A 71,438-nucleotide genomic window follows, 5' to 3' on the forward strand; every position below is an offset into this window, starting at 1 on the left:
GAGTTAATCTCTCCCTTGAGAGAGAGAGAGAAACAGTAAATTAGAAAGGAAAGAAAGAAAGGGGAGAAATAGACGAGATCATAAACAGCCACGTTGAAGGGGAGATAGCTGACATGACGAAATACAGAGCATGAAAAGGCATGTTTCAGATAAATAAAGGAATGGCCTGAAGGATGACTTCTTGTTCACTTATGTGTACCAACAGTGACGTGTCAAATTACGATACAGCAAATGAGCAGCGCAGGGACACATTTGCATTTCTCTATTAGCAGTGATGGGACCAGAAGTGGCATTTAGGGATTAAAAACAACACAAAACAGGAGATAATCCCACAGCTCGGCCACACCCGCCTGGGAACCGATTCACGCCATTTTCAATTTGGAAGAGGGCTCGGAAGAAGAAAAGGTATAATTTACCCCCTCTCTCCAAAGCCTCATTGCCCCCCCCAATAAAACGGTCCTCTCAGATTTAAAAAAACATCCACATTTGATTGAAAATGAAATCACATACAGTAAGAGATGGTATATGTGGCAGAGGTTTGGGGGATCTATATTTGGGGGGGGGTGGGGGGTGTTGGAGGACTGAGCTTTGGGGGTTTGAGAAAGAGGAGAGGAGCCTCTTTTTCTTTGGTGTGTATGCAAAAATGGCTGAAGTGGTTAATGGAGCCGTGAGGTAAGAGGATTAAGATCAGCATTGGGTCAGGCCTGATAGTGAGGAATGGGGTGATGGAGGGACAAAGGGATGAGTAGAAGAGGAAGGAAAAGAGGGGAAAAGAGAAGAAAACAGAGAAAGAGAGAAAAAAAATGGGTGATTTGGGGTAAAAAGATATGAAATGGAAACTGGAGAAATTGTCCCTCTCATCCTCTCTCTTTCAGGCCCCAAAGACTTTGCTTCAGATTCATGACTGATCATTTGGGATCTGTGCGTCCCCCTGATAGGGAGCGGCGGGATAATGCTTAACCTGATACTTGGATTGACTCTGCAGACAACGGGGGGGGGGCATCTCCACAGCCAAGGGAAGAGCTTCAAGGCTGCAGGAAGGTATGAGCAGACTGGGAGTTCAAATGCTGAGCGCTCAGAAAGCTAGAAATCTGCAGCATGGAGCATTCCTGTGCTCAATTACAGACACAAATTCTGGATTCCATTTGCCTTTTAAAGGAATTGTGTGACATTTTGGGAAACACGCTTCTTTGCTTTCTTGCTGAGAGTTAGGGGAGAAGATTGATAACACGCTTATGTCTGCCTGTCAAATACAGCAGCTACAAGCTACAGCTAGGAGATGGTTATCTTAGCAAAAAGACTGGAAACAAGCCTGGCTCTGTCTAAAGGTAATAAAACCTTAATTAACGCGTTGCATCTCTTTTGTTTAACTGTACAAAAATGTATGTGTAAAAAGTCAGTCCAGGAAGTCGCTGCTCCCGGCCAAGAAATAGTCACGCACATAACCTTCCGTAAAACCACAACTTGTTGTTTTTACACTTCCTTGTTTTTTTTATATGTATTATACAAAAGAGATATAACTTAGGCCGTCTGATCGGATAGCGATCAGATATATTTCAGATATAACGTTATTCCCACGCAATATAGGTGCATCCAAAATGGCCCTTGGTGAAACAGACAGCCTTCCTTTTCTTTATATTTCTTTTAAGGGCACGTGTGAGACGCGCATTGTTGAGGAGAGGGCAGCGGATACAGCGCGTCCCAGCACAGCTCCAGCCTCTTGTTTTTAATGGAAGATCAGTCGCTAACAAAAGTCTGCTAATTCGGCCATAAACCATTTCGTTCCATTTCGTTTCCATCGTATTATAAAAGCAGGGAAAACAGGAAATGTTGGGTTTTCATTAGCAGCAACTAAACACGACTCCTGCAACAGTAAAATAAAGCAGATATCTAAAAGTACAAACAGGGAGGCAGCAGAGATACTCATTATGCAGAAACCAGCCCCAGTTCCCTTTGCTCTCGTGTAGCAGGGAGATGAGGCAAGACCTTCGTTTGGTACATTTTCCGGATCGTGCCAAAATGCTGTCCACAACTCACTGGGATCCCAACTCAATGCGAGCCAGGCAACCGCGGCACATGGTCTGGCTGATGCGTGTGTGTGGTTTAGTTTAGTTCAATTGTTTCACAGAATATAAAAAAACAAATTACATTGAAGAAATACAAAAATACATGTGAAGGTGTGGTAGAAACCTGTAGCGGCATATATAAAACCCCCAACCAGAGTACATATGCAAATGGAGACGTACAAAATCAAAACTACATTTTAAGTGTTAGTGTGCGAAAAATTCATAAAGATGTAATTAAAATAAAAAATCACGTAGAGAAACAGAAATATTTGCCATGTTCACAATAAAAACAGTTCACCAAGAGTTCTCTTTTTTTCCAAAACCACATGGTTTACACAGCAGGAAGTAGCCGGAGGCGCACTAGAGACCTCCTCCGGCTACTTCCGGTTTAGCGCTCTGCTAACTTGAATGGGTTTTAAAAATGATTTAATCGTGCAGCTCTTCTAGACTTTCCAAATGTTATCGGACCGAATGGATCAAATTCTGATAGAGAAACGAGTCATTACTCTGAGTTGTGACGCTCAAAAATATGTATCCACTTATTAACAGGTGTTTTTTTCCCGCCATTAAGTCTATGGAAAGAAAGTATTTTTGGGCGCCATGACATCATGTGACGGACACAGAAGTTTTAATTCCACTGTTTAGCCGTTATGTCAGATTGCCCACTTCCTGGGGGCCTGATTTTGTTACCTTCCGAAAGGGCCAGACTGGCTGTTTCCCGCCGCTTTGAGTCGTATTGCTAAGCTAACGTCTCCTGTCTCCAGCTTACTATTAAACGGACAGATATGAGAGTTGCATTCATTATTTCATCCAATTCTTGGCAAGAAAGTGACTAAGCATACTTCCCAAAATCTTTCTATCTATTCCTTTAACAGCAAAATCCTCAGAAAATGTGCGCCGCTAAAAAGACTGAAAACTGCATCAGAAAAAACTTGTCTGAAAAAGGCTGAAAGTGTCTGAAGTTTACAAACTTCTTCCTCATAAGTATCTGCCTTAGTGGAACCAAGTTGTACCCGGAAAACCAGTCTGTAGGAGCTGAGGAGCTTCATCTAAATGTTGCCCTGACCGATACGTCTTTGCTTTAGCCAATTAGCTGCCATCACAGGATCAGACTCAACTCTTATTTGCCAGCCAAAGAGGCTCAGCTGCTCGACCCTGGCTGCAGCCTCACGGAGCCCCGCATGCCTCCTCGCGCCCCCCCCCCACCCCACCCAAGTCTTAATTCAGACACTTTGAAGTATCTTGGTCTGCGGTGAGGAGCCACTCAATCAATTACGAATGAAATAATCTCCTTATGATATTTTGAGGTTTCTTCACGTAGGGGAGGGGGGGAAATGCAAGAAGAGATTATGGAAGCCAAATCAGTCTCTCAGCTGCGTCTAAAGTGACAGGGGGAGAATCAGCTGAGAGGATGGTGGGAAATTAAATAAGAAAAATAAAAAAATAAAAAGATTATGTCTGAGTGTGTCACCTCCGAACACTGCTGTGAAATCTCTAACCTGATCCATGAGGAGGTGGTGGTGGTGGAGTGGAGGAGCCGGAATGGATTATTGAAAGCTGCGTTGAAGAAAAGGACCCACGGTTGCTTAAAAAGCTTTTGCTTACCACTAAGAGAGAGCGCACACATATCAAACAAGTGTGACTTGCAAAAACAAGCAAAGACAAAGGTGTCATCTTGCAGGGAATCTTACTTTATCTGCTAAACACGATGACACTCCAGGTAGTAAAAAATGTTTAAGTGACAAACTAAAAGAAAGAACTAAAAGACAAAATATAAGAAGCAAGACAGGGACATTTGGACATGTGGTGAAGTCATTTAGTGCCAGTGAAGTGGCAGTAAATTCTAACTCAGAAAATAAGAGTATGATGCTCAAAGGATCGCGTCATATTCAATGTTATTTAAGCAGTTTTTCAGGTCATAGTGTATCTATAAAAAGTTAAAAAAATTCTAAACTCTGACTACTTCAAACACAGTTTTAATCACAGATTTCTTTGGGGTTAGTCTGGTCGAGTTGTGCTCCTGCAAATCTAAATGTAAATACAACAGCCTATGGAAGTTTAGTGTGAATGGGGTAAGAATAGAGAATATACTGTGTGTTTTTTTTTAAAAAAAGAAGAGAAATCTCAAAGAAGGTGGTGTCATCTTTCATCTCAGTATGTGTGTGTGTGATTCTCTTTGATCGTAAAAGGCAAAGTTGAGTCTGGATTCTCACTACTTCTAACCATTTAGTTATAAAATGCCTTTTAGTTTGTTGTGCATGGCTCTGTGCATGTGATGCTCTGGAACAAATCCAAACAAGCTTTACACAGAGCTCACAAACCTCCCTGCAGAGCCTGAAATACACATCTGATGAACGTGAATTCGTTTAGGAAAGTTGTACTCTGTACTTTGAAACATTCCCACTTTAAAGCGTAACTCTCCCCAAAATGCAACCTAGGGTCTTTTTGTGAATGTACCCGAGTCAAACTTTCGTTTAAAAGCATATTTAGGACGGAATCACCACTTTTAAGATTTACCGTATTTTCGTTTTTCGGTCAAGTGGCCTTTTGAATTGGAGCGCTAGGGACACTTTTATGCTAGCCTCAAAATAGCTATTTTTAAAACACTAAGAAGGCTCGACAAAACATGAAACTTTGTTCGAAATATCACCAGGGGCTCTACGCCTTAATGAAAGCATTGACAACATTGTTTGTGTACCCAGAGTTTACTAAAAAGAAGTATCACCAGGGGTTTTGAACAACTCACTGTAGCTGTTGGTTTTTCCACTCGCCGCCATCTTGCCAGTCAATTATAGTCGATCTCCGAATGCAACGGAACAGGGAGGAGAGTGAAGATGGAAAGCTCCCAAAGCTTAGTTCCATATAAATGCACGGATAATGTGTTGTTTTGTCGTTAGTGAAAAACAATATTGACCTTGTAGTTGAAAAAGGAGCCTCATATAAGGATGACATTTCCTCCTATGGAGTCCGTTCATTCGCATTCGGAGATCGATTTCTTTTGACTGACAAGATGGCGGATAGCGTAAACAACAACAGCTAAAGTGAGTTACATCCTGTAACGCCCTGCAGTGCCCTGCAATGACATGAACTACTACGACTACCATTTGTAGTTACTGTTCCATTATCTTTATTGTGACTATTATTGCCACTGTTCATCACACCCCCAACCGGCACCGTCAGACACCGCCTACCAAGAGCCTGGGTCTGCCGAGGTTTCTCCCTAAAAGGGAGTTTTTCCTCGCCACTGTCGAACTAAATGCTTGCTCTTGGGGGAATTACTAGAATTGTTGGGGCTTTGTAAATTATAGAGTGTGGTCTAGACCTACTCTATCTGTAAAGTGTCCTGAGATAACTCTTGTTATGATTTGATACTATGAATACAATTGAATTGAAATGTAAAACCTTTCTTTTTAGTAAACTCTGTGTACACAGACAATGTTCTCAATGCTGGAGTTCATGTGTAGAGCCCCTGGTGATACTTCGAGCAAAGTTTCATGTTGTGTCGAGCCTTCTTAGTGTTTTAAATGCTTTTAAACGAAAGTTTGACTCGGGTACATTCACAAAAAGACCCTAGGTTGCATTTTGGGGAAAGTTATGCTTTAAGTGATGTAATCATTGTCAACTTCAAGGCTTGAAGTTCTTACCAGATGTATGCAGTAGTTCTTTACTTGACAAATGCTGTAGTAGTAATTATTACAGTTACTATTCCTCTCCTATCTTCCATCTCTATTACTACTTTTTGTGTCTTATTTTGTAAAATATCAATAAACTCTGTTAAAAGCCGAAACATGACAAGACAACAAACAAGGCCTCCCTCCAGCCTCCCCCGTCTCACCCCCCCACCAATGTTGCTCCCACATCCTGCCTCGAGCCCTTTTGATTTTCTCCATGGCTGACTGGTGTTTCTGCTGCTGCAAGCTCAGCCATCAGCGCTTATTGATCGATCCCCTTCATCCTCAGCGTCCCCTCCGTTATACCTGACTATGGCGACTAATTCTCCCGTTCTCACCCTTCTTCATCCCAGATTGAGAGGGTCGGAGGAAAAATCAATAGCGGTGCCAAGTGAGGCGGGGTCAGGGGTCAACGAGGTCCTTGACAAGTGTGTCAGGGGAAGGAAGGAGTGAGAGAGGAAAGTGCTGGTGTGTGTTTGTGCGTGCGTGTGTGTGTGTGTGTGTGAGTATATGAGTGTGTGTTACATAAGGAGTGGTCAAGAGAAACAGAGTGACCAAAGGCCTCGTGGGTGCAAGTGTCAGGCTTGTCAGGGATCAAATTTATGACCATTGATCGGAGCTGTGTGTGTGTGTGTGTGTGTGTGTGTGTTAGACGGTGATGAATGTGTGTGTTTGGATCATGGTGGAATCTGACAGGGGTGAGGAGTCATCATATAAAGCCCATTATGGCCAAACAAGCCAATGAAACAAATGAATCCCAGGAGATGTCATAGTAAAGACCCTGCCATTCATGTATCCGTCCGTCTACTGGTCTGATCAGTTGATTTGTAAACTTTAATACCCGAGCTCAGTACAAAAAGATATTTGAGAATAATAGAAATGAGTGTGCTTGGTTTATTTTCTCACACTTAAAGGAATAGTTCCACAGTTTGGGAAATATGCTTGTTTGTGGATGAGAAGATGGACTGATTAGTATCATTCTTCTTATCTAGCTCTTGGCAAGAAAGAGAATAAGCGCATTACCCAAAATGTCAATATATTCCTTAGACATAATAATAAAATATAATAATAATAATTTAAAATTAATAAAAAATTTACTTTTCATCCCACAGTGTTCAAATGTCCAGAACTGCTGTTTAAGTGTATTCAAAAAATGCAGCACTGCAGCCCAAAAGGCTTTACCAGAAGCTTATCTGTGATACTGTTGATCTCCTGCTGTTGCTCAATTTGGCTGTTTATTCCCCACTGTTTAAATTCCACATTAGTAATTATTCACTGTAATCTTCCCACCAACGCATAATCACAGGCTTTTACTGCCCAGGAATTATCTCACACCTCTCCCAGGAGACTGTGTGTGTGTGAGAGTGAGTGTGTGTGTGTGTGTGTGTGTGTGTGTGTGTGTGTGTGTGTGTGTGTGTGTGTGTGTGTGTGACTTGATGACAGCCATTTAATGACTGACATTCATATCATGATGAAGGTGAAAAGGGAAAATTAAAAATAAGTAAGACAAAGACAGAGGCGACATGAGGTGGGTTTTCCCTCATAAACACATTTCTGCAGGAGAGAACGTTATGTTGTGCAGTGTTGGAGTTCCAGAGGTGTCCGCAGACAAACACCTCTACTGTACATCCACGCCCCGCACACGCACGTGCACACACACACACACACACACACACACAGCAGAAATGTGGAAAGGAAGATGAAGCCTCGAAGAAATCCATTTGCAATTTAAATGGAAATGTAATGAGCCCATGGTGGCAGTGAATTAGCCTGCTGATCAATTGATCATGTCAGGCACAAATAGGTAAACAAACATATCCATTAGCCTCATGCTCCACCTCCTCCCTCTGCTCCCTGCTGGGGAAGAGTGCTGGAGGATCACTGAGAGGTGGCAACAACCCTGGGGAGGTTTGGAGACTTTTACTAAAGCTAAAATACATTTTCCTCAAAAGACCAAAATTGCCAAATGCCAAAGTTAACATAGAAAACATAGAGAGGTTGAAAAGAAATGGATATGAGTGAGTGAGTGAGTGAGTGAGTGAGTGTGTGTGTGTGTGTGTGTGTGTGTGTGTGTGTGTGTGAGTGAGTGAGAGAGAGAAATGACAGAAAGGTGATGATGAAGATGAGAATAAGAACAGTTTTCACCTGCTCTACTCTACTCATTACAGTTTCAATGTTAATACCCAGCATGGCAGGATTATGATGGAATAACAACCATTCAAATTGCATAATCTCAGTGGGCTACACGGCTGTGTGTGTGTGTGTGTGTGTGTGTGTCCTAGAGTACGTTCTCATGGGGAGACTCCCTTATAAAACACTAAGTGCTCACTGCGAACACATACACAAGTGTAAACACACACAATCGCATACCCCACTGTGACTGTCCTGCCCAGCTCGTTACACAGACACTTGGGCCCAGCAAGGTTCCTTTCAGAGGCGATGGAGAGAGCAGAGGAGGAGGAGGGAGCGGCGGGGGCCTCTGAGACTCAAACAAGGAGCAGGATGAAGAAAACAAGGGAGCGAGATCGAGTACAGAGACTACCAGAGGACAGCGGGGCTGGAACCAGACCTGCTGCCTGGCCTCACCCCAGTCTGCCTGTGTGTGTGTGTGTGTGTGTGTGTGTGTGTGTGTGTGTGTGTGTGTGTGTGTGTGTGTTTGGGCAAGAAACTGCTAATTTGGCGACTAAAATTGTGCTTGAACCACAATTCTGTTCAGTCTTAAATGAAAAAGTCATCAAACTTGAAGTCTCTATTTCTTTTAAGGAAAGAGACTAAGGAGCAAGCCGAAACATTGATATTCCATAAATCATTTCAGTTACTGAGCCACATCTCTTATCAGTCACAGTTGCTTGTTTCTCTAATCCATCAGAAATCTCAATCACCACCTTTAACGTATCTTAATAAGAAACTGATGAAGAGCTTCTTTTGTTTAAATGCCTGTCAAAGTAACTCGATTACTGCCTAATATTTTAGATTGAAGATCGTAAATTACATTAGTGAGTTTGATGAAGTCTGAGGAACTGCCATATCTGCAAAGGTCCATGTTTTCCATACAAACGGTGAGGAAACAGCTCCAGGGGAGCATGTTTTCCACACAGCAAAGAAATGTGTGAAGGACATTAACAATACTTGTGATTTCAGGAAGAACGCAGGAATTGTATTGGGTAATATTCATGGCTCAAACGTCTCCTGTCTGAGGACAGAAACTATTGTCTTTTTGTAGATTAAACATTGTATATAAGGACAGATACGCTGGAGGGACGAGAGAGAGAACACTGGCGATTTCTCCCGTGCGCACACCGAGCGATTGCATATTTTAAGAGAAGAAGAATTTCTAGCTCGATGGTGTTTTTTGCCTCCAACGGCGCCTTCCAGGCAGCTAACCCTTACCTTAACCCTAAACATAACCATTGCCGCGCTGCCTGGGAGGAGACGTTGGGGGCAAAAAACACCAAAGACCTAATTTCTACGACATAGTCAAAGCGAGCACAAAGTTTCATGGAGAATCATTACGGCACACTATAACAAAATGTGTTTCTTTCTCATGGCCTAGTGGTCTAAAACACTCATCATATCTGGCTACATGTCATTTTTGTCAGCCACTCTCATGTTACCTGTCAGTCTCAACTGCTAACTATCGAATAACACCAGTCTTCAGCCATGTTAGCAGCTCTGTTAGGCACAGCAATGCTTTGAACTAAATGCTAACACCAGCATGCTAACATGCTCACAATAACAATGCTAACATGTTGATGTTTAACAGGTATCATGTTCATCATTTGAGTCACATCCTCATACCTAAACAACATTAGAGGTCGATTTCCGAAGACTCCCAAAATCAACACATATACGACCGTTCTATCAACGCCCGCACAGTGCCGGTTTAATCATGCGACTGTTCTAAGGGAATTAAACTTTTGCCGAATCCCGTAGGAAGGACGGCAAAAGTTCTCTGTTTCTCTTTAATTAATGCGCTGTCGATATCTGTCCGCGATGGCGGAATCTACACATCTCAATTCTCCAGCGGCAGCCATCTTTGTTGTAAATGAATTCAACCCAGGCGCTCTTTGGTTACGTGGTTGATTACGTTGCTGTTGATCATCTGTCCATCATCGTATAAAGCCCGCCCTGACAATTTGATTGGTCCGAACAGCTCTGGTTCGAGCATAGTTGCTCCACAACGGAACTTTTCATCCCACAGACACACACAACGGAAATTCCAGACCTCAAATGTTGTGGGCGGGGCTAAATTCGGCTGGCATCCAGGCTATAATGTCACAGATTAAGGTCCGTAAAATGGGTTTCACACGGGACACAAACCCCAGTCTCCTGAGTGAGTGAAAGTCCTGCGTTAGTCTGACCTATCCACCACCCCAACATGTGTCCTTACACAGAATGTCCCGTGATAATTACTACTGCCGTAAGAGTTTGCCGCCTAACAAGAAACGTAGGTTGATTGTCAGCCGTTATGAGCTGCTTGCACAATCGACCCATATGGTCGTTTTCTGGGGACAGCAGTAAAATGCTAACATTTGCTAATTAACACTAAACACAAAGTACAGCCGAGGCTGATGGGAGTGTCATCAGATTTGCAGGGATATTAGAGATATTCAAACGTTGACCTGATGATGGCACTAGATGAAGAGTCATCTAAGTGACTTGAAGTCAAGTAAGTGCACATATCTCTGTCCCAAGTTATTGTAAAAATGTACAAAAAGTAAAATGTAATTTACTAATTCACTTTTATAAGTGAAGACTTGAGGGTCTATTAGAAAGTATTTATTAAGGCATTGGAATGAATACTCACAACTGCATTACTACCAGAAAAGATAACTATTTTTACAACCTGGCAACCCCAAAGTTGCCCTTATTGATCTTTTATAACTTAAATAAAAATATGAATTAAAAATGAATTACATGCCATCAGTTACAGTAGCTTACAGTAGCTAGTTAGTAAGCCTTTATAAATGATGCCTTTTAGTGAATGCTGCTTTACTCATCCTCAGGGCAAAGATGTTAAAGTACACTGTTTTGAATCATTAATGTAATGCAATAATTAAATTAACTGTTTGAATGTATTAGGTCTCTAATAACATACGATGTATTCAGGCTCAGTAAAGACAGAAGAAGGGGAGACATAAGAGAAGATGACAGCTTGAGCATTTCTATTAGGAGTTATTTCATGCAGGCTGCCTGTTCAGCGAACAGAAAAAAGTGCCTCCATCTCCACTTCCAAAGCAGGATAGGACATTACCCTTAGCTTTTGAGGGCAAGGACACATGGAAAGGCATTTGGAATATTATAATATCCAAGCATGTACTGTACCTTGCAGTGTGAATGGTCTATTTTGGTGACACAACCAAATTGGAAACATATAGTATCACTACCTGCTAATAGGAAATGTGGTGCACTTTAGACCTTTAGAAGGAGAGTAAATGCACTTCCATTGTGTGTGTAATTAAACAACATGTTAACACATGGCCTGGGAATTCTACACATATAGATATACCCCAAAATCGGAAATGCAAAGGACACAAAAAAAAAAAAAAAACAGTGCTGATGAGGAAAACAGCAGGTTAATACAGGATGAAGAGAGTGGGGAAAAAAAAGACCCACACAAAAAGAAAGCGCTTTTTAAAGAGGACCATTTGTAAAATAAGGAGTTTAAAGCCAGATTATGGGGCAACAATGACACAATCCCTTATGTTCATTCCTGTAATACGCTGTGAAGAGGAGGATTTATACTTTATTGTGGTGGAATGCATCCAGGCTGCCTTGTGTCTGCCTCTCCGTCTGCCTGCCTCTTTGGGAAACATTTTCCTCCTCCTGAGGCCAGGTGTAATCCCTGCACAGAGGAAACAGAGATGCCTTTAGCCAACTGCTGATCAGCCTTATAATGGTTCAAGTATTACCAGTGATACCACCAGAGGGAAAATTCCTTCAATCCAATGGAAAGCTCTCTCTACACTGGCTGACTCGGCAGAGGACTTTGTGCACGGTTTGGGTGGCTGCTCGTTGGATTTCTCCCCGACTACTATGCATGTCTCCTGGTCTGAGTTGGATTGCATTGGATTGTCTTAATTGTCTCTAATGACTAAATTGTCCCAACTATTTGCTTCATTAACTCCATGTTAGCTCTATTAGGAAGGAATGGAGCCGGAGAGGAGTCGTAATTGAGAGCGTTAATGAAGGCAACATGATGAGTGCCATGCTGAAAGCAAAAGTAAAAGAAGTCAAGTAAATCTTTGACAGATTGGTGGGGAATTGTATGGAAAGGATCTCAGATAAATGTCATTTAAAGGAGAAAATGAAAGGCTTTCATTGCCAAAACCTATCAATCTCTCAAGATAATACCGTACTCAACACAATGAACGGTCGGTTCAAACTTTAGCGTCAGTATGTAGCCCTAATGCAGCCGGTATCAGCTGGTCTCAGCACCTTTCCCTCAGAGCTCTGACTAAAACCCTCAGACCTGAGTGCTCCGTCTGCTAAACCCAGCTCCAGATTAGGGTCCGATTGTCCGTATAGTGGAGCAGATACAGTGGGATTTTCTGTAGTAAAGACAGATGTTTTAGAGGAAGTAAAGGGATTCTGGCTGCAAAGAGGAGCTTTGGCTTTGTCATCGCTGTTAAGATTTGGCCTCATGAACCCAATTTTTGCCTGTGAAACACGAATCTGAGCACTTGAAAAAGACAATAACAGTATTTAAACTGTAACCATAACAAAAAAAATAATAATAATTACAATGTGGATAAATGTTCAAGGAGTTCTGAAAATGCGCTGAAGTCCCACCCCCTTTTTGACCCCCTGGTCCACTGGCATGTGCCAGACAATCTTCGGTAACACTTTACTTGAAGGTATCTACATAAGAGTGACATGACACGGTCATGAACACATGACATTGTCATGACACATGAACCCTAACCCTAACTTGTCATGACGAAAACCGGATGACACTTAATGACAGAAGCGTTATGTCATAAACGTTGACTTGTTTATAATGTTTATGACACGTTCATGACAGTGTCATGTCACTCTTATGTAGATACCTTCAAGTAAAGTGTGACCCAATCTTCTCACAAGGGGTTTGTATCTAAAATGATGCAACACGTTACTAGACCTTTTTGTATCTGCTACTGGTGAGTAAAATTGGACAACCTCAGAATTATTTTTAAAAAAACAACATATCCCATCAGTCCCAGGCAGGGGAGTAGCACAAAATGATGGACCCTGTACACAGGCATCGTCTATGGGCCCTTCCCTGCACCCAAGGCTATTCATTCTAGTATTAGTAGTAGTACTTTGTGGGCCCCCTTCTCACATGAGAGCCATGTATACTCAGTCCCCTTTTTCCCCTACAGTCAGACGCCTCTGGTCCCATGAGACGCAGTAAAAGCCTCATGGGAGCTGTAGTTTTGTTTTATCTTTTTTTTAAATGACAGTGTTTAAAGTGCTCACATTATGCTTTTTGGCTGTTTCCCTTTCCTTTGTTGTGTTATATATCTTTTTGTGCACGTTATAGGTTTACAAAGTGAAAAAGCCCAAAGTCCCCCCCCAAAGGGACTTACCATCTCCAACAGAAAACACTGTTCACAAACTGCTCCAAACAGCTCTATTGTAGTCCAGCCTTTAATTCCGTGATGAACGCTCGTCACTTTGTAACACACGTTATAATGCTCGCCTAGCTGCTAGCGTGGCACGACCTCATACTCTGCTTCTGACTGGCTAGTAGTCCTTACCTAGGTACTGGGCATGTGCAACTCCCAACAAAGATGGAACAGAAGTGAGATGCCTCACTCTGTAGCTAAAACAGAGAGCTCAACACACAGGGTGAAAAGAGGAGCTGCAGCAATGTGCAGTAGAACAAAGATATGGTGTTTTTTGAAAATTAAACCACATAAACCTATTCTGGTACAACCTCTAAATACAATTATGAACCTGAAAATGAGCATGATATGAAGACTTTAAATGTTATTGGAATTGTGTCATCCAGTTGGTGTTTGGGTAGTTGATGTTGATGTGGACAGAAAACTCCTCTTTGAGAATGATGAAAGAACCCCTCAAAAATACACTGTGCTCATAGTGAGGCTTTTTCAGCAGCACACCTGTAAATACACAGCGGATGGACATTTTCTGGGATCACTTTTACACACATGAGTACTGTCAGTTGTATTTTCAAGATGAGGAAAACTGTAACTAATGACAAAATATGTAATCTAAATGTAAAAACAAAAAAGGATGCTATATGTGCATATATTTGTATATGTGAGAGGACGTTTCATTTCTTGCATACAGCTGTGCGCTCTGACCCTTGCTGTCATCTTCACCCAACAGCTTCCTGCTGAGACACCGGCCCTCGTGCTATCTTTTCGTATAAGACCAGAGCTGTATTTGCCCATTTTCATATCATTAATGATAATTTCTTCAATAGTATTTATGCATTTGTAAGATGTATGTGGATTGAAGTGGTCAACATATGAATTGTGTAAGTTTTAGGGGGATCACGGTTCATTCCACAGCTAGAGTTAACACATGTGACAGTTCCTGCATGCAGGTGAAAGCCTGTCAGTATTACTTAGCTCTTCCAGGAAAACATAGGATCTCTCCTAGTTCAATCCTACAGTGTGTGAGATTTTTTTTCTCTTGTTCTCTCTCTCCTTTTCTCTCTCATTCTCTGCCACTCTCTCCAGTTTCTCCTCTCTCTTTTTTTTTCCAACACATAGGTGGATTAAGGCAGAGGGGCTTTTGTTTAGATAAAGCGAAGGATTAGGTAGAGATTTGCCCCCATAAAGTTGTGGGCTTAATGGGCCTTTTATCCCTGCATGTCCCTAAAGCTGTGTTGCCTCTGGATTAGGACTATACAATGGGGCCCCTTGTGCAGAGGGATCCGGGCCAGAGAGAGAGGAGAAGGAAGGCAAGGAGAAGAAATGAGACAGAAGGACTGAGACAAGGAAGAAAAGAGGGCAAGAAGAAAGAGAGAAGGGGATGGATGGAGAGAAAAAAAAAGAGGGGGAATTATACAGCTTTTAGAGGAAACTGACAGGTTAGAAACTTTTAGAGGAGGGATTTGCGGAGGCCATCCTGAGATCTTGTCACCAATAAAAGGGATTTCAGGAGGATTCAGAGGCGTGGGGCTGACAATAAACCGCAAGACTGTCGCTGTCTTTGTAAATTCATTTATCTAACAAATATATTTTTATTTAAATAAATAGGAAAGCGGCTCTTACTGTGGATGTGCTGCTAATAGCGGGTGTAAGAGCTGGCTCCTGGCAAATTGCTTTGTTATTCTTGTCAAAAAAAAGGTCTCCTGCAAGAAGTCGATTTTAAACTACACATCAAAATGATTAATTGCCCTCGGATGAACAGATGCTGAAATACCCTTGAATGGTGCTGGGCAGGCTTGCTGGATTGCAGACCTAATGTATTCATGAAGTTGCAGAAACATCATTAAGAGTATTAATTAGCTATTAGAGAGCAAAAACTCACCGGCATTAAAGACGGTTTTGTTTTTCACGCCTCTATCCAAAAATACAGGCTGAGACAAGACACTTTGGATATCTGAATGATAGGGGAGAAAATGTTTTCAAAAGGCTTAAACCTGACAGGAAATCAATGAAGAAACAACAGGAATCTGCTCTGGAACAGACGTTTTCGGGCGTTATAATCTGAATGAGGTTACAGGACATTTTGAGTAGGGGTGTAACGATACATCGATCTGCATCGAATGTATCGAGTCAATCCTCAACGATTCAATATTATCGACACAAAGTGAAAGTATCGATAGGCCTACATATCGGCGTCTTTAAGATGCGCCTTCATTTTGAAATTCCTACCTCATATTTATTGTTTTTATTTAAATGTCTGGAAGAGCTCAGAAATAAAATTGTCAAATCATATTTTAGTTGCTTTTTGTTTATACATCATGCAGTCTTTGTGATATCCTATCAGTAAATATTGTATTGTTGTCCAAAGAATCGATATAATATCGTATTGTGGTAAAATCGTGTAAATTACACCGCTACTTTTGAGTGGTAAAAACGCCAAAAACCCAGGTTCCTTTGCCAAAGTAACATTTTTTATTTTTATTTTGTGTTGATCGTCAACTGGAGGTCATTGTTTAGCCGGCTTGTATTGAGCAATGCATGGCTGGGTAGGGTGCTGGGGGGGGGGGGAGCAGTTTTGGGGCCGTCTAAGCCCTTCAGATGCGCTGGACAGCTCTAGTCGCTTCTAAGGAGCTTTGGGTGGAGAGGCGCTGAGGAGAAAAACTCTTTCTCGCTTTAATTGCTTTAGAGACGGTCCTCACAAAGAGACAGTGGCCAGATTTACCTCCCGTTTAAGTTCTTATTGCCATTGGTTCACAAGTTAATCCTCTTTCTTTCTCAGACCTCGGAGGAAAAAAAAAATAATAAATAAATAATAATAGGAGCCTACCAAGGCGACAGAAAGCGGAGAGGCACACGAGCTTTTCCAGGCGAGGAGAGGGGAAGACACAGGGGGAAAGTTCCAGGTTGTTAGACAGAAACAGATTTAGAAGGAATGCCAGGGAGACGACATTTCGACTACATCATTTACACCAATTATTACAATTAATAGGCCTAATAATAATAATTCTGAAATTAATAATAGGCCTAATAACGCTTTTTTTTTGTTTTTGTTTTTTTGGACACAAATAAACATAAAATAGGCCTACACTTTGTCTTGTTAAATATATAGAACCACAGTTGAAACTACACTGATTGATTCATATTTTTGTACTTCATTCAATGTTTATGCAATAAACACATCGAATATTGAATCCGTCCCAAGGCTATTTATTATAACAGCATGTAGGCCTAGTTGGCTACTCGCGTGATTGGAGTTAGTCTACTATCATGTTCTTTTTTTCCCCCCTCGTCATTTAATTCTGTGTATTTTTAACATTCCAAATCAATGTAATAGTTTAAAACTGGATTTAGCTGGCTACAAGAGAGTTTTTTTTTTTTTTGTGACGAGACAAAACGCACGCACGCACACACACACACACACACCGGATTGTGCATTTGGGCGCACTTGTGTTTTAGTGTGCGTCAAAGCGCATGCACATAACTATTCTCCCTATTCCATGAAAACTGTTGAGATGTATTCAGAGTGTGAAACATGGTCAGAGATAAAACTGCGTTATAGGCCGAGCACTTTTCCCAAAGAATCTCCCAACAAAATATGCAAGCTTTACATTAAAAGGCTACTTTGCGCTGCCCTTAATTCCCTACCTAAACGGTTTTTCTCCGGGAGAAGAAATCTTCTCTAAAAACCCTTCAAGAAGAGAAGGGCATTATTGCCCTAATCCTCTTACCCGCAGTCATTTTAAGACAGGGGTTTTTGGAGGCTGAGATGGCGTCTTGTCTTCCCTATCCCATCCCAAATCCTTCCAGGCCGGGAGAGAGTCTAAAGGCAGCACCCTGGCATCTATTAGCCATCTCTCTGAAGTCTCTCTCTCACGAAGGAAGAAAAAAAAAAAGCCGAAAAGCAAACAAACTAAAGTTTGGTTGCTTTTACTCACAAAAACTAAGGAAAGCCAATTGGATTCATGATCCAAGTGCATTCAAGCAGTTGGGAGGATAGTAGATTTGGAGAAAAAAAAAAAAACATTCATGCAATAGGTTCACCTCGTAGGTATCGTGAATGTCTGAAATGTGTTTACAACGTGTGTTTTATAGCCTATGGTTTTGTGTGTATCAATTATATTACAGAGAAATGCCTCAGGAACATTTCACTCATTGTTACAAGTTTGAGTTTTAGAAATATATATATATATATATATATATATAAGAATCTGGCGATATATTTAGACTAAATTACAGCAGATTTGCCAAAAAAATGAAATTCATTCTATTCTTATGTCGATCACAAATCAATATCTACACACTTTACCAAACTTTAGCCATTATAGCTTAAATCTTCACGTTTGGAGAATGTTTATCAATTTTAATAAATGAAAGAAAAAAAACAAACAGAAAACATCGTGTACACAGATGAGATTAAGTGGACATAAAGTGCTTAAATTGATCACATATGGAAATAACTCCAGATGTCAGCGTGCCAGAGTCTGCCGCTGGACGTTCAGCTGTCTGATTGACTTGATTGACAGCACGGAGAGCCAATAGAAAGCCGGCATGACCCCCGCGAAGCTCTCCTTAAAATCCCTCCGCCGGGCTCTCGCGCACCAGCAGATGGCGGCTTCCCAGCTCTGCGCGAGAACACAACGAGAGAAGCAGGTGGAGCGCGAGCGGGCGGACTTGAAGTGAAGCAACAGACTGGATGACTTTTACATTTGCCCCGATTTGTTATCTCGCTGTCGGACAAAAGGACGGGGACGGTGGGCATTAGGAAAGCAACACACGGCAGCTGGAAGAAGCTGGAAGTTGACGAGCTCGGATTCTCAGCTGTCTGTGTAAGAAGTGACGGAAAAGACAACTGTCTCTACAAGAGGTAAACACTTTTTTCTTTTTTTACTATCTCTTCATTCAGTTAAGCTACACTTTTTTTCTCACACGTTGCGTTTTTTTTTTTTTTGTTCAAACATGCTTTAGTTCATGTTAAGCTGGTTCCCATTTTTATCAGCCTCTAAAGTAGGCTAATTTCAGCTAAATTGACTCTAAATACGTGTTTGTTAAGTTGCCAATAGTAATATAGTGAGCCTGTATCAAATGTAGATTTTTTTTTTTGCTTTCAATTTAGTGGAGACGAAAGCAGTTCCTCCAATGGAAATGTAGTATTTGTTATGAAAGATCTAATATTTTTAAGTTCCAGGGTGCAACCCAAAATGTAACCTGCGTGAGAACTAAAGTTCACACCGGTCACATTACAAATAGCCTAATTAATATAAAAAAAATAAAAAATAAAATAAAAAAAGGCTACATGACCCTTAACACGTAGCCTACCTTTTTAAAATGCACGAGCCCAAAAAAAATGACATAGCCAAAATTAAAGGGACTCCTGTTCGACCCTCCTTTGGTTACACTTTTAAAACATCTGAATTAGCCTAAAGTGGAACAAAATAACAGAAGCACGACAAAGTAATGTGAGGTTTGTCTAGGCCTACTGTTTTTTTTTCCCCCTAAAAATGTTACGGTTATGTCTTGTAGCCTATGCTTTCTCGTTCTACAAAATAATGTCGCAGTGACATCGGAATCCTAAAATGCTTTAACAGACAATAGCCTGGCTTACATTTAAATTTCAATCTGGCTTCTGCATTATAAATATCCTTCATAATAACAACAAGAGAGCAAGAGAAAATACCAGAGACACGTCGCTGGCCCTCTGACAGTTCACACTGTGACACAGCAAAGAGCAGACTGCCAGGTCGAGTCATGCCCCTGAGGGCTGTTAGCAAATAACATTTTTCCTAATTTAGTCGGATCAAAGAGTTGCACTGTACATGCCAATTTACATAATGACGGTTTGATAATCGAAGCATTGCGCAGGGCTGCCAGGAGGGCCCATGCAGTGCCTGGAGCAGAGAGAGGGGCTTATGAATGACAATAACGGCACTGACAGGCTCACAGGGATGAGCTATTGTGCTGGATTTGATATGGGCAGGAGGATACAGGCTATAAGCAGAGATGTAGTGGTAAATATAAAAGGTTGGTAAAGCTGGCTATCATGAGAAGGCATGGCTTTAAACCATAAAAGTCTACTTGGACACAAAATAAAGGGCCAAAAAGTCTAAAAGCATTCAGCTGAGATCATGATACTTTTTATTTGCAGATGATTGCATTTTGCAAAAAGTGATGGCAGACGTTTAAGTCCCTCAAACTTTCACCAGTGTTTGCAGGTGTACATAATCTGCTCATTTGGAGACATGTTTACATAGATACATGGTGCATTTCTGTCCTTTATAGGCCTGCATTTGGAGTGATTTAAAGCGTAATCCGATTGAAATGTATATCCTACGCCTTCATTTTCAGAGAATAGCCTACAGAAAAGGAAAAAACGCAACTGTGGAGAATCGTTGGCCTATTCGCCTACTAGAACACGCACGCACATTTGCCCACACAAACGCACACGCGGGAACTCCAACCAAGAGCTAACCAGCCAGCCCCACTGTACGTCCGTCCGTGTCAGCGTTGATGATGAATGGAGGGCCTCGCAGTCGAAACCTATTTGCACTTCCATTAGACGGGGAGCCAAATGGGGATCAACATGCATATTTTTACCCGCGGAGAGGCCATACATCTCAGCCAAAACGTTGCCCCGGGGCGATGGGATAAGAGGCCGCCAGAGAGGGGAAGGGAGGGGGGGGGGACATACGGGGAGGTGGGGCCCATTCAACTCAAATACTTGGGGGAGTAAAGTAAATGTTTAGCGAAGCACCTTCTGTCCCGGCGAATTAAACTATTCCCCAATGCCCTCTGATCACATTCATCAGCCGCCGCAGCCACTTAATAGGCTGGGAATAGGCACTGCGGGCATCACACGCACACGCGCGCGCGCGCACACACACACGCGCAGAGAAAAATGGGTAGAAAAACTGCCTTTCAGGAGAACGACCACCCAGTCTTTTCCGACTTATAAAATAGGTATAGTAATTGGCCTATTTTAATCCAATATTACTATTATTATTATTATTATTATTATTAATAATACAAATATTAATATAAACTATCAAGTCATAATCAAAAGATGTCAACCAGTGATAAGGTTACATAAACGAGTATGATCTTGGTCAAATGAACATCCATTAGGTTTCGAATTACAACTTCTATCCAGCCTCATTTCAGAGCATGCATGGGCATAAACGGTTCTAAAATCTAAAATACATTGGAATTACTTAGAAAGTACTTGTAACAGCAAATGCCGATTTGTTGTTAATCAGTTGTTGACATGTAGGCCTAAAGCGTGAATTAGTCAAATTAAATACAGCCAAAACGAAATAAGTCAAATGATAATCAGAAATAGTAAGAAGTGGCCTATCTGTACATAAGTCTAAAGAACTTAACCAGTTCCCCGGGTACTGTATACCTGTCATACAGCAGACAGATGTATATCTTTTCCCTGTGGTCTCTATGTGATAGTTCTAATAACTGCTTGGGCCTCAGAGATATTCCCTCCTGTCAGCCTCCTCTGTGCTAATACATATCTAATCGTGTCCTCAAGCGCTTCATCTAAATCTCGGCCGTGAAGGAGAACTACAAAATAGAGTTTGGAAAATTGCTGCCATGTGAACGAACATGGATGTTTTACTTCAAGAAATGAATCTGTTCGTATCGGTAAAAGCTGCAACTATCTGTAGGCTTAATTGTTAATTACAAATAACATAAAAGTAGCCAAAGTAAAATCGCAAGCTTTGCTGTTAATTGTTACAAGACTTTGTGAAAAAGCCAGTCACTAAAACGGAACAGCACTTAGTGAGAACAGCATTTCCGTAATCATAGCCTATTAAAAAATAATCCTGCTATCCGGTTGCAGGTTTTGCCACCGAGACCCGGAACAAATCTCCTTATTTCATTTTCCAAAAGCACATTTCATCAACGCCTTGATCTGTCAAAGCACCGTTTTCACCGGGGATTTGGCTTCTCCGGGATCACAGAGACCACGTGAATAAATTCATGAATAAGGCATCCGTCACGGTTCATTACGGGAACGAGTGATAATTACCCCAATTAAAAGTCTTTTGTATAATTAATGGATTGAACATAGCGATAATTGGATGTTAATGGATAACACTTTGGTCTGAGTGCGCACATTAAAATCTATTGGCCCTTGAGCGCGAGGATCTGCTGTCATTTACTAATAAAAAAAAAACAAAAAAAATAACTCGCGTGTGTCACAGCCTCGGAATCAGAATCGGTATAGGGTTTATTGCCAAGTAAATAACACTTGTAAGGAATTTGCCTTGGTGGTGGGTGCATAGGCCTACATAAACAAACAAACATGAATACGAAATAAACAATAAATAGGCCTACAGAAACAAATATATACAAGATAACTGTAGGCTATAACATGAGATAAAGGAAAAAGAGTCTGAATGCATTGAGTGCAGCATGTGCGCGTATATATATATATATATGTGCAATAGACAGGTGTATAGTCCAGGATCGCGCTTAATGCAAAGTGTAGTGTCTATGGGTGGGGGGGGGGGGGGGGGGTTTAAGGGTCATATAGACTGTGACTATAGCCTATAGGCTATATGACATATGACTGCGTTCTTATGATCAAAACGGAAGGGTTGGTTTGAGATCGCATGTTCATCAATACTATAACAGCGTGTCCATCAGCAGCCACGCGCCCTTATTAATGCTAACATGGCCATGAGTGAGCTCCCCTTCTCCCCCCTCCCCTGTCTGATAAAGCCCAACCATCCTGTGTTCCCCTTCCGCAGGTAGCAGCCTCTCAGCATGCAGCACTACGGGGTGAACGGCTACTCTCTGCACGCCATGAACTCCCTCAGCGCCATGTACAACCTGCACCAGCAGGCCGCGCAACAGGCGCAGCACGCGCCCGACTACCGGCCCTCCGTGCACGCGCTCACACTGGCAGAGAGACTAGCTGGTAATTGAGTGCACACGTGCGCACGCACACACACACACTCCAGGTTGTTGCCCTGCCTCCAAACAAATTAGCATCAATTAGCTTTTATTGAAAACAGAAGCCACCGTTTTGTATTTCACTTGATGTTTCTATATGCAGTTCAGTAGCCTATAAGTGACATATCTTTGTAATATCAGGCTAATAATCAGTCGAAGTTATTTCGTCAGCTTTAGAAACGGCCAACGAATGAATGAAACAATGCATGCAAATAAAGTAAGTAGCTAGACATATTCCCACCGTGGCCAGTAAAATAAACTTTCCGTGTGTGTGTTTCCTTTCCAACGGCTGCGCATTTCAAGACATCATCCTGGAGGCTCGCTACGGCTCTCAGCACCGCAAACAGCGCCGGAGCCGCACGGCCTTCACCGCGCAGCAGCTGGAAGCACTGGAGAAGACTTTCCAAAAGACCCACTACCCGGATGTGGTGATGAGGGAGCGGCTGGCCATGTGCACCAACCTGCCCGAGGCCCGTGTGCAGGTACTGCCATAGGGGGGGAGCACTGTCGACTAAAAATATAGCCTACTGATACTGAGTTTAGACGGGCTTTTAATGCTTAATTGTGTTTTTATTACGTGTTGCCAATTTACTGTTAATTTTTTGAAAGTTTAAAAAAAAAAAAAAAAATTGTCTTAACATGAATCCAAAATATTATTAGTAAATATAAATCAGCTTATTTGTGGAAAAAATATTGATACTGGCCTCTAGGCCACTAAGGTAGCCATCCACAGATAGAGGTAATGAGGATTCACTGTGCCCATAGGCATCATTTACACTGGCCAGTGCAACCCCCAAAAAAAACAATTTTAATTTCTGATACATAAATAAATACATTTGTTCCATAAATTGATGCAGAAAATGCACAAATTGTTGTAGAAAAATTCACCAGAATGCAGGAAATGAAGTGTTTGATATGCTCAAAAATATAATTTTGCTCTAAAGTGGAGATCTCAACCCCCCCCCCCCCATTGTTGAACCAAAGTTACTCCACTGACTGTGCCACATGTATGTTTAACATTAAAACTTACTTTATAAAATCATGCCAACAATTATTATTTTAATAGATTATGCACTAAAAAGGTATGTAAAAAGGCATGTGGTCGCCCTACACGTTATTGTAGGCAAAATGTTATACAATATATAGGAAGGGGTCCCTGCTCAGTCTCTGTTTCAGTTAAGGGGTCCTTGGCCTAAAAACTGTTGATGACCCCTGGCCTAGTGTTTGTACAGTATCAACCTACATTTGTGGGGGTGTACTAGCCAACTTTTTTTTGGGATGGCAACTTTTTTTGGTTGGATGTGAAGAAGTAATCATATAAATGAAAGTAATAGAAAAACTTTATTATCAATAAAGGAATAATAATGTAAACCTAGTTTGAGGAAGTACTTATTAAGCCTTGCTCACACATAAATTAAGCTTTACACTTACGACTGCACAAAAGAAAAGGTAGCTTATCCAACTGAAATGCTTAAATACAGCGCCAGTTAAACTACTATTAGTAATGATTAAACTGATTTACGTTTGATTATGATCATTTGCTTTTAAACTGAAAGTTAATTATTTTACGGCCTTCTGGACATGCTTGTTATTGCTGTCACTTATTGACTTTTGGGGCTTTTCATTTGCCACTCAATCACTTGAGGCTGACTGAAATCAACCATTTAGCGTCCCTACTACAGTTGTCATCCACTTTTGTCGTACATCTTTTTTTCGGCACGTTCTCCGTCTAACTCGCCCTCTTCTCCCTGTCTGCCATCAGGTTTGGTTCAAAAACCGCAGAGCCAAGTTCCGTAAGAAGCAGCGCAGCCTCCAGAAGGAGCAGCTCCAGAAGCAGAAGGAGGCGTCAGGGGAAGGAGGGAGCGAGAAGGAGGACGCACCTCCCTCCACAACTATCCTTCCTGACAGCCAGCTCCCTCCTCCATCCTCATCCTCCTCCTCGTCTCTGGAGACAGATGGTCCTGTAGTCCGTGCTGTACCGCTGGACATGGAGCTCAACGTCACGTCAGCAGAACACTCTGGCAGCGAGTCGGCGACCGAGGACAACGCCACAGATAAGGAGGACGAGAGTAAATCCCAGAGAGAGGAGATGAAGTATGAGAGAGCAGTGACTCCCGGCGACGTTTCTCCAGGTTGCAAAAGACTCAGCCCTAAACCAGGTAAGAAGATGTTTGATTTTCACTCTGACAAGGAGCTCAATTCCATTTATTTCATTAAGGAAATTATGGAATAGTCACCTGATTGGTTGGCAATTTTCTTTTGATGTTTTCAGTTATATGGTTGCATATTGAAAAACGACAGATTGAAAACACTCCGATAAGGTTTCTTTTTGTATTTAAAGCTGTAAAGGTATGGACATTTCAAAACAGTGTAGTACCCGAAAAGCATTTTGCTTCCTCCTACTCCCTTTCAGACGTTTAGCTTATTTATTTAGCTTATTCTTTTTTTCATAGACTACTTTTGTGTCTTGTTTTTTGTGTGTATTTTTTCGTATGTTGTTCGAAATAAACCATTCATTCCATCAATTCCCTTTTTTATCCTTCACAAACTTACTTCACGGCATCCCTCATCTGCAATGACTGCATGACTGTACTCATCAGCTGACTAAATAATGAAACCCCCACCCCCTTCTCTCTGTCCAGACTCTCCCCTGGTTTCTCCGTCCGTGACCCCCCCCTCCTCCTCCAGTGGCGGCCTGGCCAGCAGCGCCCCCCTCTCTCAGAGCCACTCTTACTCCTCCTCCCCTCTCAGCCTGTTCCGTCTGCAGGAGCAGTTCCGCCAGCACATGGCTGCCACCAACAACCTGGTGCACTACCCAGCCTTTGACCTCTCTGCCCCATCTTCCCTTCCCTACCTGGGGATGAATGTTAACATGCCCCCCGCGCCGCTGGGCTCTCTGCCCTGCCAGTCTTACTACCAGTCCCTGTCCCATCACGCCCAGCAGGTGTGGAACAGCCCGCTGCTGCAGGCGTCGGCTGCAGGCGGCCTCGCCAGCCACAACAGCAAGACCACCAGCATCGAGAACCTGCGTCTGAGGGCCAAGCAGCATGCTGCCTCGCTGGGACTGGACACAATGTCTAACTGAGAATCAGATCGCATGGAGGACAATGTAAACTAGGCCTACACATCAGCCCATCCCACTGCGTGTCTGTGTGACTGTGATAGTTATACTAAAGCCCCTCTCAAGTAGATGGGCAGAGGACATGCAGAGATGTCCAAAAATAAAACATGCCATCATGCACTGGACCTACAGAACTCCATTTAACAGCTTTTCAAGGCAGACCACAATTCCCAACAGCTGGTCTGACTTCTAGCTTCCGTTGCAGCTCAAGGTCCAAAAACATAACCTCTGGAAAAGAGAACCGAAAATATTTTGAACATTGCTAGAATAATGCGACGGATCAAATGAATGTCCCGACTCAGAGGACAGAGAACGTATTCCTGACTCATTTGCTGATGATGTTTCCAACACACGTAATGCTGGACCTTCTTAACATCTGAAATAATTCCAAAAAAATAACAATGTACACAGCTGACGATGGATGCACTCGGTTTAAAAGACAATGCAAATAATGTTTACAAGAATAATGTGAATAATGAGGCACTTTTGAAGGAATTAGGCCCGTTGGCCAGGAGGGAAAAAAGGGATCGCTCGTGCAGCAAAGAGAGCATTTCTGTCAGAGGACCATTGACATTTCAATTAAGCAACATGGTTATGTACATAGCATGTACTACATAACAGCGCATAAATAAAAAGAAACTCCAAACCATGTTGTCCTCAACAGCATAATTAAAAGTGACTAATTTACCAGTTTAGTGGCCAGTAATATGCCACTTTGTACAGAGGCTGGCTTGATAATGAGGAAATGATTTCAGTGACTAAATTCTCAAAGCTTTTAATTACATTTTGCCCTGGGCTGAGGGAGCTGGGGAAAATGCAATTATGAACATGCATACCATTTAAGACCGTCTTTATGAATTCAAAAAGGTCCGTGCACTAAAACGGTCAATTAAGGTAGCAACATGATTGGAATCACTCTACCATCGATCAATTCCCTTTGAATACAAAATGATATGGTAAACACATTTGGACAGTTTGGAAAAAAAAACGTCTTGACCCATATTTTGTCAGCAGTTATTCTCGCATTAATATTCTCTTGAGGAAACATGCAGCTTTTCATCGAAAGTCAGACCGACTGTTAGCACTTGAGGAGAATCACACACGTCTCTGATGTTTTCTGTTAATGTGTTCTGGAAGCTAATGAAAAAAAACTGCACATTATTTTAATATTTAAAATACAAAAAAAGTCTATCTATTAATGTTTACTGGTAAGGTAATTGTAAAGTCCCTATTATGTTGTGTAATTGATAATGGACTCTGTCAGACCTTTAGCTGTCAGATTGTAAGATTGTATTCGCTGAGCTCACCGGCAGCCCCGTCTACTCCTCCTCTCTTGGTTGTCTGTGTAACGCTGCTGGGTTGAATTCCTATTTTAAATATGTTCAGTTTCTTCGCGGGATTTGGCTAGAAAAAAGCAATTTAACAAATATGGATTGCTGGGAAACCGTCACCTTCTGTATGCTGCAATCCAGACAGGAACGCCTGAAGTCAAAGAAAGTGAACAGATTTCAGTGAACTGACCTGAGTCCTCTGTGTACTGCTGTCTTGACTCTATTTAAGTTCTGTTGTTGCTATTATTCTAATGCTGTCCCCCCCCCCCCCTCACTGTCTCTGTCAAACTACTTAGTCCAGTGGTAGATAGATGTATTATGGTGGAGGAGAGAGTGAGCGGACCATCAGCAGTGTTGTTTCCTTTACTCCTCCCGAACAATGTAGACTTGAACTAGTGTTGTTGTAAAATAAATCGCAAATAAAAATATTGCTTGGCGATCTTTAAACTATCTGTGCTGCGTATTTACACAGTAAAATTGTGGTAATGGCCAAACACTGACGAGGGTGGTGTGCAGGGCCACAGTTAAAATCTGTCATAGAAATGTCCAAAAAAAAAATCTGCTAATTATTGTGTGCTGCTAATCCACCTTGCAATGAGTACACTAACTTTAAAACCTATTCATCGAGCGTACAAAAACAACTCTGGTGGAACACAGTTGGGTTAAAATTCCTACTTTGGCCAAAGTAAAATATATACGTAAAAAAACAAGTAGAATATAATGCAGGTTATATAGTTAGGGCTTAAAAATTAGAGTACGGTAGGTGAAGGGATGGGAACAAGGTGAAATTGAGAGAACAATTAAATAAACGTATCAGAATTTGCATGGACACAAAGAGTGTTTTGGAGCAAAAGAGACAGAAAAAGGACAACGTAATCTGAAAAATAAAAAAGGCTGCATGGAAACATAAGCCATCCACAATGAATAAGCAGGCCATTATCCTGAAGAATGACGGCCTGGGGCGGTGATTATGCTGCTATTATATCTTTAACAGCATGGTTTGTCAAAATGCACAGACCCCCACCCCAACCCTGCTCTCACACACACACACACACTCTCTCGCTCGCTCGCACACACACACAGAACTGTGCCCTTGTTCTTCCCACACTAAACTTTACATGGCTGTGTGACATTGCTCTGCTGTTAATTGAATCAGCCTTTAACATCATTTATATGTCCCCTTCAGTGTGTGTAAATAACAAATGCACCTCGGCTGATGCATTGAGCAATTTCCCTGACCGTTATGAATGACCACTATCCAACCATCGGATAGAGGGGGATAATGAGCTCAGCAGATTAGCAGCGTTAATGTGGGTGTAACACCTCACCCTAACCTTGTTGTATTTTTATTATGCCACATGCTGTACATGTTGTGTGTCCTCATCGCCTGACTGATCAGATTGTGGTGTGGATACGCAGCAGGAGTCAATGTCCTTGTTAGCCAGAGAAACTGTCCCGGTACACGGCGGCAGGATTTCCTCCCATGGGGCTCTGCAGCAGAGAACATAACACAATAGTCGTGTTCCAAATGTTCTCTCTTTTCTTAACAACCATCCCCCAAACACACACACAAGTGTGCACACACACACACACACACACACACACACACACCCTGGGGGTTGAACAGGGATTGCTAGATTGTACTGCTGCAGGGTCAAGTGTGTTGAGCCCTTGATGCTGGATCAGGTGCTTCCATCTCTAACACTCAGGGCTGTATATTCACCACTTCACCCCCATAACCACCTATTTATAGGCATACACGTATCTCCATCTACTTTCCTTTAAGCAAGTGCAGACGTGTGTGTCTGTGTGTGTGTGAAGTTTGACAAAAAATGTACCTAGATGCCAGCAGTCTGAAGCTATGAACACAATAGTTTAATTGTGTCAGACAGTTCCACTTTAAGATTTGAGTTGTCCTAACCAAGGTTAAAATAGTTTAGAATTTTCAGTTAGTTTTTATTTATTTTTGACATTTTTTTTTTTTATTTCATTTTAGTTGAGTTTTAGTTAGTTTTCAGTGTGTTTGCTAGTTTTAGTTTGTTTTCAGTTTTTCAGGAAGGTTTAGTTTTTATATATTTAGTTCTCGTTTGTTTTTGTTATGGCCAGGTATAATATTTCACAAGTATGTAACTACATAAACAAACAGAATAGGAATGGCCATGATGTTTAATGTTTAATCTAAACACGGCCGCTACAGTGAAACTGTGAATGGGTCAGTAAATCAGTTATATATCATAGCTAAGAAACGAAAACGGAAAAGATTTAAGCTCATTTGGATTATTATTATTAGTTTTTTTAAGACTGCACAAAGTAAGGCTCTACATATTTTAAGGTCTGTGTCTGAAATGTTACACCGCGACTGCAAATACGTAACATGAACTTCCTTTCACCACATCTCTCTCGTCTTTTTTCGTTCTCTCTCTCCCGCTTTCACTATATACACGTGATCATTTGCTGGCATTCATACAGACTCACGCATGTCCACCACACACACAAACAAACACACCCCTAAACATGAACACACACGAACACAAACATGAACACACATGAACACAAACAAGTCCCCCCCCCACACAAAAATCACAGTGTACCATTCAATCAGTGTTTTTTTCTCTCCCTCCTCTCCATGGTTCTCTTAAAGGTTTTAATGGCGAGAATGAAAAGTGCCAGCGTTAGAAACCTCGGGCCCATTGAGGAGGTGACAGGGTCTGCCAGAATATGATCCTAATCCTGTTTCCAGCATTCTTTTAGCTCACTGGCATTGCCATTTCGCCGCATATTCTCGGAGCTGTCAGGCCCAGGGAAATCCCTCTAATAGCCCATTGCCCAGTTACACATCAAAGCCCTCCTGGAAAACCACCAGCAGGAACTTAACGGAGAGGGAAGCACAAGGACAATCAGCTCACTCACATGTATGTGCACTCACAGCTGCACATACACATGCAGAAAAAAAACTTGCCTGTAAACATAATGCTCAAATAAATTCAACTCCTACATGGTGCAAGAGGGTGAAACTTCTCTAAAGAAATGTAACATGGCAATAATGCTTGGCCTTTTTTTATGTTTAATAATGAATAGGGCAGAGTCAGAGCAAAGATAGGTGGTTATAGAGATAGAGAAACAACGACAGGAGTGATATCAAGAGGCAGACAACAGGTGGCTAAACTGTGTATCCTGGGCCACCCTCCTTTAGTTCCACTTCATCTTCCATTTTCTTCTTGTCCTTTTTTTTTTCTTAAACACACTGACTGCCATCTTGCCCCTCCCCGGGTAATCTTCTTAGAGAGAAGAAAACCCCCATTCTCTCCCTTCTTAATCTGGCTGCAGCCTAAACCTACGGTTGCATTTCCCAACGTGGGCCTCAGTGAACCAAACACCAGTGCTCTCAGCCACATCTTGGAGGACTGTGTCTATCGCAGAAAGCTTAGATCACATACTGAGTGTATGGCTTGTGTACAAAGCTCGTTTGGAGCGACTTAAAGCACAGTCTGTAGTTCTGAAGGGAAAAATGGCGGCAACTAAAAGTGTGTAAATATCTCACGTGACATCCAACACATTCTCACTCCCATCGCGTAAAATACGGATGCTTGGTCAGGTGCCTTTGGCGTTGTTATTGACGCTAAAAGTCTCCTTTAGCGTCATATCTAAACACGCTTTATCTAAACGCGCTGGGTCAGGACTATTGGCGTCACTTTGGACGCAGTTAGGTTAAGGAAAAGGTCATGGGTGGGCTTATAAAAAAGGTACATTTCCATGACACATGGGACAAGAAAGGGACAGTTGGGTTCAGGTAAAGAAGAACGGGACAGTTGGGTTCAGGTAAAGAAGAACGGGACAGTTGGGTTCAGGTAAAGAAGAACGGGACAGTTGGGTTCAGGTAAAGAAGAACGGGACAGTTGGGTTTAGGAAAAGAAGAACGGGACAGTTGGGTTCAGGTAAAGAAGAACGGGACAGTTGGGTTTAGGAAAAGAAGAACGGGACAGTTGGGTTCAGGTAAAGAAGAATGGGACAGTTGGGTTTAGAAAAAAAAAGAACGGGACAGTTGGGTTCAGGTAAAGAAGAACGGGACAGTTGGGTTCAGGTAAAGAAGAACGGGACAGTTGGGTTCAGGTAAAGAAGAACGAGACAGTTGGGTTCAGGTAAAGAAGAATGGGACAGTGGGGTTTAGAAAAAAAAAGAACGGGACAGTTGGGTTCAGGTAAAGAAGAACGAGACAGTTGGGTTCAGGTAAAGAAGAATGGGACAGTGGGGTTTAGAAAAAAAAGAACGGGACAGTTGGGTTCAGGTAAAGAAGAACGGGACAGTTGGGTTCAGGTAAAGAAGAACGGGACAGTTGGGTTCAGGTAAAGAAGAACGGGACAGTTGGGTTCAGGAAAACGTGACACACTCGGTGAAAGTCCTGTGTTGTTTTGGGCTTTCATACTACTCGCTACCGTTGTCGCTCTTAATGCTACGTCATCTTCAAGCACCGTGTAGCCGATGCTCTCCCCGGTGCGTTCTACACACACGCTGAAGGGTGCTTCTTGTGTCGTATCTGACGCCGACAGCCACTGCCCAAGTGTCCGTATTTTACGAGTTTGGAGTGAGAACGGGTTGTGACATCAGCAAATGTAACATAAAAGCAAGACTGGGCTACAATGGGGAATGTACTACATCTTCTCAGGCATGTGCCACCAGATTGTACTCTACAACACACATTAGGTAGGTAATAGATGTCATTATATCCCCATAGCAATATCTATTGTGATACAACAAATTTACTGGAAAATCAATGTAGAAACTGTTAATGAAAAAAAATGACCAGACTGTAATGAGTTATTCTGCAAATGAAATACTTCCCAAACAGAGTGCCTGTGGATTGATTAGCAACTTTAACTGAGTCGTTTAAAAAGATTGGTACCTCTGTGTTAATGGTACGGACAAACTCTCTGACAGTTGACATATTATCTAATATTGTACAGCCCGGCCCAACCATATTATGAACACAAGTATCTATGAAAAGTACAAATGCAATCATGACAGAATGTTTAACGTTCCAAGTTTTGAGATCCAGTAAGTCTGCAAAGTCGTAGATCTATTTGTTGGAGTGCAATTTCCTGGAAAAATAGCCATTAACTGTGAATTATGGAATAAAAAAATTAAAAAAAAGAAGAAAACTGAAGAGAATGAAGGTACTGTGGCAGGAGTTTAAGTGAAACGTGAGACAAAAGATCCTTTCACAAACAGACAACTGGATGCCTATGAAAAGGTAAATAGAGATTCAAAAAATAGAAAATAAAAACAACAGCATTTTGTACCCGCCCTGTGGCTGAGAGCAACAGTATCCTGCTGGGCTCAGTCTACACAATGCGTCTGCGACAAATCCCACCCCCCCCCCAGCGGTGAAATCCCCTCTGCCTCCGCCACCTGGGACACCCGTCTGATCTCCATCTCTGGGCTGGAAAACACCACAGCAGGAACAGCAGCATCTGCTTTACATACACAAACTACAACTTAAGGCTGATTTATGATTGTACACAGAGCCTACGCCGTAGGTGTAAAAAGTCACCATGCGTCTCTTTACGAAAGACACCTTAAAAGGGAAATTTCAATGTGTTTCAACCTGGACCCATTGATTTTCCTATGCATTTGTGTCTAATAGATTGATGTGAGCAAAAATATTTGAAATTGGTCCAGTATTGAGCAAGAACGCTGTAACCGGCAGCTGCAAACCGGCTACAAAGTAACCCTATAGGACAAATGCGCACCATCAATGTACGTCCACTAAAAGTGCTGTTTACGTAGGTGGAGCGTTCAATGCGGCAGGCTGTGAGAAAGTGAAAATGGAACTGGTGAGCAGAAAAAGTGTTTGGCAGTACTTTCAGTCAAAAGAAGGCCATTCAAGTCGAGCTACATGTTCAATTTGCAATGCCGATTTGTCTCGTGGTGGCGAGGACCCCAAACAATACACAACATCGCCGCTGTTACAACATTTTCGTATGAAACATCCGAAAGAATACGAGTTGTACATGAAGGAATCTACAGACAGCAGCCAAAATGCAGCAACTTCAGGTACGGCAAAGGAAGGACAGTCACAGCTAAAAACTTGTGTTAACCGGACGACTATTAACCAGCTTTGCTAGCCCTACACCGAACAAACAGTGGGCCTCAGATCACACACGAGCCAATCCCCCTAAAATTCAGAATAATAGTGGAATATTGGTGTGCATATGAACGTACTCACTGACTTTTGGAGGGAAAAAAACAGTGAAAACACCTTAAACTCTGAAAGTTCCCTTAAGATGTTTCCCTTACAACACTTACAATAACAAGTGGCAAAAACAGCACTTTTAATGGACGTACATGGATGATGCACATTTGTCCTAAAGCAAAGATCGTCAACGGGGGGGGGTCCTCAGAGTTGATGCAGAGGGGTGGGCACCAAATTATTGTTCAATGGTTTAAAAATAATCCATGAATCCAACATTTTACCACCACGGGTGCCAGAGCCTTCAGCGTTATTATTATTATTAGTAGTAGTAAAGCTTAAGGATTCACTGTGTCACATTTTAACATCAAAACATGATGTATGACTATATGAATAGTTTTTATTTTAATAGCTTAGTATTGTATGCCACTGTAGGCCTCCCTAAACATTATTGTAGGGCCAGTTTAATATGTACACAATACATTTTGTTCGATATATGTAGTGGGAGGGTCCATGCGCTGTCTCTTTTTCAGCTAAGGGGTCCTTGCCCTAAAAAAACAAAACAAAAAACCGTTGAAGACCCCTGTCCTAAAGGATTACATTGCATACATTACTGGACCAATTTTAAAATAAATAAAAATATTGTCCCATTAGCTACTTAGACACAAACACATGGGAAATTAGGGTCCTGGGTCGAAAAATACCAAGTTTCCCCTTTAATGTAAGTCGAGGAAAAATTTAGGAGCCGCACGACTGATATTCACATACTTCAAGAAGGTTTCGGGAGACTTTGATGAATTACACAGAAGCATTTAATGAAATCTCAATTGAGGAGAAATTAGGATTACCCAGTACAGTGTAGTGCCATCCCAACCTCAAGTTCCTGTCTTCCTGAAGGTGTATTTAAACTCACGCTGGAAGTTCAGCTGAACGTTCAATGCAAACAAAAATATTGCGGGGCGCCCAAATATCTCAGCACAGACAAAGTGTGTCTACTGTGTCATGGGTTTACTTCCTCCACGACATTGGACAGTGTTCCCCTCCACGTCGTCGTCGGTGCTGTCGTGGCAGGTAATCAACCCATTCGGACAAATAAAAAAAGGGCTGCAACACCCGTTTCTCTTCAGAGGTTTAGGTTTCAGCTGCTTTCTCCCTTCTGCTGTCATATTACAACCTACTGTAGGTGCTCAGTTTTAATATATGGCCGCCATTTCTAATGTGTACAAGATCATTCACTCAGTAGCAGCTTGGGTGGTACTAGGTGAGAACATAACACCATTACAGTGTATTGCCTGTTTATTAGCAAAGAAATGCAACATTTAAATTGTATTTGAAAAGGCAACAGAAGCATGGTTGTGTAGATAAATCCATAATATTCATCTTTCTAATACACAGCATGCGTCTCCCTAACACAGGGCTTTACACACAGGGACACAAATGCACAGCGCTTCATTGGCTAATTCAATAATAAAGGCAGACAGCCGGTCGAGTCTATAGACAGGCAGAAAAGAGAGTAACTCATCTCTAACAGTCTGCCGTCTCCTGAGTGTTAAAACATGTAAATTTATGGAAGAGCCCATAGGAAACACATATTTACAATACGTTTAGGTAATCACAAGATGTGCGAGGAGGCATCCGAGGCCCTGGAGACGAAAGCAGTCAATACAAAAATAGTTTTTATGTGTCATTAATTCCCTCTGCATTCCCAGATACATCCCCCTTTTACCGCAGTAATACAGTAATCACTCACAATCCCACAGAAAATTATCTGCACTCATCTGTGGAATAAAAAAGGCGGAGGGGCAAAAACAGGGCGAGACGTCCCATTTTAGCTCTCTGCTGCCTCTTTAATGTTCATCTGGGAGCCGCATGGCTGCCGTCCATCCCTGCGTGGGGATGGGGAGTCGGCTCCTGCACTTAGAGCAGCTTAATGACGGTGGGATGTGGATGGTGGACTCGTTAGACACACACACACCTTTTTCACGCTACATTGCCTGGACAGGACAACATAAAGGGTCATCGGCGGTGTGATGGAAAAAGAGGCACCTCTCCGCTCACATTAGGCAGTGATAGGGGGGGGAACCATTTCACCGCTGGCTGATGTCAATGCAAAACAGAGTCGATCCAGATATAATAATGAAAGTTGCACAGATTCAGATGTGAGAATGCCAAATGGTCAAATAAGTCATTACCTGCCTGTTCATTATGCCCTCCTTCCACATAGCCACATACCGCGTTATTAGGCAAAGCCATCAAACCTGATGAATAACCATAGAACAAGTCAAACCCATTTTCATTGGAGAGTTAAAGAGAGCAGGTAATTCTGATGGAAATGTGTGTTTCAGTAATGTGATCTCTGAAGTCATATACATGCAGTACTGGAGCTCCTGTCAACTTAGAACCTTTGCAGACATATCCTTAGTGTCCTCTAGTGGGCACAGAATATACAGGATACCTTTGATCTTTAGCTACTGTTGCCACCTACAGGGCCAAAATAAAACTACATGCAAAAAGACACATTGAAAGCTGGTTTAGTCCCAAAAAAAATGTTGGACCAAGAATCCCCTAAATTAAATATGGCACTCCTGTAGGTTGAGTCTAAAAGTCCTGCAGTTCAATGCTGTCCATAGGGCTGTGTGACGATAACCACATCACCGCAATATCGCAGTGATGTGACACTCGCTTTTTGGTTTTCATTTTTTTTTTTTTTTTGCTGGTGAAAGTTACAGGAGTGCATATGCCAAGTGATGTGACATTTGATGATTTGAACACAATCATTGTTAAGTTACCATCATTGGCTTTCTTCTATCCTATTATATTCAAGAGATTATGGATATAAAAAAAAAAAACTTAAGTTGTTCGTCACTTCCGCTTTTGCACACGCTTTGACAGTCCATTAAATATATGGGGGATTTTTATGAATTATTTCTAGGCTTAAGTGCTCAAGGAAGGGGAAGGACTTAGTCAGACATTTCTCCGTTCTCAGCCGAGATGGACGGCATTTCGCTGCAGCGTCAAAAGACCGATCAAAAGGCGAGGAGAGAAAGCAGCGTGACCGTAACTGACAGCAAAACACAGTAAAGACTCTCACGCTGAGCTGAAAAGGAAACACAACATATGTCGTTTGGTTTTATTAGAGGCTGTTTACTCGGTTACTCTACAGCAGGGGTCTTCAACATTTTTTCAAGCCAAGGACCCCTTAACTGAAAGAGAGACGGAGCAGGGAACCATACTGCATATTATGTATACAATGTTGCATATTAAACTGGGCCTACAATAACGTGTGGGCTGTCTAAAGCCTTAATACTTAGCATAGAATACTGAGCTTTTAAAATAGCCTAATAATTGTTGGCATGATTTTATAAATCATGTTTTAATGTTAAACATGTGGCACAGTGAATCCTTAGGAGTAAATGTATCTGTGGATGGGCTTAGTGAATACCTTACCTATAGGCCAGTAAGCAGTGGGGATTTATATTTGCTAATAATATGTAGGATTTGTGTTTACTGATGTTCATTTTTGAAAAAAAACTTAAATTAATAATTTTGAGGCCCCCCTGCATTGACTCGAAGGACCCAGAATGGGGTCCCAGACCCCCTGTTGAAGATCCCTGCTCTACAGTATTTCAAGAAAAAGCATAAAGGAAACAGTTGGAGTTTGATATTTTTGTTGAGGAGGCGGGTTGGTGGGGTCGGGGGGGGGTCTGCTGTGGTGATATGTCCCCAATAACGTCATGGTCCATGTCCTTTAACTGGATTCTTTGTGTTTTCTGTCCCGTTTAACCAACGGTAGTCCAGTGATTCAGCACTCCACCACCGCGATTGAAAGTTCTCCTTCAGCTGTGCTCCAACAGCTACGGTTTATACATAACATGAGTCAAGAGGATCATCTCATTAGTCCATGAAAGCTGCAACGCAGTCATTCAAAATGTCCACGAGCTTCAGCATCGGTCCACAGTCTATGTGAGCCGTCGTAGCTTGCACATGTAGATGGGGCCAAAGTTAGCGGCTAAGTGTGGGATGACCATCTCACCCAGGGGGAGGTCGGGCGCAAAGTGAAAGGTTTTCCTAAACATGTGTGTGAGGGGTCGCAGATCAACAACCTGAATGTAGATATGATCAGGACAAAGGAGAAAAAAAAAAGCAAAACAAAATAGGTCAAATTATATGTTGTGATTTGGTTCCTGTGTTCATAATCAGGAAGTCCTCACAATCCAGAGGTTAGAACGCTAAGAACCCTAATGATAGCTTATCTTCCACTATTGTTGAGTTGCATCATTAACCCTTTCCCAATTCAGTTTGTGCATCCCCGATTCCTCTCCTCAATTCCCGCCCACAGGAGATACGAGCCGAGGAGTCGAGAGGAGTTGAGGCAACAGGCATTTAACAAACATGAGACATCTTTGCCTCGCGGCAGTCATTTTGAAAAGGGACTTCAATTAAATATGACGTGTGGCAGAGCTACATCAGCTGTTCCATGCTAGTCATACGTTGTATTTTATGATCTCCGTCACATGAGCAACGTGTTCATGGCAACGTCTATATTCAGTTGTAATTTAACGTGTATCCTCGATTATAGCTCCTCCGGGGAGCCTCCTCGATACTCACTCTTTGATGTGTGTAGGAGCCACATATTGGATGTTGTTTATGGTCTCATTTATGTTGTTTGTTGATTATTGTGTTGTGCACTGATATGGCAGGTGGTGGGCGTTTTCATCGCGGTTTGAGCGGAAGTGATAATCTATTTGTTTGCTTCACCTGTGCTCCTGGGTTTTTTGGGCATTGACAGAGAGGGGGTGAGCCTGGGAGCAGAACACTTTCTGTTGACCGCATCATGCGTTACGCTGCATTAACGCAATTATTTTACTCACCAGGTAACAATTACATTTGGTAACTGCGGTGCTAAGTGTATTTTACGTGTGGAAGAAGAAAAATAAAAATCACTGCAATACCATCTCGAGTGCGTCACAGTGTGTATCTCTCAGTGTTCAGCCCCTCGCGGCAGCACTATTTTGGACTGCTTACAGCCGCAATAATGTGCATTTTGGGAATTGGGACGTCCTTTTACATGGCGCGGGTCACAAGCCAGAGGGTCGAGGAGGTACAAATTTGGGAATTGGGAAAGGCCCATTGAATCTCTAGTATACAGTTTTTTGTCGAATGTGTGTGTGTGTTTGACTGACCTGAAGCTGGATGCCGTGGTTCTCTCGAGCCAAGTAGACGGCCTGTTCCACCACACCCAGGTTCTGGATTTGAGAGAGTGTGCAGGTGGAGTAAAGGATCTCCCCACCTGGACAAGCTGCTTCGATTCCCGCCCTGCAGGATGGAGAGAGGCTTTGTTTACGTCATATAAAAATAATCACTTGCCGCCCGGTTTCGCATTGCCAGACCTACAGTATCTCCACAGCGCTGTGAAGTAAGGTCTGGCTACACCACACATACATTCTGGGATAGGAGTAAAAAAAAACAACACAACACTCTGGGTTGTTTGGATTTCTTTAAACCAATCACAATCGTCTTGGGCGGCGCTAAGCTCCGGAGGCAGAGACGGTGGCTCTGCAAAACAGTCTCAGGAAGGAACTTGTTTTGGTGGAACATTTGCACCCCGCAAAGAAAACGCCACATACAATATTAAATGAAGTTAACTGGTCACACCATACAGTAAGGTGAGCTATTTAAATTAACCTGATACATGGTTAAACCTCATTTACTCTTACCAGTGTATCGCTGTGTACTGTGTCCACAGCAATCCCACCAACCAGTCCCAAAAGAGAACGGGGTTAGACAACGGCAACACACATCACCAATTATTCTGGAAGTACTCTGTCGTTGACCCAGACTACTGGCAGTCTTACTGCATGTTGATGTGAAAAAAAAATGGAACCATGTAGAATGTAATGACATTATCTTTATATTTTCACCAAAACTTACAGCAGCAGCTCCAGCTGCAGCTCTGGCAGCTTCCGTCTCTCACCGGTCCTGCTCTTACTGAATATATTGTTGTCGTCCTCCATGAGTGAATGTCTGTCTGTGCTGCAGGGGACGTCAACAAGGACCTGAAGAAAGGAAAGAAAAAAAAAAAAAAAAGGGGGGAGGTTGACAAAGTGGTGGTCTTTGGATAAACATGCAATTAATGCAGGCGCTGGAAACATGATTACGTGACAACGGCTTACTCTGTCGAACGTGTTCCTTTCGATTTCCCCCCACTTGGTGCCATCAAAAGAGGTGATGCGTAGCTTCTCGTCCGTCAAAAGAGGCTTAGGAACGTAGCTGTGGAGGACTTTTCTCAGTCGCAGCATCCGAGACACCGAGGCGTCATTTATGCACAAAAAACCTTTAACGCAGGACGATCGGCGGGGTTAACTGCAACTGAACCGACAGACAGAACGACAGCACTAAGTGAGGAAAACAAAGAGATGAGCGCAGTCCTCTTACCTACAGCCTGGCTCTGAAGTAAAGCCAGGGTCTTGCCTCCGGGAGCGGCACACAGGTCGAGCACATTGTGTCCTCCTTGGACATCCAGCGCGAGACACGGCAACACAGACGCTGCGTCCATCAGATAGTAACCCAACAAGCCACACATGTCTGGTCTTTAGAGGACAAAAAGGACAAGGCGGAATCAGACTGCACTTTGAGTAAAAACTAGGGCTGCACGATGTGAGGAAAATATCTAATTGTGATTATTTTGCAATATGATTCACAATATTGAAGGGAATGTTCATGTTTGTATCATTATTCCCATTTCCATTGTCTAATACTAAATCTTAAAAAATGTAAATGATTACAGTGTGATTTTTGCGAGGATCTGTACCAAACAAAGATGTTTTCTTTTAGTCTGTAGGATGGGATTTGTAGGCCGGGACGTCTCAAATTATTGTCCGATAAGTAACATATAGGCTCACCTAGCAGGCTTGAATCTTGTGATATCCCCTCTTGGAAACACTAGACACTTGATGTTAGGACTGAGCTGTAGAGGACGTAGCCGCTGACTATCGCTGTCACATTTCTTCATAGAAACAGATTCCTCCTCGGTTGCAACCTCTGGTTTTTGCTCCGAGCATGGCTGAGCTGCAGAAACGACGAAGAATGCAGATTTGATCACATGGAGGAGAGAGAGATTGTGCTTTTTAATGACGTGAAAAAAAATGGTGAGTTCAATATTAAGGCTTTCAGAGAAGTAGGATTGGGCGTCGAGGACCGGTTCCAACTTGGAATCGTTTCAAAAATGACTATTCCAACGGAATCGTTTTTTTTAATTTTTTTTATTTGAAATCGTTTGGAAAAATTTGGTTTCTAATCGGTTCGTCAGTTCCAAATTTAACATGCGCAAGTTTTAGTTTCCATAGCGGCCACCATACTTCCAGGCGCTTCTTGTGTTTCAGCCGTGGAGCACAGTAAGAGGCACTCTAAAGTGTGGCTTTATTTTATATTGGAAAAGCCCGGTAAAACTGTAAAAAAACAAAAAAACAACTTGAATCTAAATAAAATGTTCCTCTTATCTGTGAAATAAGCACGTGATCCGCTTCAACTCCACCGCTCAAAGAACCGGAATCGGGAATAGATAAGAACCGGAATCGAAAGGAAGGATCGGAATTGGAAAGTAGAGTAAGCCTTGGAGAAATGCACACCTACTTTCTGTAGCTGTGTCACTGAGGAAGTCCCTGCATCCCTGGGCTTCGAGGTCTGCCAGAACAGCATCGTGGGAGAAATGATTGAGCAGGGCTCCGTATTTCCTCTCTGACAACAAGGCGGCCCGGACTGATGGCCACAGCTGCCCCAGCTGGACGCTGTAGGTGGCGTCAAAGTGCTGCAGGGCCAGACTGGTGGGAGGGTGCTTGGTACGCGTGACAGCCTGTCAGAAAGCAGGGAGGTCAAAACACACACACATTTCAAATGTTAACTTCCTTTGATGTTCTCTTTTGTTGCTATGTGAGATTTTAAAGGACATGGGTAACTGGAAGACCATCTTAGTCTACACTTGTATGTTCTTCAATGGAAATCTAATTAAAGGATATACATTGCATTACACTGTATGAGAGAACAACAGAATCATCATTAAGTTAATGTATGTCTAACTAGACAATTCCATTGATTACTGTACATTTAGCTACAGAAGTCACATCTAGAGATATTGACATGAGTGACACACAGACAGACCGGTAATAGCCTTGTTTTCATGTTGCTGATATCCATCAGTTTTGTTCTTACTGTTAAATTTTGTTAACATGATTGTTGCTTTTGCACTAATGTTAACCTAATGCTCTATTGTCTGCATCCTACTGTACAACTGCATGTAAATGTGTTAGATGTCTCCCTGTTTATGAGCCTTTGCAATACTGTGTGTCAATATGGTCATGCTAATAAAGCCTCTTTGAATTGAACTGAATTGACATTATTTTAACTTTTTAAATTCAGGGGCTAACATAACTCTCTATGGTTAAATTCGCCAAGGTACACATAGTTATTGTCAAAACATTTTTTTTATGTAGGCTACTCTTTGTGGCTAGATATGCTGGACAGCTGCAAACATAAATATATGTTACATCTCTGAGGGAGGACATTGTTTTACAGATAACGACCATTATCAATTGTTTATCTATTTCTGCATTGACAACATACCCATTTTTGCTTCACTCGGTTTCTTCTTGGCGTTAAACACCTTAAATCTTTAACTTTTCTTAGTAGAAGTCTGGAATCCAAGAGCAGCGCCATCATGCCGTGCAACAGTTTTTTCGGTCCGTCTTCTCCGACAGCAAAACCAAAGTTCCGCACGCTTTATTTGTATGGGCGGAACTTGCTCACCAAATCTAAATCAATGATTGGACCAGAGCAACTTCAGTCATCACTTTTAACCAATAGGAAACGTTATCCTGTGATCCTTCTCGTCGTTTCCTGCGCGTGAACGACCTCACGTCCTCGAAAAGCAGTGCTGCTGAGGAGCTTGGACTTTTGTCCTCTGTGCGGGTTTTTGGGCAATTTTCAGAGCCGTAATCATGGTTTTCGAGAGGAAGATGATCACGTACGACGACCCCGAAGAGGAGGTACTGAAAAATACCAATATGTGTCTTTTTAGTAGCTTTTTGAACGTGTGTATGGCCAAGTTAACGTTACCCAACTCAGCGTAGTAGCCCGACTCTGCTGGTCAGTTTAGCGGTGCAACGTTAATGTACTGTGACTTGAGTGTCCGCTGGTCTTGGTTTGAGCAGAAGTTTTAATACAACCCATGATGCATTTTAAAAAGTTATAATTTTTTAGACCAAAGTAATTCAATTATATTGTTGTCATTGACCAGGAGGAAAATGCTGAGGAGGAAGAGGAGGAGGAAGAAGAGCAAGACATGGTGGTAAGTGACATTGACGAAAAGTGATAATTCGGTTTGGATACAATTATGAGACAGTACAAGGTCTGGAATTTTTCATGAATACTTCTCTACAATTAAGATCCGAACATTGTACTTTTTACACCACTACATTCATTTGAAGGCTTCAGTTTATAGTTACTTTGCAGATTAATATAATCAACAAATTATGATGCATAGGCTTAGATAGGACTTCATTGGTCGTCATGGGAAATGCACAAGCTACCCAGCAGTATGTAAAGTAATGCATAAGTAAAAGTAGTATGCTACCATGCTTCAATATATCAGTTTGAGCACTGGCTTTTAATTTGTAAATCTGAAGAATCAGGCTTTGATATCAAAGGTGGAGACCAGGAATTATGTTGGTGCAATGTTGCTGGCAGCAGCTGTAGCGTTTAACATGTGTGTGTATATTACCGGTTATGTGATTAGTTAATTTGATGGTTAATTTATTGTAAAAAAATATAAATAAAAGATCTTCATGATATCCTATTATATTTTTATGGATATAGCACATTTGCTTTTTGTCCCTCCTCAGGACCCTATAGAAACAATACGAGCCAAGTGTGAGCAGACTGAACACTGTGTGCATACCAAGGAGCTTCTGGAGACATGTGAAGCCCGAGTCGGCTCCCGATCCAACACTGCTGAAGAATGCACAGAAGAACTCTTCGACTTCCTGCATGCACGGGACCATTGTGTGAGTGTGAAAGTGGAGAAAATATGATGTGCCCTTTTCCCTTTCAGTGCCCAAACGGCACATGAAAAACCCAGACTCTGACTTGATTTTTGAAAGCTCATTTTCGGTGCCTGTGTCTTCCAGTGAAGATGCTAATTGTGTTCTCCTTTGTCTTCATAGGTGGCGCACAAGCTGTTCCACCATGTGAAATAACCTGCCTGCTCAGCTCCCTCCACTTGCAGCTGTAGACTCTATTTAACTGCTAAACATTGTAAAATAATCAGGACTATTCTGTTCTTCTGTGTATTAATGTAAATTAAGTGTATTGGGTTCCTTGACTAAATACATGCCACTTTTCCTGTATACTGTGCATACTTGTGTTGACTGGGTCAGGAGCAGTATGTAGAATGAGTCACTGCTTGGATAGGTAATAAGTGAATCAGTTATTAAAGGATGTGCAACGAAGGGAATCAAACTATCAATTCTCACTGGTCAGTCCATAAGCAAGAGCAAACATGCTGCTCTGGCAATACAGTTTACCTCAGGTTTGGTCATGGTCTCATCACGAACTGGAAAATAAAGATTTGCAAGAGTGCCAATTCATTGGATTCTTCTGTGTTGCAATTGATTGGGATCATCTGACTGTAAACTCAGTACAAGCATGTATTAAGCTCTGAAAGCTGTCTTGTGGGTTTGATGTACACTACCGGTCAAAAGTTTGGGTCACTTAGAAATTTCCATTACAGGCAGAATACCAGCTGAGATCAGTTGCATTGTTTTTTTTAAACCAGGGCAGCAGTTTTCAGATTACATTATGTGCTTACATAATTGCAAAAGGGTTCTCCAATGTTTTCTCAGTTAGCCTTTTAAAATGATATCAGGTTAGTCAACAGAATGTGCCTTTGGAACATTGGACGAATGGTGGCTAGTAATGGGCAATGTAGATATTGCATTAAAGATCAGCCACTTCTTTCTACAACAGTCGAGAACCCTTTTGCAATTATGTAAGCACATAATGTAATCTGAAAACTGCTGCCATGGTTACTGTAAAAAAAACAATGCAACTGATCTCAGCTGGTATTCTGTCTGTAATGGACATTTCTAAGTGACCCCAAACTCTTGACCGGTATTGTATAATGGAAAAATATTTGCAGAATTAGACCCATTTGATACAAAAAACATAAAAACACCAATTACCTTATGACTACGTCCTAATGGCAGGGCACTAAGAAGGCTCTATGACAAAAACAATGCTCCATGCAGAGATAGAGGTTGACTAGAACTGTATTGAATACATACCAACAATCATGATAATAAATTAAAAATAAAGCATAAAAATAAGCTCATAAAAAAAATAAAAATGACCAGAAGGTGGCAGTAAGTGCTGCCGGTTAAAAGAGAAACCGTGAGGTTGTCTGGTTGCAGTCATTTAAGAAAAGCAAATTGTCCCAAGAGAAATAAAACAGGATGCTAACTCATGCACACGGTGCATAATGTCACAGAGGATGTAGATGAATTCACCTTCAAGAGTTCTCTTTGTTGCTGTTGCCGAGAAAGTCATCCATGGAGGCCTGCAGAGGGCAGTGGAGACAGGAAAGAGACCGTGTGTGAAAATGTATTTTAAAAAGAGAGATCTTGTGCAGCACTCCAGTTGTAATGCGACTGCTACTAAATATAATATGGTGTTATGCCTCAATTGTGTTTCTACTCGTCATTACTGCGATCCTACAGGAATTGCATTTTATTTAATGAAAAGCTGAGTTATCAGTCAACGCTGTCTACAGGCAATGGCAGTGACACGAGGACGAGGTCTGCGCGCACCTGCATGAGCAGCCTCTCCTTCCTCAGTTTCTTGTAGAAGACGAGAACATCTGGATCTGCCCTGACCACGCGGGGGTCAAAGTCCATGACCCTCAGACCCTGCAGGCTCCGAGCCCGAGACAACGCCACGTAGGCCTGGCCACTCTCAAACACGCGCGCCAGAGAGATCTCCACACAGTCGAGTGTCATTCCCTAAAACAAAAAACAACCATCGGTTACAGGTTAGGGACAAAACTATTTTACAACCCAGAATGTATTGGCATTTTGTAGTTCAAAAACAAGCATTGATTGATTTGATAGATATTCCAGTATTTGAAATAAAAACGTGTCCAAAACTAGGATTTAAAACACTGGCAACATCTCCACCCCAACACAGATTCTCAGGGATACGCAGGTGTGGGATTTCCGTCATTTCACCCCCCCCATGCTTTAGCCCCTCTGCTGTAGATGAAACATCGGTGACACGTTGGGTCGTGACCAATGAACTCAATTACCCAGAGGGACCCTTTCTTCCCCTCCAACCAATTTCAGAATGTGAGGTGAGGATATGGGTTTGCTGCGGAGGCTGGTGGGGATTGACGATTACACAGTTACAGCTCATTTGTGGGCAGCTGTAAAACTAGGTCGGTGTAAGCATTGTTGTGCCAGGGCTCACTCCCCTAACCTGAGTTTCTCTCCGGCTACTGCGTCATTTGGAAAGTGTGAGTAGGAACTTCCGATACCATTATTTTTTTTTGCCGTCACTAGAAAGCTCACAGACCGATGACAGGTTGGTGAGCCAAGTTTAAGAAAAGAAATACAGCATCTCTAATTTCATGCTCAAATGCTCATAACATAATTGTGCCACTGTCATTTCATCGCTATATGGCACAGTGACCGTCTGTCCTTCCATCACAGTGAGTAGTAGAGTAGTGGTAGAAATCGTGTGCATAGTGTGTTTTCTGGGGACAATTTGACCCCAGCATCTTCAACCTCAGGAAAATGTAATTTACAAAAAAAAAAATTTTTTTTAAAAAATAACCAAATTTTATGTGTCGGGTACTCTACGCACCTTTGTTGATTACCTAAATACTTGATAAAACATAACCCTATTTTGGTGCTTTTTATTGGCTTCATTACGGAAGCTTCGGCTAGTTTTCTCTACTGTCCACAACATTGTTAGCTTCCTTTTCAGCAGTTCATCAACCATAGCATTCAATTGGGAGAGAAAAAAAATAAAAAATAAAATAAAAAAAAAGATGATTACTAGGGATTCTATGGACCATTTAGTCCTTCTGCCATGTCTAGTATCGCCCTCACGCCCTGATTCCCTGTAGATGCTTTCCCAGTGTACACCTGCGTGCACTTTGGCATAGCTGGACTGTGCATGCTGCCCATATTTTGATACCGTATTTGTCTGTTTCTTTGGTGTGGGTTTGGCAGCCCTCTTCCGAAGGCTTTCCGTTTCTTCACCTTTTGACACTCCTGTTAAAGTGGGTCACATCCAAGTCTTTCCAACTGTCCCCATACACTTCGATGTGTGCAGAGGGACTATAACAGCTTTCCGTTTTTGGAAGGCAACGTGTCCACTCTTGCCAACGCCAAATTGACCCCCCCCAAAGAACACGCAACAGTAACAGGACATTAAAAATAGATCATGTTAATTTTATGTTTGCCTAGTTGTCCCCATTGAATTAGGCAGTGTCATTCAATATAAAAGCAAAAATAATGACACATTTAGAGACCTTAAACAGGGTCAAATTGACCCCATGGATAACAGGAGGGTTGAAACTAGGGCTGCACAATTAACCTAACCAAATCTAACCATTCTGAATGAAGTACTGTGGTGCTGCAGAGACGTCCTGGGCCTACAAATCCCATCCTACAGACTAAAGGAAAACATCTTTGTTTGGTACATATTCTTGCAAAAAATATTTACTAATACTAATTCCTAATTTAGAAATTAGTATACAGAAAAAAAAAAAAGAAAATCACCCAACATACTAGTGAGAGGAAATGATACATATATGATGTCAGATGTCAAACAAACTGCAATGTTGGAAAGCTACAGCCCATCAGGTTTACACTGTACTCTAATAGCATTTGTACAATCCATTGTATAGCAACATCATCTTACTTTGCCTTTACTTAAGTTTTTATTTCTTGCACTTTTAGCGGTGTTACTTTATATACACTCATTGGCCCTCTTCCCCCCCCCCCTTACTCTTATTTCTGACTATGAGTTTTTAATGAACAACTTCCCTGAGGGGATCAATACAGTATTCTGAATCAAACTTCACAAAGAGACATTTATCAGATTTAATACTTTTGTTAGTCCAAGGTTTTTTTTTGTTTTTTTTTAAAAACCATTTCACCACCACCCACAATTTCTCTGTCCATAATCTCTTTCCAGCTCTGATCAACTCCTCCATTTCCTTTGTGCATTGCAAGTATGCGTCAAGAGCCCACTCAAAAAAGGGACTATTTGTAGCTACAGTCTATGATGTGTATGCATCTTGAGTTTGAGTGGACTTCATTTTGTCACTTCTATGTAGTACTAGTGTTTACCAACCGGTAAAACCGGTGTTATGATGTCAACGCACAGTATTTCAGCCCTCACACGACCATGTTGACGACGTGAACACTCAAGTCATGAACATGGGGATCTTTACCATCCATCACATAGGATGGGAACGTGGCATTAGCATGCTAACATTTGCCAATTAGCACTAAAGAAAGTACAGCTGAAGCGGATAGAAATGTCAGTTTCTTTCTCAGATTGGACAGATAGTCTAACTAGCTGTCTGTCTGGATTTACCCTGCAGAGATCCGAGGAGCAGTTAACCATAGTCCTCAGAAATCCACCAGAGCTTAAAATTACAACACAAAGAAAGTGGAAGGTGACGGACATCCGGCGGAATTTCATGCGGCAACAGAGCTATCCAGGAAGTGGATTATAGACTACCAGTTAACCTAACCGGCCCGTCTTTGGGCCGTGGGAGGGAGACGGAGGCTGACACGGGGAGAACATGCAAACTCCACACAGAAGGACCACAGGCGGCCTGTGAGGAGACCGTGCCAACCACTGCGCCACCGTGCCGCCCTAGTTGTTAACACATTTCACTCTTTTTAAAAAAAAAAAAAAAAAAAAAAAAAAAAAAAAGGTCGAACTCCTGCTGGAATAGTCAGGGACTCAAACTCTGAGATTCATCATCTGGGAACCAATAACTAGTGATGGCCAAATGAAGCTTCATTAAGCTCGGGAACCTTTTTTTTATTTTTATTTTTTTTTATTATTAATCTCACTAAATGGCGCTCTCGAAATGGCCAGTCTGTGTGCTGAGAGCACCAGAAAAAAGAAAATGCTTCATTTGGCCATCACGACCAATAACGTCAGCACTACATTTTGGGCCAATCTATCCGGTAGATGTTGGGATATTTCACTGGACACGTGAAAACTCTGGGCCGCTAGAGAAAAAAGGTCTGAAAACAAATTTAGGATGTATCCTCTGTGCATCATGAATGTCTATACAAACAATGTGTGTGGTCATCATTTCTAGCCATTGTCAGTTTCATGACAAAGGCTAAAAGATGAAGAGTTACCTAGCGCTGCAAGTTTTTCATGTTCTCCACTACTCTGCTAGAAATAAAAGCTACGGATAATAAACTACTAGTACTGAATTCATAGAAAGGTTTCCTTTTATACCTTTTGTAAGGAAGTTATGAAAGAGCTCTTTTCTTTTTATCTGAACAAAGTCTGTATCTCTGAGATTGCTTTCAACATCCATCACCTGTTGAATGGATCGCCGACCTTAAATGACAGGCCATAATCTGGACAATGATTGAGCTTCAAGGCCGGTTCACACACTGCAATCAAACCTTGAGCTAGTTCTAGCACTCTAGCAATAACAAATGCAATACAAAAGAAAAACATTTAAGCTAAGTGAGTTTGAATTGCCATCCATCAAGCGAGTCATGCATTAAAAAGAAAAATGCACAAAAGACTGGTGTCCCATGGCAACACCGAACAGTATCTTCCTCAAAGAGAAAGTAATGCCATGGTAGGGATTTGGTGAGCATTCGCCTCAGTATGTCGGTGCGCCCTGTGGCTGAGGGTGAGCGCGTACCGACCTGGCTCTTGTGGATGGAGATGGCCCAGGCCAGTTTGAGTGGCAACTGCTGTCGACTCAGGTGGACCCCCCCGCCGGACTTAAACACCCAGCGCTCAGGCTTCAGCACCTCTGTGACACCACACAGGAAACGCACATGTGGGAGTCCTGGGGAAGCAGGCAAAGAGTCAGCACATTGATGGATGGATGAGAATCTAAAATATGACTATTTTTATCTCAAACAATCAACACACTGTTAAAAAATAATATACAATTAAAAAAAAGAATTCTCTTTCTAGCTGATTTAAAAAAAAGAAGAAAAAAAGAAAGAAAACAATCTGATTCCAACAAAGAACAAAAAAAAGGATGAGTTAGAGAAGGAGCAGGCAGAAGGATAATGCTTATATAGTCCTGCATCAACTTTACAATATCACATTATCACAGAAGAAATAAAAGATGTCTTTTAATCTAAAAAAAAAAAAAAAAGACAATGTGGTATTTTCATTTCACTTCTGCCTGACCTGCTGATACAACATGAAGGACCTTAGGCTTTCTAGTTTGGATATTTTTTAAGTGGGGTTATATGGAGGTACTTATCTACAGTAGATGACGGTCAGCACGCCCCCAGTTTGGAGAAGCAGGCAGGCGTACCGACACGGAGGCTAAGCTAACGGACTGCTGTGGACCGCAGCAAGACGTATTTCAGCCACCTAAAATAAGAGGCCTACATAGTCAATGTGGTTTATGTGTACACGATATTTAGAGTATTTTCACCGCTCTCCCTTGCCAACAAACAGCCCTCTTGGCTCGCCACCAGACTCCTTTGACAAAAACGCTAATTTAACCTCACAGAACACAGGAGTTGCTCGTCTACTGTTGCCTTGATCGGTTAGTTTGAGTTATTGTGTGACTCTGGCGTTTTTAAAAAAGGCTTAGTTTTGGATTCACCAAAGTCACACAATAACACAAACTAACCGAACGAGGCAGCGGTAGACCAGCAACTCCCGTGTTCTGTGAGGTCTCAAATGTTTTTTTGTCGAGGGAGTCTGGTGGCTTTGCAGAGATGAGAGATGAGCAGAGATGGATAGAAGGGCTTCAGTTCCCTGTAGGAAGGGACTGTTGATGGCAAGGTAAAGCGGTGAAAATACTAATATACTGTAGCTTACACTTAAAACTGTTTTTTTTTTTATTTATTTTTTTTTAAACTGGGCCATTTTTAGGTGCGTGTTTAGCTGCTGCCCTCTTCCACAGCAGGACACTGCTTAGCTTCCGTGTCGGTACTCCTGCCCGCTTCTCCAAACTGGGGGCGGGCCGAGCGCCATTTTTACTGCAACTAATACACTGACTATGGAAAAGTACATAATCGAAAGTATCCAAACTATCCCTTTAAGTTCTTCTGTTAAATATCCTCCAGTGACTATTCCTATAAAGTCTACAGTTGTCACCAAAGGTATAATTACAACTAAATATAGAAGATAATCAAATTCTGGCTTTTCAGAGAAAAATATTTCTGCAATGCGTTTCAAGGGGAATAAATAAAATCCCGTACCATTTTTTCCAGACTCAAAAGCCACGACAACCCCCCGCGCTCCGTTCACCAGACCTCGAGAGACATCCTGGTTCTTCGTCAGCATGACCTTAAAAAAGAAAAGAAAAGAAAGAACAAGCAGCATTACATCACAGAGCGTCGCCTCGACTCAAAACTGAGCGCTGTATTCTCGACACAAGGACAACGTTGCACTAGAGCTGAGCGATATGGAGACAATAACATATCGCAGTATTCTTGTCCTAATACCTCGATGTCGATATTCTCGGGTTGACAATTGGTGCTTTAACAAAATATCCTCACACTTAGATTTAAGATAAATAATCTTCAGTAATGTAGATACAATGACTAAGTGGGTAAAGGTAAAAATAATAGAAGAGCTAGAACAGTGTGGTAACACAGAAAATGACATCACTTTACTGTAATGCAGCCTTTAAAACCAGGAAAAGACAACACTTAAGCCATTTACGATATTACGATTCCCAAAATCTAAAACAATATCTAGTCTCATATCAATATAATATCAATATATTGCCCAGCTCTACGTTGCACGCCAAATTGCAGAGGGTGTGGAGCATAAAGAGCACACACACACACAGGCTCACCTGAGCCCCCACTTTGAGTTGGATCAGTTTGCCGACGGGGCTGTGAGCGTCGATGGCCTTCACCAGGGCTGGGTCGCTGTCCAGAGCCTCAAACACACGCGCTGACCCTAAGGGACCAGGAGACATTCATTACATAAGATAGTAATACAAATAAAAATAGGGGAGTTTTACATAGAAAATATGATGGGACACGGGCAAACAAGTCGTGTAAAGAACCTAAAGATATAAAAGTATGTAGGGCTGTGCAACTAATCGAGTTTGGATCATGATTTCAGCTCCTAACGATCACAAAAACCATTACTCTACTCACACAAGTCGCTGAGTAATCGGGTTAGATAATCAGGATTTCAATATTGACCAAAATAATTTGGTTTGTTAATGATCGAGCAGCCCTAAAAGTATGAAACCATAAACAAGAAAATGGTTACAATTTTTTTTAAATAAAATCATGACAAATTGTTGTTCCCCCCCCCCCCCAAAAAATAAAACTTCTGCCACAGGTAGGTTGAGCACTCTCCATCATTTCCTGATGCAGCTATACGCTTTCAAAATAACAACAGTGTAATGGAACAGGATACAACAGAAAATATGTGGCGTCTCGCTGAGACTGAAAATATCTGGAGGAAACCGGTTTCAACAAGTTCCCCCAACATGACTCAAGCCATCTCCTTCGTCATTTTCACCTCCACCCAAGCCAACCGAAGTAACGCCCGTTTCAAGCTGGAAAAACAAAAAAAGTCTAATGAACGCTTCGGACCAGGCAGCTGCTGGAGTTTCTTCTCGTTGGTGAGCTCCACGTCGTCCTTGTGCGTGCACAGCCTGGTCGCTAGGATGCCGTCCCTCTCGATGTGATGGTAGGCGCTTCCCATCAGCGTCGCGGTGACTTCCTCCGTCACCCTGGGTGGGGTTTATGAAGACAGAAAGACAATGTTTGCAGCATAGCACAAATGTTCTGTGGAATACAAAATGACCTGCCACAGCTCTAATTGCATGCATGTAATGCACTTAGTTACAATAGACAGCACATTACACCGGACATTTGATACGAATGTGTGTGCACACTGAGTCCACATTAACTGTATTTAATAAAAAAAAATAAAAAAAGAGAGAGTGCTCTTGACTTTACCTGCCCACTCGCACTGACTGCAGGAGGGAGATGAAGGACTGGTCCGTTTGCCTCCGCACCTCCATTAGCTCCATGTTCACCTGGATGACCTTACGCCAACTCCTGGCCTGCAGGAGAGGAAAAAGGATTGTTTTTGTTTTTCCTCGCTAAATATCCACGCATGCTCTTCAGGAAGTAAGCAGTTAGTCTGTGGGACAGATGCCGATTGCTGACTCATGGCAACAGCATAGAATATATATTTGTTTAAAACGAACCCTGGAGCGTTGGTTCCGGTTGGTTTGGGGTGGTGTGAAATAGAGTCTGCCCGATAAAGGATTTTTAAGGCTGATAGATACAAATATTTGGTGATTTGAATTATCCAGAAACCCGTAACAAAACAAACTAACATTTCCCTAACAGTAGTCATTTGTGTGTCCTCACTAAAATAATAAGTTTATTTTTAAACTGCATTGTTGTTTTATTGCTGCAATAGAACAGAGGAACATCAAAATATATTAAAGTTCTGATAAATAAAATGTATAAAAATACAAACTTAAGATATGAAACTTAAACAAGGTCCCATATGGTGAAAATGGGTTTTTAAATCCGGATTCTGTGCGTCGTATAGGCTCGGGGGTGTAAAGTAAAAGCTGTGAAAATGTGAAATCGCTCACTGCCGCCATTTCTCTACCCCCCCCCACAAAACTAGACCGCCTCCCAGCTAAACGGGCCAGTTAGAATTTGATGCATTTGCTACGTAGAAACCGGGTAACCAATGGGTGTCGTGTTCCAAAAATCGACCTAGCCCCCGCCCCCTTTTCCAACGTTCGCGTCGTGCCGCTGACAAGAAGCGGGAGTCATGTCAGGAGTTAAGTCGTCCCGGAAAACCGGCCATGAGAAACGCATCATTCCGGGGCGCCGAGTATCAAATACATCACTGCACGGCCTTCCAAGAAGAAAAAGATGTCGCTGACAAGTGGATGGATTTTATTTTTGGAGACTTGCCTCAACCTGTGCCAAGTCAGGCTTTTCGGCTACGTACTGCACATTTCTCACCGTAGTTCGTACTGAATCAGGGGCTCTATGATGCTGGAGTCGTATCAAAACTAGTATTGATGGAAGGATCCATTCCAACTATTCGGGACCCTCTCCCAAGCATTGAAATGGTGAATAAAAAAAAAAACTATTGTATTAAACGTAGATTACTAGCGGAGTTGATCATTTCGTTTCGGTTTTTCCTAATGTTGGTTAGCTGGCTGTGGCACCGCTAGCTAAGGGGTGGCGACTGCGCACATTATAACATTAACGTTAGTTGGCTACTGAACTAACGTTTGTACTGTAGCCAAGTTAACTGTATAGTAACGTTACCTACAAAGCAAACAATAGTGATGTCGCCTACCATTTTAGTTTGTTTGCAATATTGTTAATCTCGGGCCAAGAGGAAACTATAGATACTCTGATCGATTGTGTGAGTGCATCACATCGTCTTTTCGCAAGATGGCGGAGCACGTTTACTCAGTAAGCGGTGTTAGTGTTGTCGCCGGGTTCAAGTCTGTTTTTTTTTTAGGGGCAAAAGCGCCCCAAAGTCCCCGGGGAGGTGCTAGCAACTTTTTTTCTCTCCACCCTGTTGTGAGACAGGACGCGCCGCGGCTCGCGATTTGCAGCGGCCGATGTATTTTCTTGGCGAGTGAAAATGGCAAGAAAGTAGACTGATAATCTTTTATAAATGATATAAATAAAAGGTTACGTTCTTGATATAAATGACCGATTCTGTCAAATGATAAAAAAAATGCATCCCCTGCTTGCCAACCCTTTTGATTTTCCTTTCTCTCTCTCCCTTACAACAGGGACGTTGTAGAGCGCCCTCTGGTGGACAATCTATGCAACGCCAACACTCATAACATGGTTGAAGGGTGTTTCGTCCGTTTTTATTTTTTAAATATTCATTTATCGGCCATTATAAATGCCAATACCGATAGTTTGGAAAATGCCGAATATCGGCCGATAATATCGGCCCACCGATATATAAGTCGGGCTCTAATGTGCGCCGCCCCCCCCGACTCATTTCTTGGTTCTCCTTCTCCATAAACATGAAATCAAGGAGAGGGTTAACTTTCCCTGCTACAGATTTCCCACCGTGGTCAGAAAGCACAGGGGAGACACTTTGTTTCTCTCACTATGACTCTGGAGTCGCTACTTGCTCTGAAGATAATCACCATCACTCTCTACCACACACTCCCCACGCACACACGCCGGCACTGCTATTCTCTAAAAGAGAACGACGCACAAGAATAAACTTCAGTCCCCTAACGTAGGCTAAGCTCTGCACAACCATAAATCAGACTTAAGACGCGAGGAAGGACAGCAAGTGGAGGAGCTGGGGAGGCAATTAAATGAGGTGGGATGCAACTAGACTGGGTAAACCCAGCCCGATGTGCCGGCGATTTGATTGCGCCCTGCAGCTCAATCCTAAAAGATTGAGCTTGGTCTGGTGATAGCCAGACTAGGATGCAACTATATAGTTGTTCAAATGTTCTGGTATTTCGGTGTAAATGACCTGATCAGCTCACTGACCGACTGGTGGTCTGACCTGGAAGCAGAAGCTGGCTCTTTCCTTTCCCTTAGAAACGGGAGGCAGCTGGAGGAAGTCGCCACACACGATCAGCTGGATGCCCCCAAACGGCGCCGTGGACCTCCGCACCGACCTACAAGAGTGCAGCGAGAGGACGAGTGTCATCAACAGTGATTCCATCTTCTAGATGGATGCAGGATTTTCGTTAGCGATAATATGACGGCCTTCATTTTTATATTTTATTTAAAATCTCATATCAAACCTGCAGTGCAATGTGTCACACAGTATAGCTGACGTCAGAGCGCTGCTGAGGTTTAAGAAAACCCAGGGAATGATCCAATTTAACTGGAACCATAGAAACTCACACAAAAAGCAAAATCGAAAATCCTTCATGCTGGAAGTCTGCTGCTCAAACACCGTCAGCAAAACTCTGAGGAATAGCATGATGTGAACGGGTATTGAGGAGAGGGGAGCCATAAGTCTCTGAAAGGAGTGTGTAAAATCTAAAAAAGTGTCCCCAAGGTGTGTTAGGGGGGAAAAACAAGTTTTTCAACGCTGCAAACATTAAGAGTACGACTTGGGTTATTACAGACATTTAATCATTTTAAGTCGGCCATTTTATTTTGGTACGCAGTTCAAACTCGCAAATCTTACATGAACCTTTCAAAACAAAAAGTTTCAGTTCTATGAATTATAAATGCTGCCAGTCTGAAAAAGCTTTAATGAATGAAGTCACGTCATTTACTGGTGACCAAGTTGTTCATTTGTACAATTTGTGTCAAGTTGTCAAGGATGACTCAACCAGTCAAATGGGTCACTGAGCACTGTGGGTGGGGGTTATAGACCTTTTTCACGGCAGACATGTTGACACGTCATAGTAGGAAGAGCACAGGTGTATTCAAAACCACTAATGATGGCTGCATTCCACTTAGGAGAGGCCCTGGTAGTGTGCATGCTGACTCACTGAAATAGCTCACTGGGACACTTGATGGAACTGAGCCATCGTTAAGGTTATCAGCTTCAGGTTAAGGTGCTTTTCCTACTGTGACAAGTCAACATGCCTGCTGTGAAAAAGGTCAATTGGAGCCATTATAGCACAGTATCCTGAACAGGATATACAATACTTTCAGGAAAGCTTTACTTAAGAATATTACCATAATTCATGGTTTTGGGCAATCTGAGTTACACTACTGTAAATCTCAAATATGTAAATGTAATTTGACAGCTGCGGCAGCCACTTAAGAAGCAAATGAGCATCTGCATCAGAATGACGCACAGCGGGGCGAACACATGTGAAAGCTCTACCAACAGAAAAATATGTACTCCGCTTTACTAAAGACTTCCATTTATACCGATTTGCTGTGGCATCATAAGGACATTTTTTTTTTTTTTTTTTTTTAAAGACCGACGCCTCACCTTGCCACCGCCTCGAGCTTGTCAAAGAACTGGGCCTCCACCATGGAGATCTCGTCGATGATGAGGTGTCGACAGCTGGTCCAGTGCTGCAGCACACCGGGCCTCTGAGCCAGCTCGATGCACTGCTCCAGCGGGGCCGAGCCGGAGCCGATGCCTGGACAGAGACAGGTGGTCAGACGGGGACACAAATGAATAACACCAGTGCAAAGTACTCAATTCACACGCTCTGCTGTATATTGAGATTTAATTAGAAGCATCCGTTAACGTGGAGACACATCCAACACCCCCTCCTCGATTATATTAAAGATTCATGATCGGACCGGCGCCTTCACACAGACATTGTAATGGAGTCAAAGGGTGCAGCTCTACTAGCACAAAAGAAGAAATAGATGCAAAGGCCTTTTGTCTTTATATTAAAAAGGGACAGGGAACTAACCTCTATGCATCGCTCACCACTAATGGGTTATTTCCAGAGACACATTTGGGTCAGTCTTTAAATCAAGTTCATTGCCCCCCCCCCCAGAGACACGACGACTCACCAGCAAAGTTGTGTAACGTTGTTCCTCCAATGTGGCATGCAGCCACTCCTGTGCTGGCTGTGGCAAATGTGCTCTTTGGAGGAAGAGATCCCATGATTCTCTTCAGTAGGAAGGACTTTCCTGTACCTGAAAAACACAAACACATTCAAAAGAGCTAAAAAAAAAACAACAAAAAAACAACAACTATTCTTTAATTGCCAAAAGAAACACACCATAAAATGTGTCATGACAGGAGATTTACATCAGATTCTCTTGCAGATGTGTTAAAGCCAAAATGCCTAAAACAGGCATCATCAGTAACACAATGTCATTCAGTAAGACAAGTTATGCAGAATGTAACATGCAAGCATATTTTTTTTTTTTTTTTTAAAGACAGTTATGACAAACGTGTAACGACAAAATTTAAAATGTATCGTCACACACTTACCTGCACTTCCAGTGAAGAAGATGTTCTTGCCACTCAGCACTGCACTGAGGACAGCCGCCTGTTCTTTATTCAGCTTACGTGATGGCAGAGACAGGATGGGCTTCTTGCTCGGGTTGGCCTTCACCTAAAAACAGTCAACACACAGCCAGTGACACATTTAACAGAAAAGATAACAGAGAGAGTACGTAAAATCTATCCACAGATCAAAATGAGTCCGTTTAAAGCATATTGCACTCCTTTGTATAATGCTCCCTTATGGACTAAGTTTAAAAAAAAGGCAAGCATGCAGAAGCTTAAGGTTGCTTATAATGACTATAAGAGGATACTGCTCAATAAAACCCAGGTGCTCTAGTGCAAGTGACCTGCTTTGTAATGCAGGGGTCAGCACCTTCCAGGCATTATTGAGGAGTCTGATCTACAAATTCATTTGTCGCCCGAACGTCTCCCAGAACAGCAGCGTTATGCTGCTGGCAAATGATACCAATCACCACTATGGAAACACTGGTTTAAGGGTCTTTTATTGAAATGCAGTATTGTTGTTTCTTTTGTTTTTATTTCTCTGTATATGTTCATCTTTGTCTTTTTAATGTATGTTGCATGTCATGTCTGTGTCTTCTGAATGGACCTTGAGTCTGGCAATAAAGTTGATGATGATATCCAGAAGGGGAAAATGTTGGTGCAGTATCGTCTACTTGACAGTGGTGGGAGTATTCAGATGCTTTACTTCAGTAAAAGTACTAATACCACACTGTTAAAATAGTCTTTTACAAGTAGAAGTACTGCATTGAAATGTAACATGTTACTCAAGTAAAAGTCTGTAGGTATAATCAGGAAAACGGACTACAATCAGCTAAGTGTTTAATGGTCTAATCATTTCAGCTGGACTCGTAGGCCGTTAGTAGGTAGTTTAAGTTATAATAAAAAAACATGGTATTTTATAAAGTGCATGTGTTTTGTATGCAAAAATCTTAATTTGTAAAGTAACTAAAGCTGTCAGATTAATGTAGTGGAGTAAAAAGTACAACATGTCTCTCTGGAATGTAGCGGAGTAGAAGTAGAAAAGTGGCATGAAAAGAAAGAACTCAAATAAAAAGTACTTCACATTTGTACTTGAGTAAATGCACTTAGTTAATATTCCACCACTGGTAGTCTACTACTAATAGACACTTTAATGACGTGTTTTGCGTGTGTGTTCAACTCACTGGGCTGAAGTTAGTGTCACTCCTGGACCTTTTGACCTGCTGTCCTGTTCCTGTTCCAGTCATCTTATTGGTGCGTTCTGCCAGCCCTGTGGGGGCCACTTTACCCCTCAGCTCATTCACCTTTCTGGATGTCCTTTTGCTGCAGGGGACTGATGGCCTCGAAGCTGCGGGGCAGACCGGCTTTGAGCTTCTCTCGGCCGCTCAGAGACTTGCTGCTCAGCCGGGCCTGGTGTTTGATGCTCAGGGTTTTGAGGAAGAGGTTGAGCCGGTCAGGGGGGCAATTGGAGATGAGCACCTGGATGTTTTCAGGGAGCAGTTTGACGGTGCACTTCCCTTCTCTGGCGAACTTGGTGAAAAGTTTGAATTCTTTCAAATGGTAATTTTGCGGTACTTTCCCGTCGTGGACGCGGAGGATAATCTCGTGGAACTCATTCCGGCCCAGGATGACCGAGGCTTTACGGATGATCTGCCTCCGGGTGGCCTGGCCGGAGGTGTTGAGCTGCTCCACCGTCACACAGCACTGCAGCTGGCCGCCGTCCTCCCCGGCTAACATCGCAGCAACTTTAGTCCAAATAAGCTACGAGAGTTCACACGTAAAGGCCATTACTGAACAGTTTGCTCAGGCAGTTTCAGGTAAAGATGGCACAGTGGAGAATGAAACAGAACCGTGTTTTGGGGTTTTAAAACCCTGCACTAGTCTGCAACAATGTAATGTCAGCGCAGCTGCTGTGCTCCAGTCAATCAACTCAAACATCAAGCCTCGTGATCTCGCTACATCATTGCATTTAAACATAACCGAGTGGTCGAAATCAACTTAAAATGTAGTCACGGGGGAACTTTCACTTCAGCTCTTACCTTTGTTTTTTAGAACAGGTTAGAATCTTTGTCTCTGTTCCGTTTTCCGTGCAGCTGCTGGTGCCCCACTCCGTGAACTCGAGCACCGATTTTCAAATTGTCGCTGCGTGAATTCAGCCAATAGCTGAGCGACGCTGCGGACCAATCAGGGAGAGGGGGTTTAACAAAGCACCCAATGAAAGAAAGAGAAGGGACGCCCCGCTGGCTGCACCGACCAATCGCTGTTATTATGACTGGCGACGTCATATTTGTGTGAAATACACATGGCTACTATAGAAATAGAAAACCTTTTTTCTTCTTCTTCTAAACAGAATATTTTCATTTTAACAATGTTCATAAGTATCCACACTATAACACGAAATAACACTTCAGTGAATGATGACCATAGAAAAAGTTACATTCAGACATAAGTGTACATAGTTTCCTGGCTTAGGCGCTATTGACCTTTTTTTTGAGCATGGAGAGTTCATTTTGTAGTGCATTCCACACTGAGGGAGTTTTTGCAAACTCACATTTTTGTATATAATATTTCATCATTATTATACAATTATTAACCAAGAATTCAATTTTCTTTCCCTTTAAGATTGTTCCTTACTGGATCGGCTTGGAGGGAAATAGAGAACCTCTTCAATTTTCAATATGAAATAAAGACACTCTGTTATTTTCTCTATTGTCTGAACTAATGTGGGTCATATCCTCACTGTTAAACTGCTAATTGTTCAATATACTGGATTGTGATTTCAACTGGTGGACATGCTGTGTATAAAACACAGGATGAGTGAATGGTTTAATAACTGAGAGGTCAGAGTAGTAATCTATCCATGTGGAAAGAATGAATGGATGGCTGATGGAGGGAGATGATGATGTTATACATTATAATGGTTTAGAAAAATCAAACCAGCTCTGGTCATCAATCATTTGTAATTACTGGTGCAGTTGCACTAAATCCTCAAAAAATACTGAACATCAAAGAAAGGAACTATCCAGCTCTTTTATCTATTTTATTATTCCAGCAAAACTCTGGATGAAATAGTTTACGATTAAAGGTCCAGTGTGTAACGTGTTTAGTTGTTCATTATCAAAATCTGTGATGCCCGTTCACATACTTGTCCTTTTTCATGAATATTTACCACCACCATCAATTCCAAGTATTCCTTTTGGCTTGACATTTTACATTTACATTCACATGAACTGGAGTAGACGCTCCATATTCATGCGCCATCTTGAAATACATTAGAAGGAAACATGGAGGACCACACGTATTCAAAATCCAAATTTCAGGAACAGGAGTCTTCTTCTTCGCCCAGAAAAAGAAAAAGGAGATTGAAAAGAGCAAGAGAGCGGCTTTTTGAAGCGTGAAGGCCACCGTAGCTGTAATACGTACTTTGAACTGCGTGGTGCGAGGGAGTTGATTGCGATATATGATCTCAACGCTAGATGGGAGAAATTCCCACACACTGGACCTTTAAGTATGCAAGGTGTTGAACTACAAAGTATACGTTTTTAAGTCACACTTTTTAGTCTGGCATTGCCAGCTCTATCTCCACAGTGCTGTGGAGTAAGTTATGACTACACCACAGATGCATTCTGGGATAGGAGTAAAAAAAAAACGCTCAGGGTTGTTTGCCAACAATGGTCTTGGGCGGCGCTAAGCTCTGGACGCAGCGACGGTGGCTCTGCAGAATAGTCTCATGAAGGAACATTTGGTGGAACATTTGCCCCCCACTAAAGAAAACGCCTCATACGATATTAAATGAAGTTAACTGTTCACACAATACAGTAACATGAGCTATTTAAATGAACTGAATACATGGTTAAACCTCATTAGTTCTTACCAGTGTATCACCACGTGTACTAAGTCCACAGCAATCTCACCAACCGGTCCCAAAACGTCCCAGTTAGAGAGAAAATGCTGTTAACGTATTCTTTGTAAATCTTTACAATTATTCACCAAAAGAACCATGCAGGCCTGCCTTGTTGCACGATCCAAATTTTCTTCAAAACTTGCCGTTTTCAGCGTGTAGCTCGAGTTTGAGAACGGCAACGCACAGAGAGCCAGATGTCAGGCAATTATCCTGGAAATATACTTCTGTTGATCCAGACACCGTTTTTAAATTGTACTAGGTCAAAGGGGAATGTCTCGAGTCTTTAGTCCACGGTCTGCAGCTCTGACTTCCCCATTCAGTTGTGATCATGAATATTAATTATAGAAGTTAGGATGCAAAATGGGCAACAAACAATAAAAAATGTACAAGCGGGTTCTCCGTTACATTGCTTCATCACGCCCTGATTATCTTTTAATAATACCCAAATGCATCCCACATAGGGTGGGATTCTTTATACTGTTACAAAAGCAACAAACCATTTATTATTTTCACATATTTAAAGCCACTTTCTGTGTGACTGTGTGAAGCTTCCCTGAAGCTGACGAGAGGGGAGAACATACGTTCACAGTCGAGTCGCTGTCGTTAGTCAAGGTTGACTAAACCCAAAACATTTTAAAGTGACTAAACACCCTGATCTTTCAGCTGTGGGAGGCAGGGTGAGGGCGTTTGATCAGTGACAGTCTGGAGAAATGAGTCTCACACTAATACACATTAACTATCAGCCAGGATCTAGCACATGTCTCTTGAATCCAAAAGGTGAGGAGGAAGAAAAGGTAATGGGGCAAGTTGATTTATGAAGCAAAACGTGATCATGACCTACCTCAAACTTTATGCTTTTTAAAATATCGTCACTACCTTGATATTTATAAAGGTTTCGGTGAGTGACATGCAGTCATGAGTCATTTTCTAATTAGACGCCACATCCCGAGCTTGTCAGCTCAAGCAGCCATGTAGAATCAGTCCATGTTCCTCTATTTTAAAGGGGCTACATATGCTATTTTATATATATATATATATATATATATATATATATATATATATATATATATATATATATATACACACACACTCTAGCGGCCACTGCTAGCCGCCGCCATTTTGGCTCAGCCACCTCCATGTTTGCCATGTGCAGGCAATCCAGGTCCGGACTCTAAATCGCATGTAGCCCCTTTTACATAAAACTGACATTTAAATGTTTCCATCTTGAAGACAATTCGTGAGGATTCCTGTTATGAAAAGCAACACATTCTGCATCAGGCTGCTGTCGTCAACAGTTCAATTGGTCAACATTTGAGTTGTAATCTGAGGTGGTTTGTTCCCCTGCGGCTTCACAGTGTGTGTAAACTGAACAGAAGGTATATTTATAGTAAACAATAGCCTCTGATGTTACCGCAGATACTCGGGCCCATGCGGTGAATATGAGCACAACACATCACACGGCTCTGTCGAAACCACAACTTTTAATACCCTGTAATCAAGATGAACACAAACTGAACAGCAGCAACATAGATTTCCCAGCATTGTGTGAACCTGAAAAGATTCGTCTAATGTGCATTACAGGGATATTTAAAAGCTTTAAGTAATTAAGTAAAGTGCGCCATGATCTTTTAAATGCATTTGGAGCTCACAAGCCTCTCAGCAGTAATATGCAAATACATTTTCATTAGGGTTGTGAGTTGAGTGCTTTTAGATAGCGAGATGGCACAGGAGAACACTATTTGTAATGTTTTCCCTGCCCTTTAACACTCTCATCATTATGTGGATAAATGGTGAATGTTGGTGCCTTTCGCCTCCTACATCCTTTACAGCCACCTTGTTGATGACCTGAGGGAAATGTGTTGATATCACATTATAAAGCAGATAGCAAGGACTCACAAGACAAATGTGTGTTTTTAAATATTGCGCTGATGTTGTGCTGACATAATTCTGAGGCTGAATACAATTTCATACGGTGTGAGTAACTCTGGCGACCCATCTGGCATAAGTTAATGAAGGTTTCATTTTGGCCCTGAACACATAAACACAGAGCAGGGGTGCTGCGAGGGTGATATATGAGAGCAACATTTACATAATTACCTTTCTTTAGTTTCCTTCTCTTCCTCTCTCTTTCACAGTGCCTTTTCCATGATGTGTTTCTTTACAGAGCTACAGGCAGAAACACCTTTCGTAAACCCTGTTGAATGAAAGGGCACATCCACCCACACACATGGCCGCTGACTATGGCTGCAGAGCTGCTTCCCAGCTGCTAATTATGTGCCACTCTTTAATATGCACTCTAAGGTGGGTAATGTGTGTGTGTGTGTGTGTGTGTGTGTGTGGTTGATTCATTTTTAATAATTTATGCAGAGGGATGGGATCAGGAGAAACAAGTTGTAAACTAACTGTTACACAGCTCATCTTAGCAAACCCTTCATGTTCCAGAAGAGGGTAAAGAGAAGAATAGTCTATGTCAATGACGATTCATTTAGATGATTGCTCCCATGCCGCCGGAAGATCCGCCGGATGTCCCTCATTTTTGGCCAGATGTCCGTCACCTTCCGCTTTCTTTGTGTTGGAATTCTAAACTCCGGTGGATTTCTGAGGACTATGGTTAACTGCTCCTCAGATTTCTGCAGGGTAAATCCAGACAGCTAGCTAGACTATCTGTCCAATCTGAGTTTTCTGTTGCACGACTAAAACAACTTTTGAACGTACACATGTTCCACCAAAACAAGTTCCTTCCCGAGGCTATTTGGCAGCGGCACCATTGCTCCATCCGGAGCTTAGCACCGCCCAAGACGATTGGGATTGGTTTAAAGAAATGCCAATAAACCAGAGCATGTTTTTCTCCCATCCCGGAATGCTGTGTGGACTAGCCAGACTTCCCTCTGTGGAGGAAGGTCTGGCAATGCAAGACTCTTAGTCCAAAAAAATCTGTTAATTAAATCAAATGAGTCAGACTTTACTCATATATTCCTCTTTCCCTCATTCATCCGGCAATAAAAATTAAATAACGAGCAGCTTTCCTCAAGTCCCAAACCTCTACTTAGACTTTTTGTTTTGAGTGAGCAGAAGAGAGTGGATGATGCAGTCGGTTCAGTATGACTTACATAATGGGATCACACACACACACACACACACACACACACTAAATTACACACGTCAGGTAAAGCATACCACAAAGGGGTCTAATGTTATTGTCTTACAGCTTTCTCAACTGCTCGTCTGCACTGGGGATTTATGAGGTACTTATCCAAACTTAGTGTATCAGTTACAGTAGATGTTGGTTGGCACACCTCCATTTTGGAGAAACAGGTAGGAGTACTGACACGGAAGTAATAATGTCACGATTTGTCTAGTGCAGGAACCCAAAAGCAGACCAGGACAAGGTAAGTAGAAAATAAAAGGTGAGTATTTATTTGGAAATTGAATGTAGAAACGATTAGGTCCAGGTGGTAGGCAGGGAGCGAGGCTGGAAGGCTGCAGGGGTTTGTGCTGATCCAAATGTGCTGCAGTGAAGTAGACAGCCAGGCAGGTGTGAGTGGCAATCCAGGTGAGTAACTGTAGACAGAGGAACAGGTGGAAGATTAGCAACAGGCAACGAGACAAAAACAGCAAAAGACTTTCCCAAAACTAGAAGCTTGATACGAGAGCTAAACATACTGGTTACGCTAACGATCCGGCAGGGAATGGATGTCTGGTCACGGCTTATATGGTGCAGAGGATGATAATCAGGACCGGGTGTGCAGACTGCAGCAGGTGTAAGTGGTTGGAGAATCAGCCGGGATGTGTTCATGAAAACTCAGGAAAAACGAACTTCAGGTTAGAGCAAAAACAAAACACTGGCAAAACAGGCTCAAGATGCTGGATTCATGACAAATACTGTGGACCGGGGCAGCAGCTAATCATATTTTAGCCACCTAAAAAAGGCACACCTAAAAAGAAATCTATGCCAATTTATTTAGAGGTGCCCATTCTTTCATGTGCCGGACCAAAAATAAATTGTGAAATTTGAGTCCGAGTTTCAATGTCATGTGAAATTACATTACATTAAAATGTATTATATGTTATAGAAAAATAACATTCTAAATGTAAAATAAAAATGTGAAATAATAACGTGTGACGTAAGATACACAGCACGTTAGGGGGAGCGGGAAAAATAAAGAATACTGTAATTCTTCGTAAATAAAACTTACATACGTGTGCTTTACATTATCGTAGAACTCAGATTAAAGCTACATTGTGTAAGAATTTCTCCCATCTAGCGGTGAAATTGTAGATGACAACCAACTGAATATTACTTTCTAGCCCTCTCCCATTCCAAGCGCATTTTAACTCCTACAGTCCATCCATCCATCCATCTTCATCCGCTTATCCGGGGTCGGGTCGCGGGGGTAGCAGCTCCAGCAGTGGCTGTATTATTCCAAGAAGTACGACTTTGTCCGTGAGTGTTCCTTCCAGTGTAATATAGTTTTACGTTTACGTTATTTTGGTACCATTTCATTGCTAAAATCAGCTATCAGGTTCCCAAACGAATACAAGCTAATGTTAGTAACGTATCAGCGTGATCGTCCATCTTCAACAGGCTTTCAAATCTGCCGGCAGATCGAGTAATCTCGTACTCGTACTAAGTGTAAAAGTGCGAAAGGCGGAGGTATGTCCCTCTTTGGCTAATGTATTTTAAAGATGGAGGCGCAACATGGCAGAATCATATGAGCGACTTTTTTGCTAAGAATCAACTCAAAACATTACACAATGGAGCTTTAAGTACTTTTTAGCTTCGTAATCTTTACAGTTAGGATTTTACATCACGTTCAAAATACGAGGAGAATAAGCATGAGCATGTCAAATGCCATGGCGGGCCAAAAACAAAGAGAGCATGGGACCAACTTGGCCCGCGGGCCCCAAATTGGGCTGGCTTGGTTTAAGTGCACGCAATATTTAGAATATTTTCCACACTTTACGTTGCCGTCAGAAGTCCTGTCTAACTTTAGGGTGGAGGAACTGAAGCCGGTCCATGTGTCATGACTTTGTCATAACAGTGTCATGTCAGTCTTATGTAGAAAACTTCAAGTAAAGTGTTACTCTTGTTCTCTTCAAAGCCACCATACTTTATTGAGAAAAACATTCATTTTACCTCACAGAACACAGGAGTTGTTGGTCTACCTCTGCCTCGATTGGTTAGTTTGCTTGTTACATTTGTTTGTCACTAACCCATTAAAACACCAAAGTCACACAATAACACAAACGAACTAACTGAATAAGGCAGCGCTAGACCAGCAACTCCTGTGTTCTGCGAGGTAAAATGATTGATTTTGTCAGTGGAGTCTGGTGGCTTCAGTTTCAGAACCTGAGCGTTTATCAATGCGGTATAATGCATTATGGAAGGTTTGTCTATAGTAACATGAAGTCATTAAGTCAAATTGAAAACCCATTTCCTCAAATGTTCACAATTAAATAAAACATTTTCTTTCCCATTTCTATTTCCATTTCCCATCTTATTAAAATGTATAATTTCAGCATAATGTAAAATAAGACTATGTGTGTGAAAGGACTTAGCATTTTCCAATTTGCAGACAAAGTGTTGCATGACCCAGAAAATGAAAATTCAGCTGGGTTCTGCATATTTAATACAGTCCACCCTGGACGTCCACTTTGCCTATATGCATGCAAGACTTTGCTATTTCTGAACATGAAGCAGGATCTTTTTCTGTATGCAGTAAAATCCTTCACTTCACTTTAGTATACAGTAGCATTTTGTCTAAATCTGGCATATTTACAGAAATGTTTATTAATATGCACCGTCCCTGCCAAATAAAATAAAGCTATAGCGCTTTTCTACTCTTAACGACCACTCAAAGTGCTTTAAACACAACGGGCACCATTCACACACGAGGCTGCCGTACAAGGTGCCACCTGCTCATCAGATAAACATTCACACACACAATTTGGGGTTCAGTATCTTGCCCCAGGACACTTTGACATTTAGACTGCAGGGGCCAGGGATTGAACCACCAACCCTCCGATTGCTGGAGGTCCGCTCATGGTTATTATAAAGTGTTGATGGCTTAAATAATATCCCAAATAGCATTGATACAGTCAACATAAATAGAAGTAAAATATCTTAGCTTTTATAAAATAATACAAAATTGATTGTAATATGAATTCATGTTTTGTCGTGCTGCTACAGTATATTAAAGCATATATAGTATATATAGGGCCTTGAAGAACAATCTTCTTCCCAAGAATAGTGGCTCATTATATTCAGGACAGGAACATTATGGCATATGACTCACCCTGCTGAGTATGCAGACTGTGACATTGAGCCTGGAAATAACCCAATCCTTTACTTACTTGTCAGACCATCTCTGGCAATTAGATCCTTTGAGGGAAGGACTGTATCTTGAAATGGATGGAAGGTAAGTACATTAGGATGGATGGAGATATTAAGGATGAGAGGCTACCAGAGAGAAAGATGTGACTTCATCATAAGGGCAAAAGTAAAAGAAATGGGGTCCAGACCAGACTGAAACCAAAATGAACCATGTGAATTTGATCAACAAATGATCCCCAACCACTGTGTTTTTGAAGAAAAGGCTGCTACGGTGACCAAACACAAGCCTACGTGACTTGGACAACACAGATCAATATCGTTGGCAAACACTGTGACAGCAAGAAGCACAGTTACAAATAGTACATATGAATCAATTCCTTTTCTCAATGAGACAGAGGGGCAGAGTTAAGCTGCTAAATCCTCTGTGCCCATAAGAATCCACAGAGCAAGACAGGTAATATTATTTCCTGCTGCTGCAAAGCACTGTGGTACCAGTGACTTTAAGCTTTGACATAAACCTACTGAAGAAAAACCTAAAGCAGGCCTGGTGTCATTACAGACAGGGTACAATGTGCTCGGGACAGTTTACTGATTGAAGGAATAATTTGGCATTTGGGAATTACACTTTCATTATCTTACAGAGAGATCAATGACAGTCAGATCTAAATTATCCTCTGGGGAACACAAACTAACTACCAAATGTTGTTGTTGAAGCCAATTAAGATTTGTGCTGCATGTGGGTGTGTGGGTGTGTGTGTGTGTGTGTGTGTGTGTGTGTGTGTGTGTGTGCGTGCGTGCGTGCGTGTGTGTGTGTGTGTGTTTCATTCAACTCGGTTTTTGTAGGTGTTTTATATTCAGGCGTCATGTCAGACTTCATCATTTGCACCTGAGCCAGTTGGAAATGTCTTCAAATTCCCTCCAGTGGCATTTTTTTTTTTTGTTGCTAGACAGTTATGGTTAAATGCTTCTCAGATTTTGAGGTACATTCTTGTCATTTTACATGGTAATACTCAAGATTAGAGAAGAGCAAGTCATTTTTAAATGTTAAGAAATATCTCTGTTCTGTCAGATTTAGTATATTCAGTGTACCTCCAGCCCTGCTTGCTCTATAAATTCACTCTGTTTGAACCTACATCCATCCCTTTTACCTGTACTTATGACCAGTGTGGAGATGATTTATGGGTTTTGTGGTTCACAGTTCAAAAAGATGATCTATGCCATTTAGGGCTGCCAACATACACAGTTGACAGCCACTGTAGTTGGTCACTTTTCCCTATTGGTATTCGTCTCAGGTCTCACAGTAAGTCTACAGACCATCGGCAGATTAATCTGCACAGACTTCCAGTCAGGAACATTCCTCCTGAGAGTCATATTTTCATGCACTTCTTCCTTTTAATATACTGTCAGACTAACACCAGGCTTCCCCTTGCAGAGACCCTGCAGGCCCTCAAGTGGTTGTCATGGAAAACTTCACCCTGACAGAGGAGACAGAGTCTGTTGGGACGGGTTCTCATTCACGCTGACATGCCGATGAAGTGGCTGCAGGAGGCTCAAAAGTTTGGGTGAAGAATCCAAAAATATCAACAAAGAATAGCAAAGCCTGAGAGCACCAGATGTGTTCAGTAAACACTTAAATTGATAGTACATGTGAGGGCTGGGACGATATGCTTTTGTCCCGATTGGATTCTTTCACGAGACATGGGCGCCGATTTGATTTGTATTGCGATTTACAATTATTGCGATTTTAGAAGTATTGTGATTCGATAGTATTGAGTATTGCGATTTTCTTCACTAAAACAAAAGTTGAATAATACACTTCTGGAGACAATATATCATGAGACATTTCTCTTTTCAGACATTTCATTCATTTGTTAAGAAGTACATAACATGTATTTTCTGCATTTTCTGCTTTGGTCTGTAGTCGCCGTCGGTGGTACCGTGTACACGTGACGGTGTAGAAGTGTATTATTCAACTTTTGTTTTAGTGAAGAAAATCACAATACTCAGTACTATCGAATCACAATACTGTGTGTGGTACCGGGTACCACCGACGTGTACCGTCTACCACCGACGTGTCCTAGTGTTTCCTGTTTTCTTTGGCACTCATCTTTAGGTGTCTCTCGATTCAGATACTTCCGTGAGTAAACTTAAATGTAGTACACTGTGTACACTACAGTGATGGAGTACTCAAGTCCAGGACTCGAGTCGCTATTCTCTGGACTCGTGACTCGACTTGGACTGGGGCACTGATGACTTGGACTCAAGGATTTATGAAATCGGACTCGAACATTCATGAACTAGGCCTCGGAAGTTGGATGACGTTTCTGACTTCTTTTATGTGTAGTAGGCAGGGATGGAGTACTCGGACTGAAGTCCGACTCAAGTTGTTATTCTCTTGTCTCGTGACTAGACTCAGACTCAAGCTCAGTTAATGGTACTAGACTGGGACTTGACTTGGACCCTTCTTTGGGGACTCAAGACTTGATTCGGACTCGACAGTTGGTGACTCGACTACAACACTACACTATCTACTCACTTGTTGTAGTGCGTACATTTCGACAGGGTAGTGTTGTCTCAAACCGTGCACGGCCGTTATGTACTGACCAGAAATGACTCTTCTTCTGTGTAATGGTAAATTGCAGCCAGACGGAGCATTACCGCCACCAATTGTCACCCGACAAAATATAAACCGGCTTGTTTTCTCACTATCTGACTACCAGCTGACACGATTTGAGACACAGCACCAGTCTCTCGTTTCAGGTAGTTTCACTTTGCGCCTTTATGTGTTTCCCACCTGTGTGATTGTCTGTCCCGCCCTGCTGTGTTTCACCTGTCCCTTGTCATCACCGTCCTTCCCCTTCCGTCTGTGGGATTCCCTTTGTCTGTGCCAGTTTGTCTTCACAGTTTTGGTAAGTGTTCCAGCCATAAAGCGTAACTCTCGCCAAAATGCAACCTAGGGTCTTTTTGTGAATGTACCCGAGTCAAACTTTCGTTTAAAAGCATAATTAGGACGGAATCGCCACTTTGAAGATTTACCGTATTCTCGTTTTCGGTCAAATGGCCTTTTGAATGGGAGAGCTAGGGGCTCTACTATGATTGCATCAAAATCGCTATTTTTAAAACACTAAGAAGGATCGACACAACATGAAACTTTGCTTGAAGTATCACCAGGGGCTCTACACATGAACTCCAGCATTGAGAACATTCTTTGTGTACACTGAGTTTACTAAAAAAGGTTTTAACAACTCACTGTACCTGTTGTTTTTTTCCGGTCGCTGTCCATCTTGCCAGTCAAAAATAGTCGACCTCCGAATGCAACGTAACAGGGAGGAGAGTAAAGATGGAAAGCTCCTAAAGCTTAGTTCCATATAAATGCACGGATAATGTGTTGTTTTGTCATTAGTGGAACACAATATTGACCTTATAGTTGAAAAAAGGAGCCTCATATAAGAATGACATTTCCTCCTATGGAGTCCGTTCATTCGCATTCGGAGATCGACACTTTTTGACTGGCAAGATGGCGGATAGCGTAAACAACAACAGCTAAAGTGAGTTGTTCAAAACCTTTCTTTTTAGTAAAAGCGTACACAATCTCAAGTTCATGTGTAGAGCTCCTAGTGATACTTCGAACAAAGTTTCATGTTGTGTCGAGCCTTCTTAGTGTTTTAAAAATAGTGATTTTGATGCTATCATAGTAGAGCCTCTAGCGCTCCCATTCAAAAGGCCATTTGACCGAAAAACGAGAATACAGTGAATCTTAAAAATTGCGTTTCCGTCCTAATTATGTTTTTAAACGAAAGTTTGACTCGGGTACATTCACAAAAAGACCCTAGGTTGCATTTTGGGGAGAGTTACGCTTTAAGATCCTTGTGTTTTTCTAGTGGTTATTAGACCATTCTTTTGTATCTTTAGATTGCACCTAGTGTTTTACAAGTCAACTACTGTGTGTTCCAGTCTTGCTATTAAGTCCTCCTTTGTCTGGTGGTACTAGTCTGTCCCTGATAATTATGTCTCACAAAGGAACTCTATCTTTAAAAACAATTTATTTAAAAAACATTTGCCAGGGAAATGTCACATGTCATAAT

General features: G+C 42.0%; 4 protein-coding genes across 6 annotated transcripts; 2 read left to right on the forward strand and 2 right to left on the reverse strand.

Annotated features, from left to right (window-relative positions):
- Nucleotides 1-22,101: 22,101 nt before the first annotated feature.
- On the forward strand, nucleotides 22,102-26,079 carry dmbx1a (diencephalon/mesencephalon homeobox 1a). Of its 3 annotated transcripts, none has more exons than XM_078263987.1 (4): nucleotides 22,102-22,267; nucleotides 22,606-22,784; nucleotides 24,065-24,471; nucleotides 25,009-26,079. In XM_078263987.1, the coding sequence occupies exons 1-4, from the start codon at nucleotides 22,114-22,116 to the stop codon at nucleotides 25,385-25,387; spliced, it is 1,119 nt and encodes a 372-aa protein (XP_078120113.1). In that variant the 5' UTR covers nucleotides 22,102-22,113; the 3' UTR covers nucleotides 25,388-26,079. The 3 variants fall into 3 exon arrangements, with proteins under 3 accessions (XP_078120113.1, XP_078120112.1, XP_078120111.1); XM_078263986.1 differs by having other exon boundaries at nucleotides 24,065-24,461; nucleotides 24,945-26,079; XM_078263985.1 differs by having other exon boundaries at nucleotides 22,102-22,265; nucleotides 22,589-22,784; nucleotides 24,065-24,461; nucleotides 24,945-26,079.
- Nucleotides 26,080-36,039: 9,960 nt separating this feature from the next.
- nsun4 (NOP2/Sun RNA methyltransferase 4) lies at nucleotides 36,040-41,686 on the reverse strand. Its single transcript, XM_078264143.1, has 8 exons — nucleotides 41,561-41,686; nucleotides 40,574-40,793; nucleotides 39,844-40,009; nucleotides 39,377-39,531; nucleotides 39,115-39,275; nucleotides 38,873-38,997; nucleotides 38,125-38,257; nucleotides 36,040-37,044 (listed from the first exon to the last, which is right to left on the reverse strand). Exons 1-8 carry the CDS (start codon nucleotides 41,654-41,656, stop codon nucleotides 36,901-36,903), a joined length of 1,200 nt encoding a protein of 399 aa, XP_078120269.1. The 5' UTR covers nucleotides 41,657-41,686; the 3' UTR covers nucleotides 36,040-36,900.
- A 152-nt stretch (nucleotides 41,687-41,838) lies between these two features.
- On the forward strand, nucleotides 41,839-43,581 carry LOC144526477 (cytochrome b-c1 complex subunit 6, mitochondrial-like). The gene is made up of 4 exons (XM_078263977.1): nucleotides 41,839-41,982; nucleotides 42,234-42,284; nucleotides 42,838-42,999; nucleotides 43,159-43,581. Exons 1-4 carry the CDS (start codon nucleotides 41,935-41,937, stop codon nucleotides 43,189-43,191), a joined length of 294 nt encoding a protein of 97 aa, XP_078120103.1. The 5' UTR covers nucleotides 41,839-41,934; the 3' UTR covers nucleotides 43,192-43,581.
- An 826-nt stretch (nucleotides 43,582-44,407) lies between these two features.
- On the reverse strand, nucleotides 44,408-59,233 carry LOC144526475 (ATP-dependent DNA helicase PIF1-like). The gene is given in 13 exon segments (XM_078263976.1): nucleotides 44,408-44,549; nucleotides 44,800-44,991; nucleotides 48,910-49,055; nucleotides 50,437-50,524; nucleotides 51,039-51,145; nucleotides 51,796-51,935; nucleotides 52,165-52,271; nucleotides 54,734-54,848; nucleotides 56,132-56,285; nucleotides 56,671-56,796; nucleotides 57,098-57,221; nucleotides 58,300-58,422; nucleotides 58,424-59,233. Coding segments are annotated over 13 exon segments (1,899 nt in total). The 5' UTR covers nucleotides 58,853-59,233; the 3' UTR covers nucleotides 44,408-44,501.
- Nucleotides 59,234-71,438: the final 12,205 nt, after the last annotated feature.

This window comes from Sander vitreus, chromosome 12 (genome assembly GCF_031162955.1).
Source record: "Sander vitreus isolate 19-12246 chromosome 12, sanVit1, whole genome shotgun sequence".
Classification (NCBI taxonomy): domain Eukaryota; kingdom Metazoa; phylum Chordata; class Actinopteri; order Perciformes; family Percidae; genus Sander; species Sander vitreus.

What these genes read in the sequence shown, in the direction of transcription:
- dmbx1a (XM_078263985.1), top strand. Translation starts at nt 22,114, where the DNA reads ATGCAGCACTACGGGGTGAACGGCTACTCTCTGCACGCCATGAACTCC. An exon ending in ACACTGGCAGAGAGACTAGC is followed by an intron (nt 22,266 to 22,588) that starts TGGTAATTGAGT and finishes TTTCCTTTCCAA; the next exon opens with CGGCTGCGCATTTCAAGACA. An exon ending in TGCCCGAGGCCCGTGTGCAG is followed by an intron (nt 22,785 to 24,064) that starts GTACTGCCATAG and finishes GTCTGCCATCAG; the next exon opens with GTTTGGTTCAAAAACCGCAG.
- nsun4 (XM_078264143.1), bottom strand. Translation starts at nt 41,656, where the DNA reads ATGATGGCGCTGCTCTTGGATTCCAGACTTCTACTAAGAAAAGTTAAA. An exon ending in ACTTCAGAGCCAGGCTGTAG is followed by an intron (nt 39,276 to 39,376) that starts GTAAGAGGACTG and finishes CCTGCGTTAAAG; the next exon opens with GTTTTTTGTGCATAAATGAC. An exon ending in ACCACGGCATCCAGCTTCAG is followed by an intron (nt 37,045 to 38,124) that starts GTCAGTCAAACA and finishes ATCTACATTCAG; the next exon opens with GTTGTTGATCTGCGACCCCT.
- LOC144526477 (XM_078263977.1), top strand. Translation starts at nt 41,935, where the DNA reads ATGGTTTTCGAGAGGAAGATGATCACGTACGACGACCCCGAAGAGGAG. An exon ending in ACGACGACCCCGAAGAGGAG is followed by an intron (nt 41,983 to 42,233) that starts GTACTGAAAAAT and finishes GTCATTGACCAG; the next exon opens with GAGGAAAATGCTGAGGAGGA. An exon ending in AAGAAGAGCAAGACATGGTG is followed by an intron (nt 42,285 to 42,837) that starts GTAAGTGACATT and finishes GTCCCTCCTCAG; the next exon opens with GACCCTATAGAAACAATACG.